We start from the raw sequence: 63,646 nt of genomic DNA, 5'->3' as shown, positions 1-63,646 counted from the left end.
AACGAAAATCCTGCATGCTGTAACTAAGACTCAGTGCAGCCAAAGAAATAAGCAAATAAGTATATTTTTTAATGAAATTAAACAAATACATAGATTTGGAGAAAGTTACCCTGATCTCCTTATAGAATATGACTCAAGGAAACAGACTTGTCTTTCCAAACCTGGACCTCAAGTGAGAAACTGCAGGGCCACTGATGCAGATGAAAAGACAAAAGGACATTATAGTGAGTCATATACCAGCTTGGAGCCCTAGACCAGGGCGGGAGGGGACACAGTTCAACTTTTCTGACTGTTGAAGTCAAGGAGAGTTATAAAACCACCTCCCCTCTGTTCCATTACACTTCCATACCTGTTTTTCCTGTCCCTCTGTTTGGAAGCTTACCTGCCTCTTTCTACAGTGCTCTCTGTAGCAAGTGATTTCTAGGTTAAAAAAAAAAAGCCAGTACATAATACTAAACTGGAAATGAGGAAAATTCTAATGTTCCTGAGTTGTCATTTATCAGGGTCATAGTACTGAGAAAACTGACCATTATTCATTGTTATCTAGCTGATGAGAAATGAAGAAATGGTTTTCCTTAGAATACTTTTGAATAAATGTTATCATTCAAATGGTTAGGAGTTGGCAGATCATTTGCAATTTTTAAAACCTTTTATTTGGAAATAATTATCGGTTCATAGGGAGTTGAAAAATAGTACAGGCATGTCCCTTGTACACTCACCCAGTTTCCCACAATTGTAACATCTTATGTAAGAAGTTACAAAACCAGAAAATCAAACTATCAAAAAACTATCAGAAATTGCACTATCAAAGCCAGAAAATCGACTTTGATACAATTCATAGACCTTACTTAGATTTTACCACTTTTATATGCACTCATTTGTGTGTGTGTATTGGGGGGGGAGGGGTTCTAAGCAACCTTATCACATGTGTAGATTCCTGTAATCACCACTACAATCAAGGGAAGGAAGTAATCCACCTCTCAAAGACTCCTTGTGCTAACCCTTTATCACCCATTTTCTGTTCAGCCCTTCCTCACTCCTCCCCCAATCCTTTAGAATGTTTTATGTTTTTTTATATTTGATATTTTTCACTACCCAAAAAAGAGGGGATGAGTTCTCCCACTGATTCTTGTGCTGTCCTGAATGCTGGAAGTAGAAGAGAGCACACAGCTAGGAAGTTAGGGGACTTTCTGTGCCCCCAGCAGGACAATCATTAATAGTAACACAAAGAGGCCTCCCAACGGAAATGATTCTTATTCCTATAATTGGCTAGTTTCCAGAAAAATGTACATTGGCTCTGTCTAGATAAACATTTGGCATGGTACTAAAACTGATAGGAATTCAACAAATTTTATCAGGCAAGTACACTGAGCCAACAGGGGCAATGCATTCCATAACACGTTCCTAACAGAATGTGAAACAATTCTCCATTTGTTCCAGAGGGCAGCTGTTTTCAAATTAGTAAAGCTTACTGCAAATGGAGAAAAAGAAAAACTAACAGGCCACCTATTTGGTTTTCTTATTTATGTATCCTTAATTTATTTCTCCAAGCAGGAGACAAAATACCAAAACAGACAAGTGGTGGCTAAGATTATTCACCTGAAACATCACTGCTAAAAGGTCCTCTTCATTCCTACATTCCCACAAAGCTTGTCCACCTAATCCTTCTTAGAACTGTGTGGCCTTCTGAGGGGAGGGAAAGGTGACTGTGTGACCAGTTAGGTAATAACAATAGTTACCAAGTGGTGAGTGCACTTACCCTTGGTAGTAGGCACAGTGCCAAGAACTTGACTTACAATATCTCATTTAATCCATATAACAACCTGGTGAGATGTGTAGTTTTATCATCTTCATTCTACAGTGGAGAAAACGAAGAGTTAGAGAACTTAAATGTTTTGGTTAAGGCCACTCAACTAGTGAGTAGAAGACATGGGATTTGAACACAGGTCAGTGGACCACTGGTAGGGAGTCTTGGCATTCATTAGGTCTGAGGTGTGACACAGAAATCCATATACGATACTTTTAAAAGTTCCCCCAGTGATACTGATGTACTGATTACTTGGAGAGCATTGCTAGAATCCACTTCCTACAAGGAATGGGGTGCAGGCGCAGAGAATTATATGAGTATAATTTCTCAAACTTATATGAGAAAACTGATAAACTTATATGAGAGATGCTGTCACTTCATAAACAATGCTAAATGACTAGTGAATTTTGCCTATGCTTTGCCTATGCTTTTTGCCTATGTTTTGCCTATGAAAATGTATTCTTAAGTTGTTTCTGTGTTTATTCATCTATTTTTCAGTTCTTCGGACCACCATCACAAGCCTGAGTAAGTGTTGCAAGTACTTCTACCAGAGAGAGAATTAAATTACCTTGTAGCTATGGAGCACAAATTCAGTTATTTCCAAATTTGAGGTGGATGGATTCAGGCCTAGTTCTCTATTTAAAGCTTTTTCATCTATTTTTCCTTGAAGAAGAAGGAGAAGAAGGAGAAGAAGAAGGGGAGGAGGAAGAAGGGAGGGGAGGGGGAGGGGCAGGGGAGGGGAGGGGAGGGGGAGGGGAGGGAGAGGGGAGGGGAGGGGGTGGGGAGGGGAGAAAGGGGAGAGGGAGAAAGGGGAGGGGGAGGAGGAAGAAGAACTAAGAGAGAGATGGGAAAAAATAAAAATAAAGATATATAATACCATTTTAAAAGTTGCCTTTAAAAAAAAAAAAAAAAAAGTTGCCTTTAGGGCTTCCCTGGTGGCACAGTGGTTAACAGTCTGCCTGCCGATGCAGGGAATGCGGGTTCGTGCCCCGGTCCAGGAGAATCCCACATGCCGTGGAGCGGCTGGGCCCGTGAGCCGTGGCCGCTGGGTCTGCACGTCCGGAGCCTGTGCTCCGCAGCGCGAGAGGCCGCAGCAGTGAGAGGCCCGCGTACCGCAAAAAAAAAAAAAAAAAAAAAAAGTTGCCTTTAATCTAAAGCATATTTTTACAAATATAGGTACTTGATTAGACTTAAAATGTTCTTAATAAAATCTGAAGACTGCCCTCTGAGAAATAAGTGTGTAAATAAACACAAAAAGTAGTTTTGTATACACAGGTCAACAGAAGACTAACTGGATTTGTTTCATTCACAAAAACAAGAGGGGAAAATGTCTCAAATCACACTTGATTTCAACACACCAAGCCAAACGCCCACAAAGAATGAAACTATTTTGAACTCATCATTCTGCACATACATAATATCAAGATGTGCATAAAATTGTGTAAGCAGAAATGTACCTGACCTTTTATTGAAAAGGGGAGGAGTCACATATCCTGAAAGGGTTGGGACCTGCCTGCAGTCTCTTGGGAGCTTCCTGTTGTCACCACACCTCTGGGTTAGTTATCTGAGCTCTCTCTGAGGGGAAAGTCTAAGACTGGGAAGGAAATCATTCTTCTTGTGAATGCGACACACACTGTCTCCAGTTTCCATATGCTGAGATTATACTTCCTCATCAGTTTGATGTGCTTGGTGAGATCAGGTTGGTCATATATTGAATGGTTTTCTTAATTATTTAAAAAATATTTAGTATAACTGTCATTTTATCATCCCAGTTCCTTCACTGGACTTTTTAAGTTTCACACAGTGATTTTTCAGGAAAGAAGATATGGATTAAGTGAAGTTTTGAATTCTGAAAAAACTTTATTTTTCCTCAGTAGTAAAAGAAACGATTATTCCTTTGAATTAGCTTGTTCTTCTGATGTACAAAACTTAAATATGCCGAAAAATCTAGTATTTTTTCTTTCATAGTTCATTTTCCTGTGCCTTTCCACTTCTATGAAATAAGATCATTTATTTTCTGAGAATTTTAAATTTTATTTTACTATAATATCTAATACAGAGAGGACAGGTTTTTACAGCTTTCATGCATCGTGTTTACTTAAATTATTTTTATTTAAAAAAACATGATTTTATATGTGTAAACCTCTTGGAATGGTGCCTGGCATATTGATTACTTAAAATTGTTAATCATAATGGAGAAATAAAAATTAAAACAGTAATGTACACAGCAAGGTAATAAAAATAAAGTGAAATGCTTTTTTTTTTTTTTTTAAAGAAAAGCTCAACACTTCTCAGCTTTTTAGGAATCCAGTACTTTTTCACATAGTTTATTGTAATGAAGACTGGTACAATTTTTCTGAAGGGAAGTATGTTATATATTAGGACCCATAAAAATGTTCATGCCCTTTGAAACTAGTAAAACCATTGCTGGGAATTTGTTCTAAAGAAATATCTTGTAAAAGAAAAACAAAGAACCTATATACAAAGAATGATTCTAACTCTGTTATTTATAATAAGTTAAAACTAGATACAGCAGAAATGTTCCTACATACAGGAATGGATAAAGTACAGTGTAACAACTTTTAAAAATATGTAGCCATTAAAATAATACTGAAGCTATGCAGAAATGTGCAAACATGTTTATAACATAATGCAAAGTCAAAAAAGCAGAACTCAATTTTGTAGATAAACTAAGACTACAACTATGCAAAAATCGTGTGTGTATGCCTGTAAATAAAGTTTAGAAGGGAAATGGAAAATTAATATAGTTGTATTAGGATTTCAGGCTTATAAATAACTTTTTCTTAATTTGTGCTTTTGAAGTTGATTTAATAGTAAGTTAAAATTAAACTAGTGAGGATATTTTAAATTGAGAATTCAACGTTTTAAAGTTTGTGTGTATTATCACTTAAAAAAAAATTTTTTTTTGTTCACGAGGCATGGGGGATCCCCGGCCCCTGAGGGGACCAGGGATAGAACCCTTGTCCCCTGCAGTGGAAGCACGGAGTCTTAACTACTGGACTGCCAGGGAAGTCCCTAAAATTTTAAAAAATAAAATAAATTTAGAGATAGCTTAAGGGGAGTGGGAACTAACCTTAACACTAAAACCTGATGGTAATTTGTGAGTACTTTCTTCCAGTCTCCCATTACATATCTCAGTTTAAAAAGCTAGAAATTAATTTTTTGTGACCCACCTTTTTAAAAAAATGTATTTTTAAATTAATTTTAAAATTTGAAGTATAGTTGATTTACAATGATTCAGGTGTACAGCAAAGTGATTCAGTTCATATATATATATATACATATATATGTATATATATATATTCTTTTTCAGATTCTTTTCTATTGTAGGTTATTACAAGATACTGAATATAGTTCCCTGTGCTATACAATAGGTCTTTGTTTATCTATTTTATATATAGTAGTGTGTATCAGTTAATCTCAAATTCCCAATTTATCCCTCCCCAACCTTTTCCCTGGTAACCATTGACCTGCCTTTTTACTTAATGTTATCTCATCAGTAAAGTCTTGTTTTAAGTCATTCCATAAGACCCACTGCTGCATGATAGAATCTAAGCAGATAGATATACATCACAATAAACTTCCATAGCTAGAAAGAAAAAATATAAAAAACATAATTATAGCTGTAAGCTAAATCCGTACTTCTCAGTATCTGCAAAACCGTGAACTGAGAACTTTCTTGGGGGAGTGTGTTGAATAATATGCAGAAAGTATTGATCACAAATACATTGACTTTTTGTTTTTCCCTTCCTTGGCTTGCAGTCCAAAAATTAGCAAGTGATTAAGATGTGACTCTGAAATCCCAAGAATATAGGTCACTTACTTTCAGAGATTTTTATTTTGTTGTTCTAACCTTTGTGAAATCATGATAGGAATGTTTGCCGTACTCTTACTAGCGTACAAAGCAATGGCTAGCAAACTCTAGTGTGCACTGGAATCATTTGGGGAATTTGGTAAAAAATGCAGAGACTCTATCTCCAGAGATCCAAACTCTGGGTCTGGGGTGAGGTCCTGGAATCTGCATTTCAAACAAACTCACAAGGTTTTTCAGTTTGTAGGTGGTTCAAGGAACACAGGCTGATAAGTATTCTTCTAAATTAAGGCTGCTTGTCATAAGTATTTTACTTATTTATTTAAAATTTATTTATTTAGGGCTGCGTTGGGTCTTCCTTGTTGCGTGCGGGCTTTCTCTAGTTGCAGCAAGCGGGGGCTATTCTTTGTTGCAGTGTGTGGGCTTCTCATTGCGGTGGCTTCTCTTGTTGAGGAGCATGGGCTCTAGGCGTGCACGGGCTCAGTAGCTGTGGCTTGTGGGCTCTAGAGCGCAGGCTCAATAGTTGTGGTGCACAGGCTTAGTTGCTCTGAGGCTTGAACCGGTGTCCCCTGCATTGGCAGGCGAATTCTTAACCATTGCGTCACCAGAGTAGTCCCTGTCATAAGAATTTTTAAAAGTTACTCTGCCATCGATATTTTGTCCTGTGGCAACTTGTGTAAAACTAGGTAGATATTTTCCTAGAGAAAGTAGCTCAGTGCCAAAATTAGAGAGAGCATTGTTTCCTCGGATATTGGAAGCTCTCTTCAGATTGATTTATAACTCTGTGTGTGTGTGTGACTCATCCTTCTCCAACACAGAGGAGACAAAGGTGAGTGAGGGGGTGGAGTGTGAATGTGCGTATTTATGCACGTGATTAAGAGATGAGAGTGAGGAAATCAGGCATCTCATTTGTTTTCTGGGGTATATCCTAAAGAAATCCAAGCTGGTGGTTAAAAGCAAAGATGTCCTTCCAACCAAGAGGGTATTTGGCCTGTACGCTTCTTGCCTGTCTCTGCCTTGGGTAAAAGAGAAACAAAGATATTCCAGCAGTTTTGGCTCTGGCCAACTGTGAACCCGTCACAATCTGGCTCAGGATGGATTTTTAGTGCCAAATTCAGTGTGGTTCTCTGCATAAAAAAAAATAAACTTTTCAGATGAAAAAAAAATCAATAGAATTTCATTGTAGGGACATGTCACCTCCCCCTTCTCCTTCTCTCTTCAAACTAGGAGTCCAGCTCATTTTCTAATCTCTCCAAGTCAAAGTTTCTGGGCTAAAGAGGTGTTTATTTCTGAGACTTTGGGAAGTTCCTGCAGAACAGTGTTTTCAGGCAAGCCTAAGAGTGTGCTCAGACGTGGGTTTCTGGAAAGCTCCTAACTCCATCAGTTAACGTGTGGTGAGCTGTGTGTCCTGGGCACTGACCGGCATCCACCACTGGCAGGCAAAATACTCAACAGTGTATCCCTTAATCTAGGTCTGAATCTCAGTAAATATTTTCAGGCTGCATGGAGTCAATATACCTGTCTGTGGACCTCTGCTCTAAAGAAGTTATTCATACACATTTGCGTCATGTTTGGAGGTGGGGAGAATGAGAGCTTGAGCCCACCTCAGAGCCCAAAACTTGACATGAAAGAAGTGTGAGTCAGGGCCCTGCTTGTTGTACTTCCTGACTGGATATGAGGCAGCAAGGTGAAATTAGGTGGAATTTCACCGCTGTCACTGGGGGTTGGAGATTAGTAGACTAAACTTCACCAACCATGGGTCTGAGAGAAACTGATACTTTCATGTTTAATAAACTGACTCGGCCATATTGAGAGGTTTTGCTCATTGACTCTCATAGAATCTCAAAACCATCTCTCTTTTCGCCCACTCACAATTGCTTCATTGGTGGCTTATTTCTATCTACAATTCCATCTTCTCTCTTCACAGACACCTCTTTGGATATGAATGAGGAGTTTCCTCTTTCTGCAGGAGTTTTCCCCCAATCAGAGTTGTGGGAGCTGAAATCAGTTCCTCCAAAGGCAGGTAGAAGCTAAAAAGCCAGAACTGAGCATGACTCTGAGATAGCATGGGCAGCTTCATTTAGCTGCAGGGCAGTGTGTCTTGCGAATACAGAGTCAAAGGATCCCTTGGAAGTTTCATCAGAAAGGAAGCGAGGTTGTCAGTGACCAGTCTGAGGGCATCACACTTTTCTATCCAACTGGGACTCATATAAAATAAGTCAATCTAGGGAAACAAATGTCTCCCTGTTTTCTTGGCTGTAACCTAAAGAAACATAGCTGGTGGATAAAAGCTAGGGATAATCTTTCCAACCAAGAGGGCATTTTGTCTAACCAATCCAATTTTATGTGGTAAAGGTAAAACAGAATAACAGCTGTATTAATCCCTAAGTCTGAGAATAAGATTGATTTGTTTTGCACAGGAACAGCTACAATCCCTCCCTCACAGCCAACGGACTGACCAGAGTGGGTGGCGGAGGGGCAGGGGTGCCTTATTTAGCCTGCAGTGGTAGAAAATGAAGGTCTATCAACCTCAGTTTCCAAGGGGAAAGAAAACAAATTGGAAAACTGGGAGCCTGATTTGATTGCGACAGAAAAAGGGAAAATTCTGCCCAGTCGCTTCCAAAAGACTTTTCGTCTTTTTTTTTTTCACTCTTTCCATGAAAGCATGAAATTACAGGAGCCATTTTTAAGAAACAGTTTTATTGAGATATAAAACACATACCATACAATTCACCCACTTAAAGTGTTTTTTTATATACTCACATATATGTGCAACTGTCACCAGTCAATTTTAGAACACTTTCATGACTCCAAAAAGGAACCCAGTACCCTTTAACTATTGCACCCCATCTCTCCATCTCCTCCCATCCCACAGCCCTAAGCAACCACTAATCTACTTTCTGTCTCTATAGATTTCCCTATTCTGGACATTTCATATGAATAGAGTCATATAATATGTGGTCTTTTGTGACTGGCATCTTTCATTTATTGTATTGTTTTCAAGACTCATCCTTATTGTAGCATGTGGAACTATGTTTGTTAACTAACAGGTATTTAACAGCAAAAACACCCTGCTTGATATAAAGGTGAGAAAACACCTATCTAACCAACATTCTAATTACAAGAGTAAAGTATGGTTATTTTCAGGTCTTTTAATTAAAATTTAAGAAAAAGGAAATTTCTTGATATATTAATTTTTTTAGATTAGGGTTATCTTTTGTTCATAATAAAGTCCTGGAAATTTGTTTTCTTAAGTAGATGCAAGAGGCATTCTTTCAAATAAGTTAGTTTGCAGATCTTAGAATTTCATTTCTAAAAGGAATGCTAGAGTTAGCTAAATGGCTAAGGAATGAGGAATCAACACCTCATTTTAATATGAGAAAACTGATGACCCAAATAGGTTGTTTGTTTACCTTGTTAATGACACAGCCAGAAACAAACACTGTTCTTTGGCCAGGGAGAAGCACTGTCACCTGTATACTGGCTAATAAAGCTTCCCTTTTCCAAATCCTTGGTTGGATTAAGGAAACTAAAATGATGGAAGGGGGACTTCCCTGGTGGCACAGCGGTTAAGAATCCGCCTGCCAATGCAGGGAACATGGGTTCGGGCCCTGGTCCGGGAAGATCTCACATGCCGCAGAGCAATTAAGCCCGTGTGCCACAATTATTGAGCCTGCGCTCTAGAGCCCATGAGCCACAACTACTGAAGCCCATGTGCCTAGAGCCCATGCTTCTCAACAAGAGAAGCCACCACAATGAGAAGTCCGTGCACCGCAGCAAAGAGTAACCCACTGCTCTCTGCAAATAGAGAAAGCCCGCGCGCAGCAACCAAGACCCAGCACAGCCAAAAAAAAAAAAAAAAATGATGGAAGGAAGGATTATTGAGCACTTATTTTATATCATATCACACACTGTGATTTACTTATTTTATTTAGTCTTCATAACAACCCTAAAAGATCAATACTATTAACCAAACTTATCATCAACATCATCATCAATTACTAGTTTTTTGGCATCTATTATGTATCATGTAATGCTTTAGATACTTCATAGGCATTTTCTCTCATTCTCACGTCAGTCCTGATGGCAGGGCTGGGATTACAGTGAGGCGAGTGAGGCACTCACGAGGTGCAAAATTTAAGGGTGGAAGGGACACCAAAATAGTCATCAAGATCAGTCATATTTATGACTTTTTAATGCAATAAAAATATTTTATTTTTGTAATATTTTAATGCAACATTTAAGTGATATTTTTATATATATAAATAACATTTTACTACCATTTAATGTTTAATGCAAACATAATCTGCATATCATTAATAATGCATATTATAATGCATAGATGATATTTTAATGCAATATTTTTAAAAGATCAAAAATCATTGCAAATATATGATGAACAAAATGTCAAAAATTTTAATAAGATATACTATTGATTGTTTTACAAGTCTGTGTTATTGTACAACAGGAAAAATCATCTCTACTTGGCTGGAATTCCTGAGTCCATGACAACTCACTTCGTTGCTAGGCAGTTTATAAGGGTTGACGATGGTGTATGAACAGATTAAATAATGAAGGTCTATTTTTCACTTGTTTCAAAATATGGGAGGATATTTTGATAAATATATATTTATATAAATATGTATATTTTTATGTTGTGGTTTTTCTTTTGCCTTGGGCTCAATATGGCTCTGCAAAGCACCGCCTGACAGATTGGCACTATTATGATCATTTTATACATGCAAAACTGAGACCTAGAGAGGTTGGGTAATTAATTACCAGAGGTCACATAGCTAGTAGGCAATGGAATTGAACCACAAACCTAGGTTTGTCTCCAAAACCCAAGCTCTTTCCAAAATTGTGTTGTGTTTTTGTTTAAGACATTAGACCAGGGTTGGCAAACTTCTTCTGTAGAGAGCCATATAGTAAATATTTTCAGCTTTGTGGGCCAGTGGTCACTGTTAAACTACTCATCTTTGCCTTAAAGCAGGAAAACAGCTATAGGCAGTACGCTAATGAGCATGGCTGGATTTGGCCTGTGGGCAGTCATGCACTGGATTATAAGAAAATATCTCAGGCACAAATACGTTATATCTGAAGATGCTATAGCCAGATTTCCCTGACATCCTACTTGAATATGTTTCTTTTAATTTAACAGAGAGAAGACAGTAAATGATAATCAGGCCTGCCCTACATAGGGGTCTGAATTCATCACTGGATGGCAGACATCACCCATCCAATTGTAATTTTCCAGTTGTCAACAGGAAACAGCATTTCAGAGGGATTGAATTTCAAAGTAGTCTGAAGAAGAAAGGCAGAGTTTCTCCTGTTTCAAATAAACTCTAGTAGAAGAGGTTAAGGTTTAGAAACCAGTTTAACACGTTCTGCAGTTCTTGATTGGGCTGTTAATACTACCTCTAAGCAAACTTGACTTTGTAACAAAACGGCAAAATAACCAACAAGAGGTTTGCTTTCTGAAGGCATACATAGTAGTTAATCATTTTAGTAATACCAACATAAAGTAAAATGTAAAGAACTATATTTATGAGGGTGAATCAATTTAACAAATTTGCTATTCACATATATCTAGTCCTTGCATGTTCTCCAAATTGCCTGAGAATTTCAGGCCCAAAGACAAGACAAGTTCCTGAGCTTGGTGCTGGGGACGCAATACTAAACTAAAAACAATATAGTGCCTGCCCTCAGAGGAGCTTAAACTAATTTGTAACATGGTCCAAAATAAGATGTGTAATGTTTTCTTTTTAAAATGTTATTAATTCTGAGAGGAAAAGCGTTAATAACCTGAGGCAATTTTAAACAAAGAACATTGGAAGTGGAGTGTATGACCCATTGTTGTTTGCATATGATTTTCCAGGCCTGTTACCTGCAGATATATTTTTACGTAGTTTCAATCATAATGCATGTGCCATTTCATACTTCATTTATTTTATAAACATTACATCATACACTCCTTATAGCATTTATATGGCTCATTCTGAATGGCTGAATAATGTGTTAACAGGTTGATATTCATTTATTCAGGAAACATTTATTGAAGTCAACTCCAAGCCAGGTGCTGTTCTTGGCACTGGGAACATAAGAATGGATAAACGGACAAATAGATCAGTCATCTTGGAGCTTCTGTGCTAGTGGGGGAAGTTATTTCAGAAAAGGAAAGAATGCTTCAAGTTTGTGGTAGGAAAAAGACAAGTAACATTTAAGGGGAAAAGTTCTCTGGAGTGGAATTCAACACAAGAAGGAAGTAGAAAGCATATTATTTAAAGCCAGGGCATCATTTAGGCCAAGGAATTCATTTACAGATATGAATAAACTTAGGAACTATATTACCCACTAGCCACTTTTTTTTTAATTGAAAAAAAAGAGTCAACTTTAACCAAACTGCATCCAGGAATGTCTCCAAACAATCGAACAAAGCAAAATGATAAAATTGTCCTATTGAAGAAACCAAGAGTTTCTACCAGCCCCAGAGCCTCTGAGGGTTAAGCAAAGAGCAGCTCATTCCTGAGGCTGGTTCTGTCCCCCACTCAAGTTTCTCATCCCATGAGCAGAGTTGGGGATGGGTGAAGGACCATCCACTAGCCCGTCTTGAAAAGACAGCAAGAGCCAGTCACCCAGGCGTGAATGGAGAAGGCTAGGAAAAGGACTCACTGTGAGCAATAGTCTCGTATATTATAGAACTAAAACTACATAGCCAGGGAAATATGGTCCCAGAAGATAATTTTTATATACACTTCATCTTTATTCACAGTAGTTCATGTTCTGTAAAGGCACTACAAGCACTGAAGTAGCAGTTACTGAACCACTGCTCTTAGAGGGAATATAGGGTTAGGTTCCTGTGAGCCTCTGCTTATGACATTTTAGTTGACTGATCAATACATAATCTTATTTTATGTGTGTTTCTGTTGAAAGACACCTTATTTAATATATATTGTTTTTTAAATATTTATTTATTTATTTATCTACTTAATTCATTTATTTTGGCTGTTCCGCGTCTTAGTTGCGGCTCACAGGATCTTCGCTGCAGCATGTGGGCCCTTAGTTGTGGCATGCGAACTCTTAGTTGTGGCATGCATGCGGGATCTCGTTCCCCGACCAGGGATCAAACCAGGGCCCCCTGCATTGGGAGTGTGGAGTCTTACCCACTGGACTACCAGGAAAATCCCAATATATAGTGTTGATTTGCTAACATTGAACTAACTCATGGCCAGCACTATAACTCACACCTGAACAAAGCTTATCTCACACTCACATTTTCTCTGTAAGGTACATCACAGCCTTCATGAGTTTAGAAATGCCAGCCAGCACTTTAGGACTATGTCTGGGGGATTTTAAACAGTGAAATCACCAAGAAAAGGCACAAGAAGCAAAAAACATGGCAGTAAGAGGCCAGGTAAAGGACATTTGCTATGAGAGCTGAAACAAGAAGGCAGAGTGTCGCCGTGTTTGACCTCAGCTGAGAGTGATGTGTGGGGCAACTCAGATTTTTTGCCACTCAGCACCTAGCCGTGAATAACTGGAAAAGCCCCTCAAGTATTGATTTTGGGGGTTACAAATACATTTGGGTTTTATTTTAGTTCTTAGGTAGAGTGTTTATTGCTCTGCTTTATCACAGATATTCTGCATTCTTCTTTTAATGTATTAAATATTATGTAATTTTTTTATTTATTAAAACTAAGAAAGGTTTGGCCCTCAAGGACTCCCAGTCTGCTGCTGAGGTCTGAGTGGCAATCACACTCCTCTTCCGTCTGGGTTTCAACCAATTGAGAACTTGACCCAGGGCTAAAAGTATCAGCTTTATTGTTGGCATAGCTGGATTTGAGAAGAGTGGAGGTCAAATCGTTTTCTCCTCCTAATGCAAACCAGAGGTCCCCTGCTGACCTCTCCCCAAGTGGCAGGGTGTACCTGCCACCAGAGAGGAAGAGGAGGGAGAGAAACCACTTAAGGGAAAAGGAGAGAGGGGGCAGCCCTCCTTCCTGGGGAGTGGAGTGGGTGTCCCTTGGATGAGGCACACCCAAACTACCGGGATGCCGAGCAGGGGTGACAAATTCTGGTTTTGGGGTGTTACAAATAAATTTCAACACGTAGGTGAATTCACAAGTATGAAATTCACGAATAAAGAGGATTGACTGTATTTTGACAGTGTTTGTGTGAGTGTGTGTATGTGTGTGTTCTGGAGAAGAGGTCAAGGAGGTTATACAATACAGGGGGCAATACAAGTGCAGTGACTTTCTTATCTTTCTTGGTAGGGAATGAGGAGCTAGAATAGATACAGTAAATAGAATAGAAGCTCTCTGTGATTGATACGCTAGGAAATAGAGGCTTAAATTTTATTTTTAAACTAAAAAAGGAATCACCAGATGAACTAAAAGTAATTTTATAACTAATAAAAATCAGGAGGTAGAGGGGAGAAGTATTGAGTGTGCTAATGCCCTCATCATTTATAACAGAGGGTCATTAGATACCGTGTCGAGTTACTAAAGCAAGGACTAGAGCAGAATAAGGAAAGATAACTGTTCTGACAAAGGTCAGCAGCAGGACACATGGCAGAAGTTAAAAATATGCCCTACAACAGTCTGAAATACAGTTTCCAGGTGCCCAAATCTCCTTGCCAGGAGTTCACGTTGGAGGATAAATAAATCTGAATAAATATTGCTAAGTCTGGAGCAGTTCTGCATGTAGTCTATTTCTGACCTACAGGCTACACCTTGACATCCCATGAAATAGAGATTTAAGTGTTTCATATAAAGTTATAAAGGTCAATGCCAGAAAAAATTAAAGCGGGCTATAAACATCCCAGTATGAGAAAGAAAATATAAACGGAATAAAACAAAGAAAAGAGAGACAGGGGAATCCGCATAGCAAAAGCAATGGCCTTTTCCAGAGCACAATGCTGTTGTAAAAATAACTAAGACATTTAAAAATACTTGAAGTCACAGTGGTTCTATCAAATGAAAAATAAAAATCCATTTGTTCTGCCCTTCTTGCTTTTCTGTAACTGTCAGTTTTAAAGGCTTCTAGTAAGGACTCAGCAAGCCAAAAAGATTGGTTGAACCATTCCATAGTCATTAAAGTTGGCAGTTTCTGCTGAAAAATAGCTCTGGCCCCAAACTTCAGGATGCATCTCTGAGCCTTCCAAGTACTCAGACACACGGTTTATGACACATTGACATAATATCGCTCAATTGGCTCAAAATGAACAAACCCTAGTAATTAAGCAGTCCCCTTCTTTGGAAAGGGATCTCTATCTTTTCCAGTATGACTTCATTCACAATTAATCTCCGCCGCATAAGTTTCTTGGGCAGGTAGGTAGCAAGTGAAAGATGACATAATTTCCCCAGGCCACCTGGTGAGTCAGTCACACAACCAGGAACAAAACCCAGTTTTACTGATGGCTAAGACCTAGAAGCTCAGCCCTACCCTGTGACTCTTCCTGTCCAATAAAATGACCAATTGAACAGTCAATTATTTACTCTGCGACTTGCTCTACAAGCACCAGATAAGTTTCAGTCCGTGTTCACCTGGGGCAAGTGATCTACAGGAAGAGAAAAATGAAAGGGGCCAACAGATGGAGAAAATATTTACATAGCTGAATAAGTCCTGGGCATCTAATGCACAGCATGGTGACTATAGTTAACAATACTGTATTGTATATTTGAAATTTGCTAAGGCAGTAGATCTTAAATGTTCTCCTCTCACACACATAGACACATACACACACGCACACACACAAGTTAACTACGTGAGGTGAATGTGTTAACTAACCTTATTGTTGTAATCGTTTCTTAATATATATATTAAATCATCACATTGTACCCCTTAAACTTACACAATTTATTTGTCAATTATATCTCAATAAAGCTGGGGAAAAAAAGACAGTATTTACATTGTGAGCATACTTTACTGCACAATCTACTGGATAGTACAGAGTAAAAGGAGGAATATAAGACTTTGGGGCTCAATTTTTAGCCACAGCTTTTCTAGGGTGAGGCATTTCAAAGCCTCCTTAATTTCTAACCTTCTATTTGAGCTTCTTTTGCTCATTCTATTTTGGAAGTTCACTCACCCCTAAGTACCAGAGCCTTTGCAAGAAGTTTCAAGTAAAAGTATCCATGAATGGACCCAGGTTGTGAAGGAAAGGTACAGCCCCCAGGATGAAGGCCACTCTGAGGCTCAGAATAAGGGAGGAGCAATTCCTGGGTGTGCAAGTGCAGATTCACTGAGAATAGGGGCCCAGGGCAAATGGTTCCTAAATTCTTATTGGAAGAAGTCAGAACAGATGTTTCCCAAGGCACACTTGTCTTTTTTTGGGCCAGTTGCAAGTCAACTGTCTTCCCAGTCTGTTCCCTCTCCTGAAGAATGGTCATGGTTAGGGTCACAATAATAGTAATAATAATAAATAATAATTATTATTATAATTTAAAAAATAGTCCTCTCGATCATCATATTATTGTGTCTGGATACCAATGTCGATCAGAGGTTTACTTTTTTTTTTTCCATTTATTTTTAGCTGCATTGGGTCTTCGCTGCTGCATGCAGACTTTCTCTAGTTGTGGTGAGCGGAAGCTATTCTTTGTTGTGGTGCAAGGGCTTCTCACTGCGGTGGCTTCTCTTGTTGCGGAGCACGGGCTCTAGGCGTGCGGGCTTCCATGGTTGCAGTGTGCGGGCTCTAGAGCGCAGGTTCAGTAGTTGTGGCTCGCGGGCTTAGCTGCTCTGCGGCATGTGGGATCTTCCTGGACCGGGGCTCGAACCCGTGTCCCTTGCAGTGGCAGGCGGATTCTTAACCACTGTACCACCAAGGAAGCCTTAGTCTCCTTTAATGTAGAACGTTTCCAGTCTTTCTTTGTCATTTATGACATTGACATTTTTTTTAAGAATACAGGTTCTTTTTTAAAAAAATAGAATATTCCTCATTTTATGTTTGTTTGATTTTTCCTCATGGTTAGATTCCAGCTATGCATTCCCTACTAGAACACTTCACAGGTGAAGCTGTGTCCTTCCCAGTGCATTACAGCTATAGGCACATGATATCCATCTGCTCCTCATTGGTGATGTCAAGTTTGATAACCTTGTCAAGGTATTGTTCACTTTCTCAATCTTACAGTTAATGTTTCTTCCCTAATCTCTAATGAGCAATCTGTGGGAGACACTTTATTTTTTTTAATATTTATTTATTTTGGTCTTGCTGGGTCTTAGTTGCAGCATGTGGGATCTTTAGTTGTGGCGTGTGGACTTCCTAGTTGTGGTATGCACATGGGATCTAGTTCCCCAACAAGGGACTGAACCTGGGCCCCCTGCATTGGGAGCACGGAGTCTTACCCACTGGACCACCAGGGAAGTCCCTGTGGGAGACACTTTAAAACCGTACAAATATCATGCTTCTCCTCAAGATCTACATCCCCACCCCAACCTCAGTTTAGCATCCATTGATGATTCTTGCCTAACCAATCTTTGTTATGATGGTTGCAAAATGATGAATTTCAACTCCAGCATGCATTCCACATTTATCAGTTTGCGTTCAGCATTATATTGGTAGAGTCCTCCTCTCTTCTCCATGTAGGTATTGTTTCTTTGTTTATTTATGTATTTATTTGTTATGGAATCATGGATTCCTGGTTTTCAAAGGCCTATCATTTATTACTCTCCTTAATTATTTTGTCCTCAAGTTATCCCAGATCTGGCCAGCAGAAGCCTCTTCAAGCTGGTTCCTGTGTCCCTAAAACATGTTTTTAAGCACTCTCTTACTTTCTGCCATAAAACATTCTCTTACTTTCAGCTCATCTTAAACTGTTCCCATTACATCCCCAGCCTTTCCATTCTTAGAGCCTGGTCAGCAGGACATATGCTTAAAGGTGGTGCTTGAGCAAAGAAGGAGAGAGAGAGCCCAAGAAAGGCCACCATGGTTAACAGTTTCAGATGCTTCTGAAAGGTGCAGGGCAAGGCACATCATGTTCTCTACCACCGTCCCAGGTGGGTGCTATAGACAAGGAAAGAGATGCTTGGACTCCACAGATTCTGTTATTGAGTCCTCTACCACGTGCTGGGCACTGTGAGGGATACACAAGATTACAAGACACCATTTCAAGGAGACTGGTCTAGTGGGATAGACACATATGTACAGAAATACCCATAATACATCCCTGAAAATGTCTTCATTGTGCGGTCAATGTGGCACATAGAGGGGTTTGGGGAGTTCTGGGTTGAAGGACAGACAGTAATTATGGCTGGGAGAGTCGGAGAAGGCTTCGTTGAGGTGACTTTTGGGTTAGACCTTGAAAGAGGGTAGGGTTTGGAAAAATGGTTTTATCAGTGAAAAAGAAGTTACTACTTATGTACTCCGAATCAGGTCTGACTTTGCAACTTCATTCAACTAGATCCAGCCTCTTGCTAGGTGCCGTGAGGCACATAGAAAGGACTCCAAAGGGTGTAGGACAGCACTTTTGCTTGATGCCCAACTAAGGAAAGAACCGTCACAATGCCATATAATTTTTATTTTCAGACACAGATGAAACATGTCTTTCATTTACCAAACTGAGCTTTCACAGTGCAGTGGTTGGAACGGGACTAAATGTGAAGTTGATGCTCTACACAAGGAGAAACCCGACCTGTGCACAAGCCATCAACTCCACAGTTTTGGGGAACTTGAACGTGACCAAGAAAACCATCTTCACTGTCCATGGATTCAGACCGACAGGCTCTCCTCCAGTTTGGATGGAGGACTTAGTAGAGGGTTTGCTCTCTGTAGATGACACGAACGTGGTTGTTGTTGATTGGAATCAAGGAGCTACAACTGTAATATACAACCATGCCTCTGGAAAGACCAGAAAAGTAGCAATAGTCTTGAAGGAATTTATCGACCAAATGCTGGTAAGCGAGAATTCTCTTAGATGATTCAGGGTCAAGTTGAAACTGGCTCAATATCTGGATATTTAAAGCCAAGAGATAACTACAGTGACCAGAAGGACTATTTTTGCAATGTTTTGCAAATCTGAATAAGCCCCAGGGAAGGTGAAGGGAAGGGCCTGAGGCAACGCCCATGCGTATGGTTGTGCAGGTTGTGCACTGCACAGGGCACCCATCTAAGACAGCACCATTGTCATTGTAGACATTGTAGATTTATATGTCTATTATGATAATTTTCTAGTGAGTGACAGCAAAGTGTCCTGAGCAAGGGGCAGCTTTTTCTAACTCACATAAAGGTGTCTAATGGGTATGAGAGGTTCTGTCTAGGGGTTTCCTGGCTTCAATGCCTAGAGTTTCCTCAACTTCTATAGCTCTTCCTTTTCTTAGAAATGCCAAAAGTTTAGTGACCAGATTATCCAAAACCAAAACTGATACACATGGTTGATGAACGATTTGTGTGTATGATTTATGTTTTCAGAAGACTTACAAAGATGAGATAAATCTTAAATTTAATTTAATTTAATCTATCTCATGAACTGTCCTTTTTATGAAAAAAAAGAAGTGACTTGACACCAGGACTACTTCAGAGAGTCACACCTGGTGGCCACTGTGGCCAGGGGTGACATAAATTTTACATGAACTTCCTATTTAAGCCACAGACTTCAGGAAAGTGAATATTAAAATGACTCATGAATGGCTGGCCCAGGACTATGGTCAGTGTGCCCCGCCCCTTTCTTTCCTTCCTTCCCTCTCCATGGTGACTTCATTAACTGAGCCAGCATCGACAGAAAGGAGTTCATTAAATGTTTGGTTGCCCTTCTCAGTTGGGAAGGTTTTAAGGATGTCTCAGCTTGGCTTCTAGCAGAAACATGAATGGAGACACCACGGCATAAAGGTGAAGGCATAAGTGTGGAGTTGGACAGACGGGTTTGAATTCTGCCCTGCGCCCTCCCTGCCTGACCTTGGGCAGATGACTTCAACCCTGGGCTCAGTCTCCTCATCTGTATAATCAAAGGAATAGCATTTAGTTTGTCGTGGTGTTGTGACATTTCAATAAGATAATGGATATAAGGTGCCTAGAAATGTTTCTCCAAAGTCAAGAGTTAGGAAATTTCTCCAGATGTTGTCACCTCCTTGGCCCCTCACAATTTATAACGATGGACCTCTTGAAATCGCAGGCAGAAGGAGCTTCTCTGGATGACATTTACATGATTGGAGTAAGTCTAGGAGCCCACGTAGCTGGGTTTGTTGGAAAGATGTACAATGGCCAGCTGGGAAGAATTACAGGTAAGGCTTCCTGTGAATGGGCACAGGGTAACCAGACTGCCCAGGGTGTTCCCTGGGGGAGCATGATGCAGGCAATCCTAGTCCTTGGGTTCAAAGCCAGCTCTTCCAATTACTTAACCTCTCTGAGCAAATGTCTTCTTGTGCAAAGGGAAGACCATAGTAGTAATTGATCTTAGCAATATTAAATTTATTATTTAATAAAATAGGTGCAAAGCACTTTGTAAATTGTATATGCCATAGAAAAGATTGGTGGTGACTTTATTTCTCCTATGGCTAGAAAAACAGCTACATCCCATGGGGATTTTGCCCCGAGCAGACAGCCTTCTTCCTTTCATTTAATCCAAGGTAGTTTGAACTATATACCTAATATATCCCCAGGCATAGCTGGAGCCTCATGATAGGAAAATGAGATGGGAATTATGTTGTCTGGAGCTTACTCTGTGAATATCGGCTTTCAGGCCAAAGCTGAATAAAAACCCTCAGAAACAACAGCAGGTGAAACTCCAAAGATTCCCTTGCTGTGTTCATTTGCCTAGTGTTCTGTAACTTTCCATAGCTACAGATGAAGGTCTGAGGGAGGCTTTCTCTTTCAGAGACTCAAGCCTTCCATACCTTTCCCAGAATCGATCCTTACATTGAGATAGCCATTCCAAATCTAGGAAATCTGGAAGGTAGATGTGAACAGAGGGATGGAGGGGAGAGGTAAATGATTCAAACCAACGACATTTGGGAGGTAACCTTTTAGAGCCACAGGTCTGAATGTGCTACTTAATTTGACATGTGGCCCTGGGCATGTCCCCACCACCACCCCCTGCCCTAAATCTCTCTGTCCCTCTCACATACACACACACACCCACATTGGCCGGTGTCTCTTCTAACTCTGGTACTTGAGGTCACATTCTTTTTCCTGGCTATTTTTTTTCTCACTTTCACCCCAAAGGCCAAGGTTGCCCTTATCTTATTTACTTGCTTTCCTAGGGAAGCAAAGCTCTTTTTCAATTTTTTAAAATTATTACTATAATGTTTTAGAAAGCAGTATGTCTTTACTTTTTAAAAATTCATTTTCCTTTATGGGTACAAAGGACAGATGGCTCAAATGTGCTTGTTTTCCTTGTCTATTGGGAGCTTCTCCTCTGGGAGCTGGGACTTTTCCCAGTGGTGTGTTTAGAAGCTGATCAGCTCTCAAAAAAAAAGAAAAAAAAGATTTATAGCATTTGCTGATTTCCATGATGTAAATACTCCCACTGTGGCTGGTTTCAAGCTACTGACCTGACATCACTGACCACACAGTTTGGGAAGAGATAAGCAAACTGCTCTCCAGTGCTGGTGCTGGGGGGCTCTGGCCCACCACTGCCTTATTCTATCTACCCCCTAATTTTGCTCCTCAGCCGCCCAGTGAACCTGTTCCCACGACTACTTTGGATGGGAATGCAGTGTAACCTGGCCTCTGACCATGGAAATTCCCTGAGCCAACCTCCCTTCCCCCCTGGGCCCACGTGGCCCTGCTCTGTGACCTGGACTCAGTCAACAGTCTGCAGCTCAATTTTCTGTCTCCTCTAAGGGACCCATGTTCTCCCAACTCCTCATCCTCTCTGACCCCCAAGGTCAATCTCACCTGTTACTAGAGCTATTTCAGGGGAAAAGCATTTCCCTTCTCCACTCACCTTCCACTGCCCTGCCAGAATGGAATCACTGGATTGAGGGGCGGGAATTTGGCCTGTTACCCAAGGCCATAATTCACTCCCAACTCCCAAGAACTGGGTGATTCTGCTTGTTAATTATCTAGACCAGAATGGCTGCTTCATCTCTTCCATTTCCCTTTTTTTCTTCTGCTCTTGCTTCTCCTTTTGCTCTCCAGGCACATCTCCTGGTATTACTTTTCATTAATTTCTTCAACAGAAGATGGAAGAAATGAATGGATTTAAAAACATTTCGAGTACCTACATCACTTGATAATGCACTAAATTTGATTCTTGCAAAAATCACCTTGGGGTGCTGGATACAATGCCGACTTGCTGAATTGGTATCTCTGGGCTTGGGGTCCAGGAGTCTGTACTTCCTTTATTTTTATTTTTTTTTGGCCATGCTGTGAGGCATGTGGGATCTTAGTTCCCCCACCAGGGATCAAAACCATGCCCCCTGCAGTAGAAGCGTGGAGTCCTAACCACTGGACCACCAGGGAATTCCCGGTGGCCTGTACTTTTAACCAGAAGATGCAGGTGGTCTGAACACCATACTTTAAGAAATGACCACAAAGCTGTGTTGTCCAATATAGGAGCCACAAGCCACAGGTGCCACTGAGCACCTGAAATGTTGTTAATGCAAATCGAGACGTGCGGTAAATGCAAAACACACACTGGAATTTGAAGACTACGTACAAAAGAAGGGTATTAAAAAATTTCAAATTTTTTATATTGACTACATGTTGAAATAATTTTCTGCTATACTGGGTTAAATAAAATGTATTATTAAAGTCAATTTTCCTTGTTTCTTTTTACCTTTTTAAAGTGGTTGCTAGAAAATTTTAAATTATATATGTGGCTCACAGTATATTTCTATTGGACAGCACTGCCTTGGAGAGTTAGTTCATGGTGACCTTGGGGATAAGAGGCCCCTGAAAACGCATGCAAAATGTTTGACGTCTGTCCTGGGGAGAGGTCCACAGCTTTTATCAAATTCTCAAACTGGTTAATCTTGTAATCAGAGCCAGGGACTAGCTAGACACTTTTCTGGCGATCACAGAGCAACAAGAAAGAGCTCCATTTTGTCATTTTTGTTTCTATTCTATAATAATTTCAATATTCTGGATTCAGATCCCAGAGTGCTTTGGTAGGTCTTCTGAAGTAGCAATTAATTCTACCTCTATTTTGCAGATAAGGAAACTGAGGTTCAGAGAAGTAAAGTAACCTGCTTAAGATCACACAGCTGGTTAATGCTAGGTTTGGGGTTCCACGTCACATCCATCTGACTCCAATGGTCTCTGCTCACACAAAATATGCAGCTTTTTTTAGGGCAGTTTGTGATTTTTGGCTGACAGTGTAAGCTGATCATTTGCTATGACTTATCTCTAAGGACATCATATGTCCAAGTTTACTGTGACCATCCTAATTTGTGCCTTCTGTCCTGGCATAATTATTAACAGCAGCCTTATCACTTTCAAAATTGCCCTGGTTTGGATTTTATAGGGTAAGCCAATATATCTGCTGTGGATCTGGAGGTTGCTATAAACTGAGGCTCTCACTGTTCATTTTCTCAGACTGGAAATGGTGCTGTTTCATGTGAGGAGAGGGAGGCTTCCCCAGCAAGGTCTTTCCAAGGTTATGAGTTTCTCATTCTGTGCAGAGAATATCCTGTGGACTTGGGTACGTGGGTGTTGATCCACCTCCTCCCCACATCAGTTTCAGTTGGGAGCAGACAGAAGGGGAAGAAAAGCTGGGGGGTGGGGGAGTGGGGGAAACAGAGGGAGATAAAATAAGGGGGCAGATAAAGACATGCCTCAAGGAAGCAAGGGTGTTGGCCAGGGAGAAATGGAGAGATTGGGGCTAGAACCAGTACTGCTGAGGCAAAGATGCTATCTCTTGGATTTTATACCATGGGGGTGGGGGGGGGGATAGGGGATGTCATTTAAAGTGACCTTCATAGATTAAAAACTCGGAGACATCCCTTGAAACCTTTTTCACTCCAGGTAAGTTTCTAGTTAGCAAGGTCTTTGGGATCCTCTGGTGTTTTGTTTTTAGTTTGTGGTTACATCATCATAGGAGCTGCTCTCTTGTTTTTACAGATGTTTCATAATAATGGTGAGGAATGTCCAGCTACCATTGACCAAGAGCAAGAAATCAGTTCAGGCCTTTATGGGGTGGGTTAATTTTGCAGGAACTGGCACCCACCTAATTTCCCTCTTCCATACCTAGTCTAATACCTGGCCTGACCAGTGAGTCTCACACTTTCCCACTCAGTTTGCCAAACCCAGTTCAATGAAACCAAAAGCTCAACAGAGAGAGGTGGTTGCACTGTGAGGCTGTGGTTGCATTGTGAGGCTGTGGCCCTGGCTAAGACACTTGACCTCCCTGAACCTCAGTTCATTCACCTGTAAAATGGGAATGACAATAGCTACCTTTCCTCCTTTGTGATGTGGACCAGGGGAGCCGGTAAATGTGAATAAAAATGGAAACAATAAAGGAGCTTTTTTAATAACAAGAAAGAAAAGTTGAGTGAAGTTTCTGGATTATTTAAAATGAGATAAAGATAAGTACAGTGTCTGCTTTTCATATGCACTCTTAGATGCTTTTTTCCTGAGGAACCAGTTTATTCCAGTCCCTGGTCCCCATATGTCTGTGCACTCCCTGCCGTGGAGCCCTGCACAAGGTATAGTACATCTCCAGATGGAGTCCGGATGAGTTCTCAGGGGGCACTGTGAGGGTAACCACCTTTAGTGTGGGAAAAGGCTATACAGGGCTGTGGAAAGGAGCCTGACACAGCAGGAGGGGAATGTGAGTGCTTGCCCACCCAAGGATTCCCCGAAGCCTGTGAGCCATCTTCGTGGGGAGGGAGCCAAAGCCCGGCTGCAGGTGACTCATGGCGTGGGGCTGCCAAGCCGACTCTGTTTTCCTTCCAGGTCTGGACCCTGCAGGCCCTTTATTCAATGGGAGACCTCCAGAGGACAGATTAGATCCCGGTGATGCACAGTTCGTTGACGTCATCCATTCTGACATTGATGGTAACATTCCTTGTGGGTCAGTGACCACCCACACCCTCACCCCCAGACTCCCAAGGAGTCTCCCGCTAGGGGGATTGTCATGCAGGGGTGGATCAGGTTCCTCTAGATTCCCTCTTTTCCTACCGGGCAAGTTTCCAAATCCACAAGAATACTGAAGGGAAGCTGCTTTAATGCAGGCACCCAGGATCTCCTGATGGAGTAGAGGTGCATTTCCCATTGTCTCCTGTTATTTTTAAAGTGATCATCTTGACCAGTCAACGACAGGCTGATTTGCATACCATGTGGACAAATGTTTCCATAAGTACAACTGGGTTTGGATGCATGATTCCCTGTTTTTGTTGGTTCTTTGTCATTATTTCCTTAAGCTGAAAGATATGTTTAAGTGTTGTATCTCTCCACACAGAGCATTTCTGAATCACCTATAGGTCTCTAGCCCTCTGTGGATCTTCCTGGCTATTTCTATCTTTTATGGTGTTGATTTCATTTCTGGGATTGGGTACATGGCTTGGGGGTTGGGCTGATGTTACAGATGGGTCTTTATATCCAGATGTTTGGGAGAAGAGCTGGAGTAGGAACTTGGGGGAGGGCTGAGGGGACAGACCATAGTGGACACTTAATAGTACATCTCCTTTGTGATACAACCACCTGAAACACCCTTGACTGCCTATTGTGGGCACTCTGGTGTGGTATTCAGCAATTGTTTGCCTTAGAAGAAGTGTCTCTGTGAAATAGCTGTGTTCTTACTATGCAGTTTGCAAAGTATTACCTTACTTAGGTGCAGTACCTCAATGTTATTTTAATGTTTGACGGCACAGAATAATTTATTTTTTGTTCTTGGAGAGGGCAAATTTTGAAGGAAAAATATCTTTGCAGTCAAGGCAAAAGGTTTGACTGCAAAAGGTTAAAGGTTTCTCCTACTAAGTAAAGGTTCATTTTTTCCTGTTTCTTATTCATTAAAGACTTACACACATGTAATTAGAGGCTCAGGAAGCACCTAGCAATGAGTGTTCCAGCCAAATATAAACAGGAAACATATCATTTTATCAGCCATGCAGTGAATGAGTGACCAAACTCTCTTACAGTTTCAGAAATATGGGAAGTAAATTCTGTTACCAGCTTCATAGTCTCCTACTTGGAAATCACTGCTTTCTAACTAACTATCTGGCTAACTTTGGACAAAATATTTAAATAGGTTTAACGACAACAACAGCAGCAAAGACAAGAATGAGACAATCTCTGCCTATATCCTAAACAGGCAAATGAGCTGTGAGATGGGAAAAGTTCAAAGCAGTATAAAAGCCTAGTATATTGCCTTTTAGCACTGGGCTACAGGGAACCATTAGGAAACATAGACTTCTACCCAAACGGAGGATTGGATCAACCTGGTTGCCCCAAAACAATATTTGGAGGTAAGTGCAGATACTTTATATTTTGTAAAATAGTGGTTTAAAAAAGGCGTATTTTAAGAATCTGATATCATCCTATGTGAAATCGTTTTTAATCAAAAACAAATTTCCTGAGAAGATAGAGGTGGTATAAATATAAATTATAAATTAAACATTATTACTCAAATATACTACTTAAAAAAAATAACCATATGATTAAAAGCGATTTTGAATTCTCTCTCTCTCTTGAAAAGGTGTGTCTTTGACCTAGAAATTACACATTTGGAAATCTCTCCTAGAGAAATAATGGAAAATGTAGACAAAAATCAGAGTGAAGATATTCAATATGGCATTGTTTATAATAGTTAAGTTTTTAGAACTAATCTAAATGTCCAACATAGGAGAATTATTAAATAGTATGGTGCATCCTACATAAAGGAATGTAATTCTTAAAAACCATATTGTCAGATTAATGAAAATGCTTACAATATGATGTTAAGTGAAAAATACACAAATTATACAGTATAATCCCAATTTGTTTTTTAAATGTATATTTGTACATGTGTAAGTGCAGAGAAAAACACTAAAGATAAGTGCTCCAAATAATTATTAGTGGTGATCTCTGGATGTTGGATTTCTAGGTAATTTTTGCATCATAATTTGCTATTATTTTTTATTTTCTAAATGAGCATGTGTTAGTTTTATAACGAGAAAAAACTCACAAAACAAAAATGGGTATGGAGGGCAACATTAAAGTGTGGTGGGGGACAGAATTAAAAAAACCCACCCTGGGCTTCCCTGGTGGCACAGTGGTTAAGAATCCGCCTGCCAATGCAGGGGACACGGGTTTGAGCCCTGGTCCAGGAAGATCCCACATGTTGCGGAGCAACTAAGCCCGTGAGCCACAGCTACTGAGCCCGTGTGTCATAACTACTGAGTTCGCGTGCCAAAACTGCTTAAGTCCATGCTCCTAGAGCCCGGGCTCTGCAACAAGAGAAGCCACTGCAATGAGAAGCCCGCGCACTGCAACAAAGAGTAGCCCCCGCTCGCCGCAACTTGAGAAAGCCCGTGCACAGCAACAAAAACCCAACGCAGCCAAAAATTAACAAAAAACAAAAAACAACCCTCCCGCCAAGTGCTCTGAATCTGTATTTCACCATTGTTAGAGACAATTAAGCAATCATGGAAATAATTCTAGAAAAAGATGATCTTGTTCCAAAATGGTAGCTGTATATGGCTCCATGGGAATGATGTAGTGTTTGAAAATGATCCAGATGAAATGACATAAGTAGGGCCAATCACATTGTACCATAAATGGTGTGTATTCAAATCCTGTCCTGTGTGCTGTAATGTAACTACATCCATGAGCAGCCAAAGATAATGTGCTTTGCTTACAAAGGACATCCTCTGTAGCATTATTAACTTCATTGTTTCTGCAAGTGGAAGTTCCAGGAACAATAATTAAATGTCGACTTGTCAGATTTTACTCCAGTCCAGCTTGGCCCCATGCTTCTCCTCTGTCACCCAGTTTCTTTCTTTATGTCCTCCACTGATCTCTTCTATGGGCATATGTGGACTCCGGAGAAAGAAGAAACATTGATCTGACTCCAGCTCCCAGTGCCTCTCCAAACTACTAGCTCACAATCACAACTCCTCTTTCCATGGGGTTCACTGTCTGCTATTGAGATCCTTACCTCCTTTGATTACCCATCTTTGGGACCCAGTTCCTGTTTCTGAATGACTTCATCGTCTGACCCATCAACCTTCTGATGAACATCTCTGATGTTTTGTACTGAAGTCCTTCATCAGCTCCAACTCTTCTGATGGCCACCTCTGTGCCTCATCCGCTTCCTCTCTCACCATCACATCACATGGCACCCACCAAGAATTAACTTGAGGCTTGTGTCTCACCTCTTCTTGCCCACTTACAGCTTCCAGTGCCACCTCCTATTGTTCAGCTCCTCTCACTTCACCGTTCACCTTTGGAGCAGAAATGGAGCCCCTGCCACTTGTCTGCTCTCATGAATGCCCTGTGCACCCCCAGGCCCTTAGGTCTCTGCCATGTCAGCCCCCATCTTTGCTTGGGCACATTCTGGAGAAGTCATGGAGTCTTGCTGATCAAGTACAAGGTCCAGGCAAACTTGTTAACTTCTCCATGGCCCCCAATAATGCCAGAAAAGCCTCATACGCATCTCTTGCGGACTCCCTATGGTCACTCCTCATGCTTCTATTCCAAATACCGACCCAGCTATAAACCCTCACCTCTTAGAGCTGAGCTAGATTTGACTTTTGTACCTAGATCAAGGTCCCACCCGAAGGAGCCATTTTATCTATCCTAACCTTAGATCACAAAGTTGGTCTTTACATTCATTTCCCCATCTGACCCAAGGTGGAAGCATCGCCCCATCCTTTTTCACAACTATCTCCTCTCCTTGCCCTCATTGGGGATCTTCCTCTACAAGTTGCTCCCCAATGCCGTCTTTCTCTCATGTATTTACTGGTTTAAATGTGCTTGCCTTCTGCTGAAAACCTCTGGTGGATCTCTGACTACCACTGACATTTCCTCTTCCTTTCACTGACAAAGGAAGGACAAGGTTAAGTCCTTTAACCTCTCTGAGTCTCAATGTCCTGCTAGGTAAAATGGGGGTAATCATGCCTATCTTCTTGTCTCCTGCCATTTGTCAGCATGAATCCTGATCTATTGGTTTTATAAGGATTAAATGGAATCAAGTACATTGAAGCTGTTAGCACAGTGCCTGATGTAGGGGACATGATAAATTATGTGTATAAACAATATGCAAGGCACTATTTATTACTAAATGCTACAACGGCTCTGCTCTTTGATCATTCCTTTTACAACCCAGGAATGCAGTATTTTAAGTGTGACCACCAGAGGTCCGTGTACCTGTACCTGTCTTCACTGAGAGAGAACTGCACCATCACCACGTATCCCTGTGACTCCTACCGGGATTATAGGAACGGCAAGTGTGTCAACTGTGGCATATCACAGACGGAGTCCTGCCCACTTCTGGGTAAGTCCAGCAAGCAGTTTCCCACTCTGATGAACAAAGAGCTAATTTCTGGTAGAATCCTAGCACCATTTTACCATCTAAAAATGGGCCCGAAAATCCTGTGTTTTTAAAAAACTTACTTAGTTTTTTCTAGCCAATTTGTTCTGTGAAGTACTCTGGGGTCTCCTAATAATAAAGAATGTTAGAAAGGCAATCTATATAGGATTTCATCCAGAAGGTAGTGCCACCTCCCTGTATACTTTATTCTAGCAAGAAAAAGAAGGTTCCAGAAGACTTTCCAAGCTCACCCAGGCACAGTCACCTTACGTAGTCTGCTCCTGTGGGGACAGGATCACTCTCTCCAGGCACACAACCTCTCTGCTGGGGGAGGGTTTGGCAAAGCGACCCCTCTAACAAATTGTGTCTGTAAATGCCCTCATGCCACACTCTGGTGCTGTGTGCATGGACACATACAGGGGTGGGCTGGGGTAACAGACACCATGGAGACTGCTTGGATATTTGCTAAGCATTAGTGGAAATATTCTGGGTGGTGGAGACTTTGCAACTGGATGGTCATGAGAATTCTCTAATTGTACCCAAAGGAAAGACTCAAGTTAACATCAGGGCATGATATAGACAAGGGGTTCTCAGACTTGACTGTGCATTTGAATCATCTACGGAGCTTTTAAAAAATACTGATGCCTGGGTTCCGCTCCAGATCAGTTAAGTCAGAATGTGGAGGCATTCTGACTTAACTAGCAGTGGGGACAGAGGAGAGAGAGAGGCCCCAGGGATGGCCCTCAGCCTCATTCCTGTAGGCACGTGATGAAGGAGGACATTTCCCTGCCTGCTGACAGAGTAACACAGCAATTCCAAGTTCTCTGCACTTCAGGGGCCCAATCACAGTTCTTCAAGGAAGCACATCGCTTTCCGAAAGTGATGCTGTTCTAGGTATAAACCTGAATCTGTTTTAAATAATCTAGAAAATGAATTGCTGGAATATATCAGTGCTATTTTTAGTCTACCCAGTGTGTGTCACTCCCCACAATCCCACCCCTGCTACTGAGGACCAGGGCTGGTGATGTAATGTCAATAGATAGGGGGAAAAGCCACTGGAGGGTCCTTTGGCAAGTGGGTACGTGGGGGATTGTCTCGATGGTGGTGGCAGTCAAACCCGCTGTTCTCACTACCTCCTCCATTGCTTTTACATTTATATAATACATGTTAATGTTACACTTTTCTGACTTATTTTATAGGCTACTATGCTGATAATTGGAAAGACTATTTAAGGGAGCGGGATCCTCCTATGACTAAAGCGTTCTTTGACACAGCTGAGGAGAAACCCTTCTGCAGTGAGTGGTGAATGTGCTTGCTTGCTGTTGCCCAACTCTTCTAGTTTTGGAATGGCTGAGTCTCAGCTTCCTGGCTACTTCTTGGCAAATGAAGGCCATGGTGAAGCATGGCCTTTGGAGTTGGAAGGACCTAGGTTGAATCCTGACTCTCCTACATAATAGCTGTGTGACCAAGACATTTAACTTCTCTGAGTCTCAATGTCCTGCTTGGTTAAAAGGGAGATAATCATGCCTATCTTCTGAGTTATAAGGATTAAAAGCTCAACAAATCATAGTTGTTAGCTTCACTGGATGGCCATTCTAATCACTAAGATCTTCCAGAAAATTTGCTCGAGCCCCAAGAGATGTGAAACTGTGGTTAGGAAAAATCAGGTGTCAGCCACATCTATGGGCCAGTTCCAGCTCCAAAACTAAAACAATGACCTTCTAAAGACATTGAGAGGTTGGGTATTCAAGATGGGAGCTAAATGGGGCAGCAGATGATCAGATGCCCCGGGAAGCAAGTAGGAATTTTCCTGGGCAGATGTACATCTTACAATCTTATCCCCCTTTTCACTTTTCTTGGGAGCAACCCTTATAAAAGAGGTTGCACATCACCAGGTTTCCCTCCTTCTTTGGAATCAGGAGTGGCAGCCCAGGGTTTGGTGTCTGCCCAATCCAAATGGGGCAAGCCCCTGAGTAATAATGGGCCATGAAATGGCAACCCCATGGCTGACCTTATTCCCTAGTGGGACTGTCATTTCCCTGAGCCTCTTTCCCCTTCTCTGCAAGTCTGACCAAGAGATAGCAAATCTGACTATCATGGTGGGATCCCCGTCTTCCCAGAGCATCCTTGACCTTCGGGAGCAGAGAGTAGGGAGGAAGAATAGTTCTCTGGATACGTTACATGCTCTCGTTTATTCAGTAGGAATTAATGGATATCCATAGGTATTACTGCTGGGATTACAAAGAGGAATAACCATCCCTTCCTAGTTACCATGGTAGTATATTTTAGCTTTTTTAAAAACCCCATAAGACATTATACAGGCAATATTTGTACAGATGTACACATATGTTTATCACTTTTTGGTTATCATTTTTCTTACATTTTGTAAATAAAGTGCGTTAACTAATGATGAGAGAATACCAGAGCATGATAAGAGCTCTGAGAGAGACCTGACTTAGTCTGAGGGTCAGTGAAGGCCTTCTGGAGGGAGTGCATTCAGCTGGAACCTGAAGGATGAATTGGCAAAGGGGGCAAAGTAAGAGTGTCCAAGGTGGGGAAAGGCCCAGAAGCAAGAGAGAGCATGGCAGTGCAGGTGGTGTGGCATGACTGGGGAGGAGATGAGGGAGGCTGGGTAGGCTGGTGGACATGGCCCAGATTGAGGAAGACCTTGACAGCTGTGGAGGGTCTCTACATGGCCCCCTATTTGGTTTATTCTAAAATGGGCAGGGATTGAAGTGAACCAATCATACTTGGCAGTAGGCCATGAGATTTCAGTCGATAAGGTGGAAACACTGATCCAAGAGTGATGCCTACACGTGGCAACTGCATACCACTGAGTCCTGCCATCACTCAGGCCATCTTTACCAAAGAGAATAGAAAAAAATATTAGAAAATTCTGCCCTGGATCTTTGCAGAAAAACTAGAGGAAGAGAAAAGGAGACTCAGTTATTAGGGAGGTTGGGTTTTTATGAATTGAACCTTCAGGAAAGCAGTTGGTAATATTCTTCTCTTACCATGTTCTCTCCCTGTTTTGTAGTATATCATTACTTTGTGGATATTATAACTTGGAACAAGAACATAAGAAGAGGATCCATTACAATCAAATTGAGAGACAAAGCTGGAAACACCACAGAATCCAAAATCAATCAGTAAGTTGGGCTGGGATTCTTTGCAGCTTGCTATTTCCTTTTTTGCTCAGAGAAATTAAATCCCAAACATATCTACTTTTTAATTATAGGTTTGTATGCATCTTTGGGGATATATTGCTAAGTTACTTCTTTTTTTTTTTTTTGCTTAGTTACTTCTTGTGGCTCTTGATCTTTCAGGCTCTTTATAAATGGAATTGGTACAGGAATTTTTTTCCTTCTTTCTTTCCTTCCCTCCCTCCCTTCCTCCTTTCCTCCTTTCCTTCCTTCCTTCTTTCCTTCCTTCCTTCCTTCTTTCCTTCCTTCCTTCCTTCCTTCCTTCCTTCTTTCTCCCTCCCCCTCTCCCTCCTTTCTTCTCTCCTCCTTCCTTCCTTTGCATAAACATTTAATTTCAAAAGTCATCCCTGCTAGCTATAAATGATTTAAACAGTAAAGAAGTATGTAACATAAAAGCACAAACCTTGCCCCATCCCAACAATCCCATGCCCAAAGGCACCCACTCACATACACATGTTTCTGTTCTTTTCTGAGCTCATAATATGCATATATACATAAATATATTTCTGACACTCAGAAAATCTAATTTGCAATAGAAAATTGGAAACACCCTAAAAATCCAATGATGGGGAAATTGTTAGTTCCCATATAATAAAATAGTATTCAAACACTGAAGTTATTTATAAAACATTAAATGAAATGCTTATAATGTACTAAGTGAAAAAATGCAGGATATAAAATTATATAAAGTATAAAATTAGCTCAACACTGTAAAAATAATGAAAAAGAAACATGACAAAACATGTTAGATTGCCCCTTGGGTGGTAGGAATGTGAGTGCTTTTTAAAGTTTCTCTTTACTTTTCAATTTGCTGTGCTGTTGTATATATATAGTTTTAAAATAATGAATATTTTTTTTTCATGTTACATTTATAATCCGGAAAAAGGGAAAAAAACCCCCAAACCCTTTAGTGTAAGCAAAGGAATTTGAGGCTCCTTCCATTCATTTACTTAGGAGATGTTTCCTGGGTCCTATTATCTACTAGACACTTGGGTTGTCTCTTGGCCTCATCCATAGAGTACCATGTAGATGGTCATCTGAAACTGGCAATCGCCTTCTGGGCTCACTGTGTAGATAAATAAGGAAGGTGTGGGTGCGGGGTTTGGAAGTGACTTTTTTTTGGCTGCACCGCATGGCTTGTGGGATCTTAGTTCACTGACCAGGGATTGAACCTGGGCCCTCAGCAGTGAAAGCGCAGAGTCCTAACCACTGGACCGCCAGGGAATTCCCTGGAAGTGACTTTTTTAAATGCATCCTTGGATCATAATAATAACAGCCTTTGTTTACTGAACCAAGCACATTACAGAAATTGGTTAATGTAATTCTCACTAAAACCCTGTGAAGTGGTATTACTATCCCTATTTTTTTAATTAATTTATTTTATTTATTTTTATTTGTGGCTGTGTTGTCTCTTCGTTGCGGTGCGTGGGCTTCTCATTGCGGTGGCTTCTCTTGTTGTGGAGCACGGGCTCTAGGCGTGTGGGCTCAGTAGTTGTGGCTCGCAGGCTTCAGTAGTTGTGGCTCTCAGCCACTAGAGCGCGGGCTCAGTAGTTGTGGTGCATGGGCTTAGTTGGTCCGCGGCACGTGGGATCTTCCTAGACTAGGGCTCGAACCCATGTCCCCTGCATTGGCAGGCGGATTCTTATCCACTGTGCCACCAGGGAAGCCCCTATCATCCTTATTTTATAAATGAGGAAACTGAGGCTCACAGAGGGCAAGTAGTTTGGCCGATATCACACTCCCTTCAGCACCGATGTCCCCAAACCCATAGTGGGGCAGCATTTTCAGGGAGGGAACCACTAAGGGGCCGCATCTTGAGAAACCAGCCTCAGGTAGTTTATAGCATCAATGAGGAAGGTGGGCAGAGACCTCATCTGGAGAGTCTAAGAAACAGCAGGGGAGATTGTGCAGTTATATGAGGAGCACTCACTCAGCAAAATTTGGGTATTCGTGCCAATAATTGGTTACATATTTGCTTTGCATATGTCTTAGAAATTTGAATTTCATATAGCGAATTTCTCCCAAGTAGGAATTCCTAAAGTTGGAGGCTTGTTTCTTGATTAAGATAGAGACCTTAACATCTTTATTTTAGTCATGTTTAGTCATTCCTATTTTAGTCATGTTTGTGAAAAAGTCATCACTGATCAGAGAATATATGGGAGAAAAGGAAATAGTTGTTCTATTTCATGGTAAGATTATGGATACTTTTCTCTTTTTTGCCAGGTAAACTTGAACATTTTAGTGTTTAGTATTTTTATGATTTAAGAAAATGGAAATAATAATATTAGAATATGTACCCTGAGCTTATTCAGTCTTACCAGTCTATGGGTTACAAATGAAGTCACATTCAAGGATATTGTCTGCCTGTTGACTCTCCCTGTATATGTGTTTTAGATATATTTCTTTTTTTTAACCTTAAAAAAATTGAGATATAATTCACATACCATAAAATTCACCTTTTTAAAGTTTATAATTCAGGGGGTTTTAGTATATTTACAAAATGTGAAACCATCAGTACTATGTAATTTCAGAACATTTTCGTCATCTCAAAAAGAAACCCCATACTTGTTAGTAGTAATTCCCCATTCCTCCCTCCTGTCCAGCCCCTGCCAACCACTAATTTGCTGTCTCTATAGATGTACCTATTCTGGGCATGTCATATAAATGGAACCATACAATATGTGGTCTTTTGTGTCTGGCTTTCTTTAAAAATTTTATTTATTTATTTATTTTTGGCTGTGTTGGGTCTTCGTTGTTGTACGTGGGCTTTCTCTGGTTGCAGCAAGCGGGGGCTACTCTTCATTGAGGTGCGCGGGCTTCTCATTGTCGTGGCTTCTCTTGTCGTGGAGCACAGGCTCTAGGCACGTGGGCTTCAGTAGTTGTGGCATGTGGGCTCAGTAGTTGTGGCTCACGGGCTCTAGAGCCCAGGCTCAGTAGTTGTGGCACACAGGCTTAGTTAATCTGCGGCACGTGGGATATTCCAGGACCAGGGATCAAACCCGTGTCCCCTGCATTGGCAGGTGGATTCTTAACCACTGCACCACGAGGGAAGCCCTTGTGTCTGGCTTTTTTTTGGATTTGCATGTTTTCAAGATTCATCCATGTGTAGCATTCATCAGGACTTCGTTCCTTTTTATGGCTGAACAATATTCCATCGTATGAATATTCTACATTGTATTTTGATCCACTGACCTCTGGCCCAGATGCACCACTGTGCTCACACATACCACATTTTAAATATCCATTCAGCAGCTGATGGATATTTGGGTTTTTTCCACTTTTTGGCTATTATGAATAATGCTACTATGAACATATATGTACACGTTTTTGTGTGGACATATGCTTTCGTTTCTCTTGGGTATATACCTAGGAATGGAATTTCTGGATCATAGAGGACTTTGTGTTTAACCTTTTTAAGGAACTCCCTACCAAGTTGTTTTCCAAAAGGACTGCACCATTTTACATTCCCTCCAGCGATGTACGAGAGTTCCAGTTTCTTCACATCCTTGCCAACACTGTTATTGTCAGTCTTTAAAAGTTGTTTTTTCTTTTTAATCATGATAAAGAAGCATACGATAAAAAACCCCATAAAGTGTACCAACTTAATCATGTTTAAGTGTAAGTTCATTCGTAAGTATATTCACACTGTTGTGAAACAGCTCTCCAGAACCTTTTCATCTTGCAAAATCTGAAACTCTACATCTATTAAATAACAATTCCCATTTCCCCCAGCCCCTATCCCCTAGCAACGACTATTCTACTGTTTTAATGAATTTGACTACTTTAGATACATCATATGAGTAGAATCATACAGTATTTGTCTTTTTGTGATTGACTTATTTCACCTAGCATAATGTCCTCAAGTTTTGTCCATGTTATAGCATGTGACAGGATTTCTTTCCTTTTTAAGATTGAATAATATTCCATTGTATGTATATATCACATTTTGATTATCCATTCATACATGTCTGTCTTTTGTTACAGCCATTCTTGTGGGCATTACATGATATCTCACTGTGGTTTTGATTTGTAATTTCCTAATGATTAATGATGCTGAGTATCTTTCATATGCTTGTAGACCATTTGTAGAGCTTTTTGGAGAAATGTCTATTCAGATCCCTTAGCCATTTCTTTTCCTTTTAAACAGACTTTATTTTTTAGAGCAGTTTTAAGTTCACAGCAAAATTGAGCAGAAAGTACACAACTTTCCCACATACTCCCTGTCCCACATAGGCACAGCCTCCCTCAGTACCAAAATCTGGTACCAGAGTAGTACATTAGTTACAACTGAAGAATCTACATTGATATGTCATTATTACCCTAAGTCCATAGTTTACATTAGGGTTCACTGTTGGTGTTGTGCATTTTCTGAGTTTTGTCAAATGTATAATGACATATGTCTACCATTATAGGATCATGGAATAGTTTCACTGCCCTAAAAATCTGTGCTCCCTCCCTTTTCAAATCTATTCATCCCTCCCTCCCGCCAACCTCTGGCAACCACTGATTTTTTTTTTACTGTTTTCATAGTTTTGCCTTTTCCAGAATGTCATGTAATTGGAATCATACAGTATGTAATCTTTTCAGATCGGCTTCTTTCACTTAGTAATATAAGCATTTAGAGTTCCTCCTTTTCTTTTCTTTTTTTTTTTAATGGCTTGACAGCTCATTTCCTTTTGGCACTAAATAATGTTCCATTGTCTGATGTATCACAGTTTATCCATTCACCTACAAAAGACACCTTGGTTGCTTCCAAGTCTTGGTAGTTTTGAATAAAGCTGTTATAGACATCTGGGTGCAGGTTTTTGTGTGCCTTACCCATTTTTAAACTAAGCTAATTATCTTTTTATTGTTGAGCTGCAAGAGTTCTGTGTATATTCTGGATACAACTCCTTTATAGTTTTAGGTCTCACATTTAGGTCTTTCATCCATTTGGAGTTAATTTTTGCATGTGATGTGAGGTAAGGGGCTTCTACTTCATTCCTTTGCCTGTGAACATCCAGTTGTCACAGCATCATTTATTGAAAAAATTCTTCTTTCTCCATGAATTGTCTTGAGACCCTTGTCTAAATCAATTGACCGGGAACGCCCAGGTGGTCCAGTGGTTAGGACTCTGTGCTCTCACTGCCGAGGGCCCAGGTTCAATCCCTGGTCGGGAACTAAGATCCCACAAACTGCACAGCATGGTCAAAAAAAAAATTCCATCCACCATAAATGTAAGAGTTTACTTCTGGACTCTCAATCCATTCCGGTGATTGATATATCTTATCTTTATGCAAGTACCACATTGTCTTATAGCTTACTGTAGCATTACTGTAGCTTTATAACAAAATTTGAAATCAGGAAGTATAAATCTCCCAACTTTGGTATTCTTCAGAACTGTTTTGTTATTCTGGGTCTCTTGAATTTCCATATAGATTTGAGGACCAGTTTGTCAATTTCTGTGAAAAAACAAAAGAGGCAGCTGGGACTTTGAGAGGGGTTGTCTTGAATCTGCAAATCAATTTGGGGAGTACTGCTGTGTTAACCATAGTAAGTCTTCCAATCCATGAACATGGACATGGTATCTTTCATTTATTTAGGTCTTACTTAACTTCTTTCAGTGATGTTTTATAGTTTTCAGTGTACAAGTCTTGCACTTTTGTTAAATTTAATCCAAGTATTTTACTCTTTTTTGTTACTGTAAATTGAATTCTTTCCATAATTTCATTTTAGATTATTCATTGATAGTGTACAGAATTACAACTGACTGATCTTGTATCCTGCAACCTTGCTAACTCATTAGAGGACTCAGTAAGATGTTCTATGTACAAGATCAGGTCATCTGCAAATAGAGATAGTTTTACTACTTTCTTTCCAATCTGAATGTCTTTTTTTCCCCCGCCTTTTCTTGTCTAACTGACCTGGCTAGAACTTCTTTCTAAGCTGAATAGAAGTGGCAAGAGACAGCCTTGTCTTGTTCCTCATCTTTGGGAGAAAACATTCAGTCTTTTAATATTAAGTACATATTAACTTTTTTTTTGTAGATGCCTTTTATCAGGTTAGGGAATTTCCTTCAATTCCTAGTTTCTTGAGTATTTTTATATTGAAGGGATATTGGATTTTCTCAAATGCTTTCTCTGCATGTATTGAGATAACCATTTGGTTTTGTCCTTAATTCTATTGATATGGTGTATTAAAATAATTGATTTTTGCATGTTAAATCCACTTTACATTCTGGGATAAATCCCACTTGGTTAAGGTATATAATCATTTTTATATTTTGCTGGATTTGGTTGGCTAGTTTTATTTGACTTTTTTGAATTTATATTCATAAGACATATTGATCTTTAGTTTTCTTTTTGTGTGTGATGTCTGGTTTGGATATCAGGATAATACTGGTGTCACAGAATGAGTTGAGAAGTGTTTCCTCCTCTTCTATTTTTTTTTTTTTTTTGGAGGAGTTTGTGAAGAATTTGGTGTTAATTCTTCTTTAAATATTTGGTAGAGGGACTTCCCTGATGGCGCAGTGGTTAAGAATCCACCTGCCAATGCAACGGACATGGGTTTGAGCCCTGGCCCCAGAAGATCCCACATACCGCGGAGCAACTAAGCCCATGTGCCACAACTACTGAGCCTGAGCTCTAGAGCCCGCGAGCCACAAGTACTGAGCCCATGGGCCACAGCTACTGAAGCCTGCGTGCCTAGAGCCCATGCTCCGCAACAAGAGAAGCCACGACAATAAGAAGCCCGCGCACCGCAAGGAAGTCCCAACACAGCCAAAAATAAATAAATAAAAAAGTGTTAAAAAAAAATTTGGTAGAGGGGCTTCCCTGGTGGCACAGTGGTTAACAATTCGCCTGCCAATGCCGGGGACACGGGTTCGAGCCCTGTCTGGGAAGACCCCACATGCCGCAGAGCAACTAAGCCCGCGTGCCACAACTACTGAGCCTGCACTATAGAGTTCACAAGCTACAACTACTGAAGCCCGAGTGCCTAGAGCCTGTGCTCTGCCACAAGAGAAGCCACCACAGTGAGAAGCCCGCGCACCCCAAGGAAGAGTAGCCCGCGCTTGTTGCAACTAGAGAAAGCCCGCGTGCAGCAACAAAGACCCAATGCAGCCAAAAATAAACAAATAAATAAATAAATAAATATTTAAAAAAATATATATTTGGTAGAATTCACCCACGAAGCCATCTTGGCCTGGGCTTTTCTTTGTAGGTTTGCTTTTTGTTTTTAATTGTTAATTCAGTCTCTTTATTATAGGTCTGTTCAGATTTTCTTTTCTATTTCTTCTTTTTAAAATTTATTTATTTTATTTATTTTATTTTTGGCTGCATTGGGTCTTCATTGCTGTGCCCGGGCTTTCCCTAGTTGTGGTGAGCGGGGGCTACTCTTTGCTGTGGTGCATGGGTTTCTCATTGCGGTGGCTTCTCTTGCTGCGGAGCATGGGCTCTAGGCGCGTGGGCTTCAGTAGTTATGGCTTGCAGGCTCTAGAGCGCAGGCTCAGTAGCTGTGGCGCATGGGCTTCGTTACTCTGCGGCATGTGGGATCTTCTCGGACCAGGTATCGAACCCATGTCCCCTGAACTGGCAGGCGGATTCTTAACCACTGCTCCACCAGGGAAGTCCCTGTCGTGTCTCTTTTTTTTTTTTTTGCGGTACATGGGCCTCTCACTGTTGTGGCCTCTCCCGTTGCGGAGCACAAGCTCCGGACGCGCAGGCTCAGCAGCCATGGCTCACGGGCCCAGCCGCTCCGGGGCATGTGGGATCTTCCTGGACCGGGGCACGAACCGTGTCCCCTGCATTGGCAGGCGGACTCTCAACCACTGCGCCACCAGGGAAGCCCTGTCGTGTCTCTTTTAAAAATTCCTTTCTTGAGAGATTTTGTTCCTGTAGTTTTTACTGGTTGTTATTCAGATAGCTGAACACAAGCCTTCAGTTTGAGAGGTCCCCTCAAGCACCAGAATGGACTTTTCCTCCTCATGACAATTTTCAATTTGAAACAGCAAAACACTCTTGGGCTGCAGCATCAGGGTGATATTCTGGCTCTTCCTGAGGACATTATGGGAAGTCAGGCTCTTCTGGCCACATGTCCCCCTTCCCTAGAACAGAAGTACTCAGTGGTGGACTTCCTCTTGTTCTCTTTCCTTTTATGGTCCATTATTTTTGGGGTTGGTGCCTTAATCTTTTCTCACACCCCTAGGCAGTTTGAAATTCCACAGTGAAACCTGAGAGTGACAGTCACCGGCAAGTGCTTGCCAGGTTGCTTGAGTGTGGTAGTCCGCGCATCACATTTTTTACATGTAAGCACACGTTTGTATGCTCTTTGAGAATTCTGAGGAGTCTTTGGTAGGTTTTAATCGTTCCAGTCTTCTGCATTTTTCCAGTTCTTTTTGCCGTTAGCAATCTGGGTCCCATCAGGGTCTGGTGCAGCGGGGAGGCGGCTGCCTGCTCCCTGCCTGCAGAGCAGGGGTGCCCCGGGCACGCGGCTCCGCTGGGAAGGTCGTTTTGGTGGTCCCATGTCCCAGCACTCAGTCCTGCCGGCCTCCTCACTCGCACCCAGCCCGGGCAGGAGGCGCCCCTTCCCTGCAGCTGCTGCGCAGGCGCTGTGTGGAGCCGGCAGCTGCACTGCCCCACCCGCCAGGATCCGTCCTCCCGCCCGCAGCTGGCGGCCATAAAGCCTGCACCCCGCAGCTTCCCCCCACCCCCCTTACAAATGCCTTTATTATTATTATAATTATTTCACTATGTGCGGGAATTCTTTGAGGATCTGAGGAGTAGATTTCTCCAGAAAGATTTTGCGTTTGCCTGTCAAGTTCCTGGAGATACCATCCATCTGAGACCACTTTAATTTTTAAACTTGAGGTTTCTCAGACCACAAGTAGTTTGAATTTAGCTGCTGACCCATGTGAAGGGCACTCAGCCCCCTAGCTCCTCATAGCGCCAAGATTCGAGGTGGGGACTTTCTGTCACCTGAGGTGGTAGAAGGTTGTTTACTTCAAATTCATGTTTAGTTCACTCTTCCCCCAGAATTCTCCTATTCAACTCCCGATCTTGAGGGGTCCATAGACTTTGTTTCATGTCCTACTGCACTGCAAGGCCATGAAAATTGAAGCTCAAGGTTACAAAGTTTCAAAAAAGACCAACAAAAGGTGATTTCAGAATTCCTATCTATTTGGATTTCTGCTTTCACATATTTTGAGGGTTTCTCAGTATTCTTTCCTTTCTTCTTAGTTCAGTGCAATTTAAAAGGTTTTTTGTTTTGTTTTTTGTTGTTTGTAATTGTATCCACTATTATGAATGCTTTCAGGGTATTTAGTGCACCATACTGCCAGAACTCACAGTTCACTGTCTCTCACTCTATTTACTCTTGTATGAACCCAACGCTTGGTTAGTGCCTCCCCATGTATTTCCAGACATCCTTCTAGGAGGAAGAGAGCATCTTACCTCTACTCATGGACAACCCTGATCAGCTCCCGATCTCCTTTTTCTTCTCCCGCCTTCCTAGTACCCCCACTGGGTTCTGCCATCTGCAGGTGGCATCACCTTCTCCTGGAGTCCCTGCCCTTTCCTGATTCCATAGCTGCCCTTGGAGAAGTGGGAAGGGATCCCTTTTTCTCTTGCTACACTCTGATCAAGAGAGAACCAGAGTGGTGCTGCTTATAAGCCTCTTTGGTTAAACCACTCCTTTCCTATTAGCTTTTTTTTTTTCCCTCTTTATTGTGGAAAATTAAAGTTTACAGAAAAGTTGCAGTAGTACTAAGAGCCTTTTCTTTTTCTGAACCATTCTACAGTAATTTCCAACATGCTGCCTCATCAACCCTAAGTATTTTAATGTGTATTTTCTACAAACAAGGATATTCTCCTACATAACTACAATTGACCATCAAAATAAGAGAAATAATATTGATACACTACTACCGTCTGATCCTGAGACCCCATTCTAGTTTTACTGATTGTCCTGATAATGTCCTTTGTAGCAAAGGGATTCAATTCAGGATCACTGGCTGCATTTGGTTTTCCTGCTTCTTTAGTCTTCACTTTGGAACAGTTCTTCCGCCTTTCCTCGACTCTTTTTTTTTTTTTTTTGCGGTACGCGGGCCTCTCACTGTTGTGGCCTCTCCCGTTGCGGAGCACAGGCTCCGGACGCGCAGGCTCAGCGGCCATGGCTGATGGGCCCAGCCGCTCCGCGGCACGCGGGATCCTCCCAGACCGGGGCACGAACCCGTGCTTTCTGCATCGGCAGGCGGACTCTCAACCACTGCGCCACCAGGGAAGCCCTGCTCGACTCCTTTGACTTTGACACTTTTGAAGATTACAGGTCAATTATTTTTGGCATGTCTTCAGTTTGGGTTTGCCTGATGTTTCCTCACGATTAGGTTCAGATTATGCATCTTTGGCAAAGACACCACAAAGGTGATGTAATGTTTGTCTCAGTGCATCCTATTAGGAGGCTCACAATTTCGATTGTTTCATTAATGTGGATCAAGCAATTAAAGTGATTTCTGCCAAGTTTCTCCACTTTAAGGTTACTATTTTTCCCTTTGTAATTAGTATTTTGTGGGTAGATACTTTGAGACCATGTAAATGGTCCATTACTCCTCAAACTTTTACCCACTGGTGTTAATGTTTTGTGGTTGAATTATTACTCTGATGGCTGCCATATGGTGATTTTTCTAATTCAACATTTAGGAAAGGCATTTTTTCTCATTTATTTATTCATTTATTTGTTTCATGTCCAAATATATCAATACAGACTCCCAGATTTTTTTTTTTCAGACTCCCAGATTTTTATATTTTATCAATGGGGAATTATAATCAGTTACTATCATTATTTATTTTGATATTCAAATTGTCCCAAATCTGGCCAGTGCCTTTTTTTAATGCATTTTTAATTGTGGTAATAAAAACATAAGATTTACCATTTTAATCATTTTCAAGTGTACAATTCAGTAGCGTTAAGTGTATTCACATTATTGTGAAACAGATCTCCAGAACTTTAAAAAAAAAAATTATATATTTATTTGGCTGCGCCAGGTCTTAGTTGCGGCACACGGGATCTTCTCTGTGGCATGTGGGATCTAGTTCCCTGACCAGGGATCGAACCCAGGCCCCCTGAATTGGGAGTGTGGAGTCTTAACCACTGGACCACCAGGGAAGTCCCTCCAGAACTTTTTCATCTTGCAAAACTGAAACTCTATACCCATTAAGTAACAACAGACATTTCTCCCTTCCCCCACTCCCTGGCAACCACCATTCTACTTTCTATTTCTATGAATTTGACTACTTTAGATATGTCATATAAGTGGAATCAAACAATATTTATCTTTTTGTGACTGGTTTATTTCATTTAGCATAATGTCCTCAAGGCTCATCCATGTTGTAGCATGTGATAGGATTTCCTTTCTTTTTAAGGCTGAATAATATTCCATTGTAGATACAAATCACATTTGTTTAATCCATTCATCCATTGATGGACATTTGGGTTGCTTTTACCTTTTGTCTATTGTAATAATGCTGCTATGAACATGGGTGTGCAAATATCTTTTGGAGACCTTGCTTTCAATTCTTTTGAGTATATACCTAGAAGTAGAATTGCTGGATCATGTGGTTCTATTTTAAATTTTTTGAGGAGCCTTCATACTGTTTACCACAGTGGCGGTACCATTTTACATTCCCACCAACAGTGTACAAGGGTCCCAATTTTTCAATATCCTTGTCAACACTTGTTTTCTGTTTTTGTTTTTTTCACAGTAGCCACCCTAATGGGTGTGATTCTATATTCTTTTGAACATCTCCATCACTCTTTGAGTGTTTCCTTACTTTTGGCACACATATTGTTCCAGGATCACTTTGTACTTTCCCTGCCCTAGCCCTGGAATCAACCATTTCTCCAGGGAGCCCTAGTTCCATTTTGTGGAGACAGTATTTAGAAACCAAAATCTGGGCAACCTTTTGGATTAGTTTTACTTGTGGCACTTCTGCTCTGCACAGTGAGGCTGGGGTGACAGGCACCTCCTCACCCCATCCCGACCTCCAAACTAAGGATTCATTCCTAGAGCAATCATTTCTCTACAGCCTATTCTTGCAGCTCCCCAGAGGGACAGTACCCAGGTGAATCTCCCTAGTGGATACACCTTAGGCTTAATTTGGGATTCCAATTGTAGGAAACATCTCCACACACTTGGAAAAAAAAGTATTGGAACCTGGGTTGTAGCTGTTTTAAGGTTTCTCTTGAGGGCAGAACTGAAAAAGTATATGCTTAAGCACAACTTCTAAATTAGTATCTAGGGACTTCCCTCGTGGTCCAGTGGTTAAGACTCCACGCTCCCAATGCAGGGGGCCCAGGTTCGAACCCTGGTCAGGGAACTAGATCCCACATGCCGCAACTAAGAGCCCGCATGCAGCAGTGAAGATCCTGCGTGCCGCAAGTAAGATCCAGCACAGCCAAATAAGTCAATAAATATTTAAAAATAAATAAAAAAAGAACTTATAGGGCTGCTTGCATTAAAAAAAAATAAGTTAGTATCTAGTCTGGCTTAAAAATATACCTGTGCATCTAGCAATGCAGTTTAATGGAAAGACCATAAATTTGAACTCAGCCAGAACTGGGTTTTAATCACTGCACTGCTACAGAGAAGCCCTGTGACCTGGGTGAGCTTCAGCTTTGAAAGCATCTGTTTCCTTGTTTGTAAAATGAAGACAATAATACCTTGCAGAATTTTTCAGGGGATTGGAGAAATGTGTCAAGAGATGAGGATGCTGTCTGGCCTATAGTAGGCAGCGCATACCTTTCCAATGTCACAGCATCTCATCAGTCAGCAGCTTCACTTACGCAGTCCCTTGGAATCCAACGGACTTTGCCCGTGAAAGTTGGCTAGTGCAGGCTATGGGGTCAAATGGCTACTTGCTGATGAGTGATTTTGTAGGCTTCAAAACTGTTTTCTTTCATTGGTAATTCATATCCACTTAAAAATATATTATTTCTTCCTTCCAGTGAACCCACAACATTTCAGAAATACCACCAAGTGAGTCTGCTTGCAAGATTCAATCAAGATCTGGATAAAGTGGCAGCCATTTCCTTGGTGTTCTCTACAGGATCTGTAACAGGCCCAAGGTACAAGCTCAGGATTCTCCGAATGAAGTTAAGGTCACTTGCCCATCCAGAGAGGTGAGCTGAGGCAACGTCTGACAAACCCCTGTTTTCCAAAGATGTTATTGGTTCCTGTCCAATCTGCTTGGTCTTAACGTTTTAACAGGACTTCATCAATCACAATGAAAGAAGTGAGGGGTTTTCCAAAACTAGACTTGATAAAAATAAGTTGCCCAGTAATCCAAGAAAAATTTACTGGTATGCACTTAAAGACAAACGGTCCAATAATCCAAAGAAACAATGTTGTTATATGCTTAGAGTTACACGATTCCTCCCTAATCACTCTACCCACGCTGCTTGCAAGCTGATAATTTGTTGTAGAAAAGAAACCCTCATATAATTTGGCAAACTGATAAAACACAGCCTAGCATTAAAAAAGGTACAGATAATTTGGAATGTTTTATTCCATTGATACAGGATACAACTACTATATCAATGTTAAATTTGATAACTGCACTGAGACTGTGCTTGTTCTTAGGAAATACACACTGAAGTATTAAGGGGTAAACAACCTATTCTCAGTTGGTTCAGAAAAAATAAACTGCATGTGTGTGTGTAGAAAGAGAGAGAGAGGCAGAGACAAAGAGAGGGAGAAAGAACAAAGCTGTGATGGTATGTGTGTTTTGTGAGTAACGCCACTCCTACATATATTCCTAGTGTTCAATCTGTGGACAGAGACAGGAAATGATGTGAGCAGTTACTACTTTATGTTTATAAATTCCTTTTTCCTGAAGGTTTAGGATACCTCAAAACATTTAATAATACAAGTTTTTTTTTTCCTAAGAGGATAGTCATTACATCTTTTTTCTTTTTAATTAATTAATTAATTAATTAATTTTTGGCTGCATTGGGTCTTTTTTTTTTTTTTTTTTTTTTGTTATATGATACGAGGGCCTCTCACTGTCGTGGCCTCTCCCGTTGCGGAGCACAGCCTCCGGACGCGCAGGCTCAGCGGCCATGGCTCACGGGCCCAGCCGCTCCGTGGCACGTGGGATCCTCCCGGACTGGGGCACGAACCCGCGTCTCCTGCATCGGCAGGCGGACTCTCAACCACTGCGCCACCAGGGAAGCCCAGTTATTACATCTTAAAACTGGGACTTTTAAATACTTCTTTCCCTGATTATCAAAGGAATACATATTCATTTTATAAAATCTGGAAAGTACAGAAAGTGTTAGGAGGAAGAAGAAGAATACCACGGATAATGTCATTATTCAGAGGCAACCACTGTTAAAATTTTTGGTTATTTCTTTCTAATCTTCTACTTTTTTTTAATCATTTATTTATTTATGGCTGCATTGGGTCTTCGTTGCTGCACGCAGGCCTTGTCTAGTTGCCGTGAGCGGAGGCTACTCTTTGTTGTGGTGCACAGGCTTCTCATTGTGGTGGCTTCTCTTGTGGAGCATGGGCTCTAGGTGCACGGGCTCAGTAGTTGTGGCTTGCGGGCTCTAGAGTGCAGGCTCAGTAGCGGCGCACAGGCTTAGTTACACCGCGGCATGTGGGATCTTCCCGGACCAGGGCTTGAACCCATGTCCCCTGCACTGGCAGGTGGATTCTTAACCACTGTGCCACTAGGGAAGTCCCTTTCTATTTGCTTTTAAACCTAGTTGAAATTATATGGTAAATAAAATTTTACACCCTGATTTTTTTGCTGTTGTTGATGTGGCTTTGCTTATTTAGCACAAGCATTTCCCTAGAACATTAAAAATAATTGCTAAATAATTTTATATCTGAAAGAGATGATATAATTTACTCTACTAGAATGGGGTATTTTTATTATTGTATTGACGAGCATATTTCATCTTATTTTCACAGGCCCCAGTTGTGTCGCTATGATCTTGTACTGATCGAAAATGTTGAAACAGTCTTCCAACCTATTCTTTGCCCAGAGTTGCAAATGTAACTGTTGTCAGGACACCCGGGTACCAGTAACATCAAGAATGCTACAACTACAGGATTTTTAAAGCTTCACCTCGCCTTCTCCTCAAGGCATAAAAAGTACGGAATAACCAGGGTTTTTGTTTTGTTTTTTTAAAATCATGTCCTGTGGATGTCATATTGCAAAATATCAAGTGATCCTGGATTATGAAACAGTCCTGGGAAGGGAGCCCCTAAATAGGGCAAGTCAGAAATAGCCAGGCTCCTGACGGCGCAGCGCCTTGTTAGGCTGTGTCCTGGGGCCTCATTTGTTCCGAACTGTTGGTTCTGCTGCCTGTCACTTGGGCATTTCTGCCAATCACAGTGGCCAGGCAAGCATCTTAAGGGAAGGACTGGCTGGAGACATCACTTTGGACTCGACCCCATGTTCTCTGTGCCAGATCCCTCCGGGCTCTGCACAGAGGGGGAATGGCTTCCTGCCTTGTTTAAAGTGGGGCTAGTGCAGGAGGAGGTGGGGACAGACCAACAACCAAGAAGGCAGCTGCTGGGACTAGTGGATGAGGGAAGAAGAGCAGATGAAGCAGTGGGGCAGCCTTGCTCACAGGGACAAGGGATAGAGTGAGAGGCAGGAGAGAAAAAGCAGAGCTTGTTTTTCACTTAAGGTGAAGAAGCATCACTTTACATGCAACCCTCATCTGAAGCAATACTTAAGAAATGTTTTGTTTTTCTTTATCACCAATGTAATCTGTACTTGTTGAAGGAAATTTCAAAAATGCACGGATGCAAAATGAAAATATGCTATCCATAATCCCACCTGTTAGAGGTAATTAATGTGAACCTTTTGGAGCGATGCTAAATAACTTGTTTTGCCAACATGTGAATTCAAAGCACTAACCGGTCTGCTCTTGGCGCACCCGAAGCTCCCAGTTTGAGGAATTCTCAGGCTTCCCTAGGAAGAGGTGCGATCCATGAATCTGAAATGACAACAGCAGCCAAGTCAAGAGGCCCTCCCAAGGGCCAAGGTTAGAGAGGTCAGATGCCCAGGGTGGAGACAGAGCCAAAGGGGTGGACACCACCCATCCCCCAGCCGTGGCCACTGCAGGAAGGTTCCTGGGATTCCCGAGTCATAGGTTCACTAACCTCCTCCCCGTCCAAGTGACTGCTCTCCTACTGCTTTTTGTGTGGAGAGCCGTATTTTAAAGAAACAGACTCTCTGTTTCAAAAATGATGGAACTCTGTGAATGTAATCCAGCGTGGCACACTTGATTTATACCTATATAGCAAATCCAGAGTCTGTTTCACTTAAGTGAGGGATGCCTGCAGCGAATGTCTGAACTCTGAAAGGAGGAAGGCTCAGCGAGGCTCCTGCCCACTTGCACATCTTTTCAGCCTTCCTCCTTCCACGTTTCCTCAGCAGTGGTGGATACAGAGATCCCGGTGCTGATAGGTCCTGATTTCTTTTTTAGAGTTTTATTGGTCCTGTATTTTGATTAGCACAGTCACTTCTTTGTGCTCTTTGCCTTCCTTGGTAAGCAGGGGATCAAAACAACATCAAGAAAATGCCAGGAATAGCATTTCTATCAATGTATAAGCTCCTCAGGCCAGTGGGTGTCTCTGAGCTTCTCCTGCTGGCGTCTCCTAGCATGGTGCCCGGCTCACTGGGGAGTGGGTGGGTGGGTGGGTGAACAGATAGATAAATGAAGGAATAAAGGAAGAAAGTTTGTTGCCTGGAGTGGAGGTGAATTCAATGTGTTTCATGTAACAGTGATCAGGTGAAATGAAGGCAGTTACAGGTGTGGCCACTCTCTTCTCACAATCTTTCTCCCAAGGCCCCTGGAACTTTCCTCTCTGTCTCTTGTTACCCTTGCCTCTCTTCCCTTCCTTTTGTCAGTGTATTTGTCTAAATACCCAACCCAAGATGCAATGAAACTGCAGCCTACCCTGTTCCTTCCTGTCTTCACCAATATCTCCCACTCCATGTTTGGACCTTAGCTGGATGGTCCAGGGGAGTCTTCCTGGCCCTCATTTCTCCACAGAGCCCACTGGACCTGTCCTTCCGTAGCACTGTTCACTGTTTAAGCTGCGTTTATTTACATTTATGGGTATGATTATTTGATTACTGTCTGTCTGTCTTCTCCACTAGGCTGCTCTGCCAGGCAGAGGCCGTGTGCCTAGTGTGGCGCCTACAATGCAGTCTGTGCTCAGGAAATACTGATTAAATGAACGCTCCCCATTACCTTGTGAGCCTTATGGAGCCATGTTCGGTTGTGAGGAAAGACTAGGCCTCCACCCCCAGCCACAGCCCATTTCCCTAGAGGTGCCCACCCTTCGCTGCCTTAGACCTCTCTCCCAGGCACCTCTGTTACTCTTGTCTCTGTTATCTCTGGAGGCCCACTGCCCACTTCCCAGGCTCCCTGGGAAAAAGAGAGTTTGGCTTTTGCTTTCACTCCTCTTTGCAACTTCCAGGTGGTCCCAATACCATCCTTTAGCAAGCCCACCTGTCCTGAAGCCTAGGAGATTTTGCTCTCCCCAGCTCCTGTTTTTGCACCTCAGCTAAAACCCTCCAGGACCCTCAGGCATCCCTGGGTGACTCCAAGCCGGGCTTGCTCTTCCACGACTCCCTTCCACCACCCACTTTGTATGTGCTACCATCGCTGCTTGTATTAAGCCATATTGTAATAGGTTTCCACGTCTGTATCTCCTCCAAGACTGTGAGCAGCACAAGAGCAGCTGCTGCTTATTTGTCTTTGCTGCCCTGGCACCTAACACAATGCCCGGCACAAAGCAGGTGCTCAACAGATGTCTATTGAACAGAATGGAGTGGATTTGTCCTTAGGGACTCGAGGGAGCCACCTGCATTCTGCTTTAGACATCAACACACTCATTCCCAAAACCTAAACGTAGAACCTCCCACCCTCAGACCCCTGCCCCATGTTCTCATTCCTGACCTGGGATGCCAGCAACAGAAATCCACTCATATTTACCTGGACTTTATCAGAGAGAGGAGACTTGTGGAACCCCAGGGAGAGCTGAGCCATCAGACCTCAGGAAGGGCAGGGATGGGGATGCCCTGGACCTTCAGCAACGAGAGTCCATAGGCCTTTACTAACCCTTGTGCTCTGCCATGTATCTCTCTGACTCAGCTCCACTCCCTCCACAGGGTAGCTGTGGACCATTGGGGTCCTTGGGACCATTGGGTCCTTGGCCACTCGCTTACTATATGGCCCAATCCCAAAGCTCAGGGAGAGGATCCAGCCCTCAGATCCTCCTCCTGGGGCAGGTGTCCATGCTGTTCCCATTGGTTGTGGCTGGAGCGGGGATGGGGAAACAAAGCCATGTGGTCTGATCAGAGCTACTCCTTTCAATTGCTCCGTGTAGATCCAATTAAGCCAGGAAACGTGGTCGAGCCCCATGATAAAGGCCCATGGGGAGCGGCTGGCTAATTTGCTCTCACTAGAGCCTCCTGGCTTTTCTTCCCTCCCACTCCCCTGCACCACTAGCCCCTACCTGTTCCCCAGTCCAGCATGTGACCCTGGTGAGGGTTGCCGCTGCCCTTTACAGGCTGCCTGGTATGTGCTGCAAGTGAGTGGCCTCGGGGGAGGCTGTACAGCCTGCAGGCGGTACACCGGCTGGTTAGAGCTGGCTCTGCAGGTGCTGGGTTGGGGGTCAGGAGGGTTGGGGAGAGGCGGGCTGAGAGTGGGGAGCAGGGCCCCTTCCCCGAAACAGATGGTTGAGAAGGAGGAATCAGAATAGGAGGCAAGGTGGGTAAGTCAGGGGCAGCAAGCAGGGGCTTGGGCAGTGAGCCTGTAGGCGATCAGGTTTGCATCTCCCAGAAGAGCTCTGTCAAAGGTCCCTTGTCACCTGGTGTTGGCCGAGTCCCATAGCCCCTCAGGTCTCCTTCCTGGATTTTCCCACGGACTCTGACACTGTGCACTGGTTCCTTTCTAACAGTCTTTCTTGGGCCCCCAGTGCACTCTTCCCCCACCACCCTATCTCTCACCCAACATCCCTGAATGAAATCTTGTTCTCTTTCACCAGTTCCACTATTTTCTTACCAGGCTTCTGATCTCCGTCTTCTCTCCGAAAAAGGCAGGTAGGATAAGTGGTTAGGCTCTGCTGTTTGCTGGGGTGTGACCTCTGTCGACTGACTTCACTCTGCCAAAGTTTCCATTCTCTGGACTGTAAAGTGGGGGCTGTTAGGAGCCCCTGCCTCATGAAGGTTGTTATATAATAAATGCATTCATGCATGTAGAAGTCTTCCTGTGGGGTGAGCGTGCCTAGACTCAGTGAATGTCAGCTGCTGTTACGTTCCCTCTCATGGTCTCCCTAAGAGCCCTTCCCTCCTCCCATTTCAACTGTCTCCTCTAGACAGATGACCTCTAAATCTGAATGTTCACCCCGAGCTCTGGATCTTCACCTGCTTGTTGAGAGGCAGTGTGGGGCAGAGCAGAGAGCATGGGCTCCGGAGGGGCCGATGAGGGCTCAGTCCTGCTCAGCGCTCACAGCTGTGGGCTTCACAGCCCTCACAGTGACTCCATCTGAACACCTGCTCAGCCACCCATCCATAAGAGGGATGATGACACTTGCTCCTCTGGAAGCTTGGCCACGTCTGTTTCCTCTGCGGCACCAACGTGCTCTATAATTATAACTCCCTCCATCCTCTCCCCCAACCAAAGGCAAAGTGAAGTCCTTGAGAGCAGGAGCTTTTCTTCTTGTTCTCTGCTCTGCACACATCTAGCACAAGCTCAATATTGTTATTCATTCACTTTCTCTCCCCTGTATTCCTCTGACTTCTCAAAATCAGCACGTTCCACACCAACCAACCAACCATTTCCTCCGTAGACCCGGTCCATTAATTTTTTTTTTTTTTTTTTTTGTGGTACGCGGGCCTCTCATTGTTGTGGCCTCTGCCGTTGCGGAGCACAGGCTCCGGACGCGCAGGCTCAGCGGCCATGGCTCACGGGCCCAGCAACTCCGCGGCATGTGGGAACTTCCCGGACCGGGGCACGAACCCCTGCCCCCTGCATCGGCAGGGGGACTCTCAACCACTGCGCCACCAGGGAAGCCCCCGGGTCCATTAATTTAACAAACTATTATTAAGTGCCAATAATAAGCCAAGCACAGGGCTAAGGGTTTGCATAGACATAGGATGGTGAGACCTTGTCTCATTTACAGAAGTGTTCACTGTCTCCTGAGGAGATGGATGATGACACTGGAGCACAGTATTTGCTATCACAGGAATACAGACACTCCACAGGCAGCCCCGAGCACAGAGAAGGCACAACCTTTCTGACTGTAGGAGCTGGAGAAGCCTTCTCAGAGGAGGTGACAACTGCTCCGGGTGTTGCTGCAAGAGTAGGGATTTTCAGGCAGAGAAGTTTTCCAGAGAAGAGTGTTAGAGGCACAAACGAACACGGTGCATACACGGTGCATGTTTAGCTGGAATGGGAGACTTGAAGGGAGAAAATGAGACTGGAAGGCTGAGAACATTTCCCCGCATTGTAAAATGGAAAATTTTACACATACACAGAAATAGGGGAAATGGTATAAAATCCACCTCCATGTGCTTATCATCCAGCTTCAGCAATTATCACTTCAATGGCCAATCCTGTTTTATTTATATCCCTACTCACTACACTCCCATCCCATTATTTTAATGCAAATCTCAGACATTGAGTCATTTCATTCATAAATGCTTCAGTATTTTGAAAAGGATATCTTTTTTCTTCTTCTTACAAATGAGTCATAGTATAGTCTAACACTGCAACTTGTTTGATTTTTTTTTAAATTATTTTATTTATTTTTGGCTGCGTTGGGTCTTCACTGCTGCGCACGGGCTTTCTCTAGTTGCAGTGATTGGGGGCTACTCTTCTTTGCGGTGTGCGGGCCACTCATTGTGGTGGCTTCTCTTGTTGCGGAGCACTGGGCTCTAGGTGTGTGGGCTTCAGTAGTTGTGGCAGGTGGGCTCAGTAGTTGTGGCTCGCGGGCTCTAGAGTGCAGGCTCAATAGTTGTGGCGCATGGGCTTAGTTGCTCCGCGGCATGTGGGATCTTCCGGGACCAGGGCTCGAACCTGTGTCCCCTGCATTGGCAGGCGGATTCTCAACCACTGTGCCACCAGGGAAGCCCCCAACTTGTTTGATTTTTATCCTAGCCATCTATCTGGCTACTGTACTGTATCAGGATACATAACGTTGTCTCCCTCTTTCAGGAAGCTACTTAGTGTTCCATTTGTGAATATACAATAATTAACCTCGATAGTCCCCAAATGATGGGCATTTAGGCTGTTCCCAATATCCTCATATCAAAACAAAGTTGAGAGAATACCCTTGAACATACATCTTTGTCTACCTACAGGCATATCTATGGGTTAAATTTCCGGACGTGGAATTGCTAGGACTTTGTGCACTTTGACTTCTGACAGGTGCTCTTTATTTGGCCCAGGAGGGCCTTCGAATGATACAACAAGGACGGTTTCTGTTTTCCAGGCTTGTGACATTTTGGAATCCTCTCTGTCATTCTCCATTTAATCAGCCATGTCCTACGAACTCAACTCCTCCGAGTCTGTCCACCTTCCTCTCCACTGCTGTGGTCCTGGCTCAGGCCTGATCGCTTTCTCACCAAGATAGTTGCTGCTACAAACTCAGAATGTAGTCTAATCATCTGCCAGGGCAACACATCCTAAAACGGGAACTACATCATTCTCTTGCTTAAACGCCTCTATTGGTGTCTCCCCACGTACAATATTAAAAAAAAAATCCAACTCCTTAGCTGCCTTTCCATGCTTTCCAGTTTGTTCCCACCTTCTCACTCATTTCTCACACACCTTTAGGCTTCAAGGAAACTGGATGTTAGTGCCCTACTGGGGCCCCCAGCTCACCTTCTCCCTCCTGTCTCTGTTGTGGAAATCTTGCTCATCCTTTATGGTAAACTCAAACCCCACCTCTTCCATGAATCCACTCAGTGCAAGACCACTAGTTTTGAACCCAGGGTGACTTGGATTCTAATCGTGACTCTCTTGGGGAATGTCACTTAATCTTTCTGAGACTTGGATTTTTCATCTGTTAAATAAAGACAAAAATACCAACCTTGCAGAATTGTTGTGAGGATTAAGGATAATGGGCATATAGTAGGCGTTCAATAAAAGGAAATTCTCCGTATTTCCGTGGTCGCTTTGACTATCCCACCGCACTGGATTGGAGCCTCTGGTTCTACGCGGGCTGCATTTGCTTTGTGTTACACCTGGTGGTCGACAAGGCCGTCTTGACCACTAGACTGCAAGCTCGCTGTGGGCAGGGCTGGTGATTCACCCCAGACCACCTACCGCCTGGCAGAGAGCCTGCAAATAAGTGGAGAACGGGACAGATATAAACGTAAGAAAAAGATATACAGGCGGAAGGAGGGCAGACGCAAGCGCAGAGGGGCTGCAAGACAGCTTTCTGCTGGACTCTGGAGCCAACTGCACGCGGAATCCGGGCCGGGGGTGGGGCCAGGATATGGGGGCGGGGCCTGGAGCGGACCCCCGCCCCTGTCCGTCCACTAACGCGCTCCGCTGTAGCAATGCGCTAGCAGCGAGGTTCCTGGCGCTGCTTCCAGGCTCCTCCGCGGCGGGGCGGGTCCGGGTACTGCTGGCGCCGAGATGCGCCCCGTGCTCGGCCTCCTCCTGGTCTTTGCCGGCTGCACCTTCGCCCTGTACTTGCTGTCGACGCGACTGCCCCGCGGGTCGACACTGGGCACAGATAAGGAGGCTGGAGACAGGTGCGTGGCGGCGGTGACGGGGGCCGGGGTTCGGGTCAGAGGAAGGGAGCCAGGTCCGAGGATGGGGTCTAGGAATCGGATTTTCGGGTTCCTGGATCGGAGGCATCGGGGGCTGGGATTTGGGGTTCAGTTCTGGGACTGGAGATTGGGCCGCGTCTACACGGTCTTGGGCAGACCGGGTGGACGAGAGCGGGGCCTGGCCCTGTCTGGGACCTGCGTGCTGCCGGCTGCGCGGGAGTGCTCTCTGGTGCCTTTGGGGTGGTGATTTGCGGAGGGAAACGCGGCGCCCTACCTTGGGTGGATCCTGCTGGAGCACCTCTGTTCCCGCCATTGGATCGCCTCTTCAGCGGTGTTCCCGTCGCCTTCCCAGGCCCAGCCCTGATCCCCGTTTGCATCCGACCTTCGCCTCTATGTGGACCCGCAGCCTCTTCTTTTTTTTAACATCTTTATTGGGGTATAATTGCTTTACAATGGTGTGTTAGTTTCTGCTTTATAACAAAATGAATCAGTTATACATATACATATGTTCCCATATCTCTTCCCTCATGCGTCTCCCTCCCTCCCACCCTCCCTACCCCTCCAGGTGGTCACAAAGCACCGAACTGATCTCCCTGTGCTATGCGGCCCGCAGCCCCTTCTTAACGACTGCTCTCAGCCTCACTCCATCGTCCTCCCCACTTCACTTCACTACACTTCTGTCTAGGTCTGCCCTTGGGGCTTTAAGGCATCCGGTCTTCAGGAGAAACGTTGATAGACAACTTTAAATTATTCACTAATTAATTATCTGCTGTCTTTTCTTGGCTGTCTCTGCTCTTTTCCTTTTACTCCCTGACAGGTTGAGGCAGGAGGCAGTACAAATACCTACGTGATAAACCAGCATACTGTTTATAAAGTTAATGGAAGTGTGTCAAGGATGTTACTGATGTTTGAATATTAGGACAGCTGTTTTCAGTGACTGTATTCTTTTACTCTAGCTGGGAAGACTCTGCTGTGGGTGTCAGACATACTAAGAGAAATATTCTGATGAGAAACAGGAGGGTTTGCTTATAATTGATCATTGATGGATTCAAGAGTTGTTCAGCTGGCAGAGGCAAGGTAGCCTTTACACTGTAACCCTTGTACAGGGTTCAGAGTGCACTGAGGATCATATAGAGAGGCAGGGTGAAAAGCAGGCTCTTTGAAAGGGTTGGTTCCAAGCCTGACATATTATCAAGAAGATTATGTTTATGGTATGGACAAATATACTTTCCCAGGGAACCTTTAATTGGCTCTTTTGTGACTGATAAAGCAGTCGTTTTACCTAGTAACTTTGGAGCACTGTGAAGTTTGAATTGTCCTTGGCCTAAAGCTTAGGGGGAGGGGGTACTCCTAGAAAGAAAGGCAGTTTAGGACGTTTAGTACTTGCCTAGAAATTAATCCATTTGCCTCTTAAGAATAGTTCATAAAACCTGAGAGCTAAGAGGGAACTTAGTGATTATCCACCTTCAACCCCTCATTTTTCCGATAAGGAAACTGAGGCTCAGGGACTAGCCTGAGATCACACAACTGGACAGTAGCAGAGTTGAGATGCTATGCCAGGTCCCTTGCTTCCAAACCAAGGCTCTTCTTGCCTCTGCTGTGTTATATCAGGTCATCCATTATTCTGGCCTCCCATTAAGTGTGTGTTCCCAGCAGACCAGATGATGGTCACATTTATAAACCTACTTTGGAAAGAAGACACAACAAGTGACTTTATTAGGTATTAGGCTGATCTGGACTCTTGTTTCCATCTGCTTTTCCAAATCTCAGGTCACTGTGGTTCCCCTCGGACCTGGCCGAGCTGCGGGAACTCTCCGAGGTCCTTCAAGAGTACCGGAAGGAGCATCAGGCCTACGTGTTCCTGCTTTTCTGCAGTGCCTACCTCTACAAACAGGGCTTTGCCATCCCTGGCTCCAGCTTCCTGGTCAGTATCCTGTCCTCCTCCTGTGCCTGCCTCCCGGGAAGCCACCTTCTGTCTTTGTAGAGGGGCCCTTAGGCTGCAGATCCTACGGTCCAGAGGACAGACTACTGTGGCTACCATTTGTTGATGGCTTTCCCTGTGTCAGGCACTGTCCTAGTTGCTTTACCTGCACGACCTTATTTAATTCTCCTAAGAGCCAACAATGGGCAATTTTATCCACATTTTACAGATAAGGAAATGAATGGTGAGAAGTTAAGTAACCGTCCCAGGAGGGGGTTGGGCTGAGGTCTGAACCCACATCCGCCCAGCTCCAGAGCCTGCCTTTCCTCTCAGGTATGCTGCTTTTGTTTCTAAGGATTGGATAGGTGTGGAGCACTGTCCTTGAGACCTCTCCCCCTCCGCATGTTGGTGTTTCTTTTTTTTTTAAATTTTTTAAAATTTTTTGTGGTACGCGGGCCTCTCACTGTTGCGGCCTCTCCCATTGCGGAGCACAGGCTCCGGACGCGCAGGCTCAGCGGCCATGGCTCATGGGCCCAGCCGCTCCGCGGCATGTGGGATCTTCCCGGACCGGGGCACGAACCCGTGTCCCCTGCATCGGCAGGCGGACTCTGAACCACCGCGCCATCAGGGAAGTCCCTGGTGATTCTTTTAAAATCTTTTTTCTCCACTAGTCTGTGAGTTCCTTGAGGTCAGGACCTGTTCCTTATTCTCAGCCTATGTGCTTCTTTGCCTGGCCCAGGGAAGTGCCTTTATAAATGTTTGACGAACAGATGCAGGTTGTTCATGGTGATGTTAGGCTGTAGAGGATTGGGAAGTCTCCCTGTGTGGAGAGGACGAGTCATTCTGGTTGTCCGGGCGGCCTCCTGGCTCTCGGGAGCCACAGTGTTAGACCTGGGCTTGTGCTGGGGCTCTTGGGTGCTTCTCATCAGTTGCCATCTCAGATGATACAGAAGAATCTGTGCTGTCCTCCCAGCAGCATTTTAAGCTGGTTGGTATAAATGTATATGTCTGTTATGGCTTTGGGTCTGAAGCCCAGCTGTGTAACCCTGAGCAAGTCATTTAACTTCTCTAATGCTGTTTCCTCATCTGTAGAACCGGCATTCTCCTATGTAACCCCCTAGGATTGTTACATGGGAGGATTAAATGACACAGTGGGTGCAGAGGGGCTGGCACGGTGATGGTGTGCTGCCTGGCACTTGTTGCACTTGTTGAATGATTGGGTGACTGAGCAGGAAGACTTGAAAGCTTCCTTCTGCCCTGCTTCTCCCTCCGGCCCCAACATTCAGCTCAGGCTGGATCCACCTAAGCAGTTTGTTAGAAACTGGAAGAAAAGCAAACACATTCTGCCAAGAGAGATGGGGGTGTGTATGGTGCTTGAGGCCAGGGACTGACTCCTGGGGCTTCCCCTGTACCTCTTTCTCTCTTGAGCTGATCCCTCTTCAGGGCGAAGAGCCAGCTGCTACCTGGAGGTGAATCCTGTCTCTGCCTCGTGTGACTCTGGGCACGATACTTAATCTTGCACCTATAGAAGGGGTGAGGATGGTATACTAAACAGGGTCATAGAGGGGATTAAATCAGACCTGTAGTCAAGCACATAGTAGGTGCTGAGGAGATCCCCACCTTCTCACTTCCAGGTTCCCCTTTTACTTTCTCTCTTGGATCCCATGTTTGGCAGGATGATGTCTACCAGCCAAACTGCACTTAGGAAGTATTAGTTCACTTTTCCATTTTTGTCAATCTAAGGCTTTTTTGAGTGTCAGCTAGAACTCTGGTCAACATGGAACCCCCAGTGTTAGCATTATAGAGAAGTAATTCCTACAGGAAGGAAAGACATGAGACATTTTCTAAAGCTTAGGAGGTCTTCCTGAGGGAAAATTCATGGTTTGTGTTTATTTAAAGTAGCAGAAATAACTTGTGAGCTTCATTGCTGCCTCTTCCTAGGGCACCAGGGCTGGCGGGGCCTTGCACAGCCCAAGTGGCAGGCTGGGGGCTGTATACACAGATTTCCCCATTTAATTGTCTCGCCCGCTGAGGTTTTAATCTTCTTCCCAGTTTCAAAGGTGAGGAGACCGAGGCCGGGGGCTGTAGTTCCCAGCTCCTTCATCACTTTTTTTCTTTTCTTTAAAAAATTTATTTATTTTTGGTTGTGTTGGGTCTTCATTGCTGCACCTGGGCTTTCTCTAGTTGCGGCGAGCGGGGGCTACTCTTTATTGCGGTGCGCGGGCTTCTCATTGTGGTGGCTTCTCTTGTTGCAGAGCACAGGCTCTAGGCGCGCAGGCTTCGGTAGTTGTGGCACGCGGGCTTCAGTAGTTGTGGCTCATGGGCTCTAGAGCGCCCATGTGGGATCTTCTGGACCAGGGCTTGAACCCGTGTCCCCTGCATTGGCAGGCGGATTCTTAACCACTGTGCCACCAGGGAAGCCCCTTCATCACTTTTCATTCATCTCTTTAGAGTGGGAGTTAGGTTTTCTCCAGGAAAATCACTGAAGGAGGAGGGAACCTAGGACTCTTGGGCTCCAGGACAAGATGGCTGGTAGCTGCCAGATGTTCTCATGGCAGAGGATTTGTTTTCTTTGCAGAATGTTTTAGCCGGTGCTTTGTTTGGGCCATGGCTGGGGCTTCTGCTGTGCTGTGTGCTGACCTCGGTGGGTGCCACATGCTGCTACCTGCTCTCCAGTGTTTTTGGCAAACAGCTGGTGGTCTCCTATTTTCCTGACAGAGTGGCCCTGCTGCAGAGGAAGGTAAGGCGAGGGGGTACATCTAAGTGCCGGGCCCCCAGAAAGTTACCACGTGGCCCTGAGGGGAGTAGGGGCAGAGATCTCCCACAGTGTTCCTCTATCCTGCCTCAGGATGTCCCAGGGGTCCTGTTGATGTCTCCAGGAGACGCAGATCTGAGCTCAAATCCCAGCTCCATCACTACCAACTCTGTGTCTTTGGGCAGGTTCCTGACTTTTCTGAGCCTGTGTCTTTGGGCAGGTTCCTGACTTTTCTGAGCCTCAGGTACCTCCACTTTAAAAATGAGGAAAAGAATCTCTGCTCTGGAATTTATAGAATATGTAAAATAGAGTATGTAGAACAGTGCCTGGCATTAACAGATTTTCAATACCCGGAAACTCTTTCTGCTTCTTAATGGCCTTGTCTTCTTTGGCTACAGGTGGAGGAGAACAGAAACAGCTTGTTTTTTTTCTTACTGTTTTTGAGACTTTTCCCCATGACGCCAAACTGGTTCTTGAACCTCTCGGCCCCAATTCTGAACATCCCCATCGTGCAGTTTTTCTTCTCTGTTCTTATCGGTAAGACGTGGTGTGTAAATTTGAGTCTCACAGTTGTCCTGGGCATGTGCCTGCCTCTGCGAGCACAGGCTCATGAAGAGCATCGAAAGGCCTTATCTAAAGTAATTGTTCCTGACTGCAGACCTACTCGGGCTTGAACATGAAAACCCATAAAAATACTTCTGGAAAAAATAGGGATTGTTCATTCTGTAACTGTATTTAATGCCTATTGTGTGCCAAGCACTGTGCCAGGCCCTGGGATTAGAAGAGTAATCTGTGTAACACACACATCTTGGCCCATAGTAAGGGCTCAGTAAAAGCAGAGTTGGAGTGAGGGGACGTGGGCAGAAGGCAAGTGGAGGCAGGGGAAGGGTCAGAGCAAGGGGCTTCCTGTTTGGCTTTGGCCCGTTTTGATTAAGATCTGCCTTAGGAAGAGCTGGTACTAGTGCGGTTCCTTCTTGCCTTTTGACAATTGTATGACCTTCAACAAGCTCCTTACCCTCATGGGCCACTTGGCCAAATGAGGGGCTAGGACTAGAGCAGTGTTTCTTTAAGTATGAGCTTTGAACCATCTGAATGGTAAAATTGTTAACAGCCTGTAAAATCACTGACTTACTTTCTCCACACTGGAAGCAAACCACCCTCTCTAAACCTAAGGCAAGGGTCTCCTCTCTTAACCCTTCTTTAGAACATGGAAGGGAAGGCTACTCAGGGCTCTGGGTCAGACATGACAAATCTGTGGTTGAGCAGCTGCTATTAATAGGGAATTCCTGAGAGAAGTTGAGATCTTAAATTGAAGCAGAATCTACCACGGCTAATTCTGTCAGACAGCCTTTTAGACAGCATGCCTCAGCACCTCTGTTAGCAGCCTGTAATCACCCAGGTGGCACGAGACTTGGAAGGACTCCAGAGACTGAGATTCTAGTTACCCTTCTGACAAGCTGTGTGACCTTCATGAGTCTATGATCTTGAGGCATCATCTACTAGAGGAGTGGATCAGATCATCAGGGAGTCCCAAACCAATCAGAATCTTGGGAGTGGGGGTCAGGAGAGGCTGTTAGAATGCAGGTTCCTGGGTTCTACCCCAGACCCAGGTAACCAGAATCCCTGGGGTGTTACCCGAGGATGTGGTGTTTTTTTTTTTTTTTTTTTGCGGTACGCGGGCCTCTCACTGCTGTGGCCTCTCCCATCGCGGAGCACAGGCCCCAGACACGCAGGCTCAGCGGCCATGGCTCACGGGCCCAGCCGCTCCGTGGCACGTGGGATCCTCCCGGACCGGGGCACGAACCCGCGTCTCCTGCATCGGCAGGCAGACTCTCAACCACTGCGCCACCAGGGAAGCCCTGAGGATGTGTTTTTAACAACTTCACCAGGGGTTTGTTATACAACCAGCCTCTCTAGCCACCAGTCAGACTTGTGGGATCCAGTGGATTTGATGACCTCTTACATACAGTACAGAACATGAGTAGTACTACTGCTTCTAAGAAACCTGTTTTTATCACAGGCATACTGTAAACCTCATAATGCTGGTGCTTCTCTTTACTTTGGCTGTTGGGCGCTCAGAACCAAATTTGGGGTCACCTCTAGCAAATGAGTGAACTTTATGCATTTTTGCTTAAGTACTAACTGTACTTTGTTTATTCTTCTCTCATTTTGTTTTATTCTCCATTCATTTTGTTTTTTCCTATTTAAAAAAATGTCTAATCTTACTGTAGTATATATATTTTGTGAACCATCTCAAGTCCTTTTGCTGAATGAGACAAATGTATGTGGGAAGTGAGGAAAGGAGGGGCAAGAGTGGAAAAGAAGGGAAAGATGTAATATGTTTAGAGGTCAGGAATTGGGCAAAAACAGTACAAAACTGGAGTCACTGTTGTGAATTCCTGGTGACATTTCTGAAGGACTATTGTTCTTCATTTTCCTGCTCCCCAGTAACAGGCTCTTTCCCTTTTCTTCTTCAAGGTTTGATTCCATATAATTTCATCTGTGTGCAGACGGGCTCCATCCTGTCAACCCTGACTTCTCTGGATGCTCTTTTCTCCTGGGAAACTGCCTTTAAGCTGTTGGCCATTGCCCTGGTGGCCTTAGTTCCTGGAACCCTCATTAAAAAATTTAGTCAGAAGGACCTACATTTGAATGAAACGAGCAACGCTCATCATCTAAATAGTAGAAAGTACACCTGATCTGGATCTTTTGGTTGCCTCATCCCTGGACTCTACTGTTTATTTATTTGTGTAATGGGCGTGGTCCTCTGAAGCCCCTCATTGTTTTTAAATTATTCTCAACAGTTGATTTAGACACTATTCTTCTGTGTGCACTGTCTTGTCATGAAGGACACTCTGTGCTCTAGAAGGTGAATTATATCAGGTTCTCAAGGCAGCCCTGATTTAGCAGGACACTCTGCAAAATGGATGGCCTCCTAGCAAATCCTGTTTGTATTTTACTGAATAACAAGGAACTCAGGCCAAGCCCTGGGCTGCTTCGGGAGAGGCTGCCGATTGCCCTTGTCCAGGGCGCCTCGTCTGCACAGTGATCAGCTGTTGTGACAGGTGTTATCCTTTTACGTCCCTCGTGGACATGATTAGTGTAGATAATGACATGTGAACCCACATCACTGACACCACTCTTCATCTTGTTAGTCTCCTGAAGAGTGATCCTTCTGCACTGTTTTGCTGATGACCTACCTCTTCCATAAATCAGAGGAAACAAGCTGACAAACTGCATGGGATTTCCATGTACAGCTCAAAACCACAGTGATTGCTGTGATGCTCTTTGTGTTCAGACGCACTGATGTTACCACATATGTCACATCTCCTCTTGTTTGCATGTCCTGACAATTCAGCTGATTGCAAACAGACTATTGAATATCAGTGGAGCAAACTCTGTATGTTATGAATACTCTGGAGAAGTTCTTACCCATCTGGATGGGCAGAACCCTTGACTCACTTGAACCAAATGACTGTGAGTACATTTTCTAGTCTGTCCTTTCTGTGTGGAAATCCCTCCTCTGTCTTGCTGGGACAATGGATTCAGTACACTCCAATATCACCCAGTATACCCTCTGAATGCTTTTTTTCATTTTGTCATTTCCTGAGAATAACTGAGGGAATAATTCTATTTTATCTTTTAATTCAGGTGAATTAAGGGGAGAATTTGGTTTTGGATTAATTTGTTGTGTTGTATTTTAATGATCTGTAGCTGTCATGGCTTCCTATGGCTGCAGGATTGAATTGGCACAGACCTGTTCATGCTTCCAAGGACAGAAGGGCCTTGGCACCTAAAATGACCAGCTCTGGGATCCTGTACCCTACAGGAGTAACTCATCATTTCTTAGCAGAACTGTTGTCCCTGGGCACCATCTGCTGGGTTTTTGATTTGGCTTGGCCAAGAATCTTGCCAAGGCTTTAATGTAGACCAGTTGTTCTACATGAATTCTTGGGAATTCATGAC

The 63,646-nt window shown here is 43.1% G+C and overlaps 2 protein-coding genes across 3 annotated transcripts in view; both read left to right on the top strand.

Annotated features, from left to right (window-relative positions):
* The first annotated feature begins 3,362 nt into the window (after nucleotides 1-3,362).
* On the top strand, nucleotides 3,363-48,890 carry LIPH (lipase H). Of its 2 annotated transcripts, XM_079923151.1 has the most exons (10): nucleotides 3,363-3,506; nucleotides 18,157-18,524; nucleotides 19,739-19,847; nucleotides 24,463-24,564; nucleotides 25,884-25,973; nucleotides 28,814-28,981; nucleotides 30,217-30,312; nucleotides 32,055-32,166; nucleotides 45,199-45,372; nucleotides 47,168-48,072. In XM_079923151.1, the coding sequence occupies exons 1-10, from the start codon at nucleotides 3,458-3,460 to the stop codon at nucleotides 47,253-47,255; spliced, it is 1,356 nt and encodes a 451-aa protein (XP_079779277.1). In that variant the 5' UTR covers nucleotides 3,363-3,457; the 3' UTR covers nucleotides 47,256-48,072. The 2 variants fall into 2 exon arrangements, with proteins under 2 accessions (XP_079779277.1, XP_079779278.1); XM_079923152.1 differs by lacking the exon at nucleotides 25,884-25,973 and having other exon boundaries at nucleotides 47,168-48,890.
* Nucleotides 48,891-54,827: 5,937 nt separating this feature from the next.
* TMEM41A (transmembrane protein 41A) overlaps nucleotides 54,828-63,646 on the top strand; it is a 9,171-nt gene continuing 352 nt past the window's right edge. The window contains exons 1-5 of the mRNA XM_079923153.1: nucleotides 54,828-54,986; nucleotides 56,775-56,928; nucleotides 59,504-59,665; nucleotides 60,079-60,217; nucleotides 62,159-63,646. The exon at nucleotides 62,159-63,646 is cut by the window's right edge and continues 352 nt beyond it. Coding sequence (XP_079779279.1) covers nucleotides 54,868-54,986; nucleotides 56,775-56,928; nucleotides 59,504-59,665; nucleotides 60,079-60,217; nucleotides 62,159-62,379 — 795 coding nt within the window. The 5' untranslated portion in view covers nucleotides 54,828-54,867 and the 3' untranslated portion in view covers nucleotides 62,380-63,646. The remainder of the gene's footprint in view (nucleotides 54,987-56,774; nucleotides 56,929-59,503; nucleotides 59,666-60,078; nucleotides 60,218-62,158) is intronic.

This window comes from Stenella coeruleoalba (assembly GCF_951394435.1).
Source record: "Stenella coeruleoalba genome assembly, chromosome: 5".
Lineage (NCBI taxonomy): Eukaryota > Metazoa > Chordata > Mammalia > Artiodactyla > Delphinidae > Stenella > Stenella coeruleoalba.
The sequence above is the reverse complement of the archived record's forward strand: the minus strand, read 5'-3'. Positions and strand labels throughout refer to the sequence as shown.

Bases quoted from the DNA above. Each gene is read 5' to 3' on its own strand.
- LIPH (XM_079923151.1), top strand. From the start codon at position 3,458: ATGCTGAGATTATACTTCCTCATCAGTTTGATGTGCTTGGTGAGATCA. The intron at 3,507-18,156 runs GTTGGTCATATA...TTTTATTTTCAG, and splicing joins GATGTGCTTGGTGAGATCAG to ACACAGATGAAACATGTCTT. The intron at 18,525-19,738 runs GTAAGCGAGAAT...TTGAAATCGCAG, and splicing joins AATTTATCGACCAAATGCTG to GCAGAAGGAGCTTCTCTGGA.